Source organism: Carcharodon carcharias, chromosome 1 (assembly GCF_017639515.1).
Source record: "Carcharodon carcharias isolate sCarCar2 chromosome 1, sCarCar2.pri, whole genome shotgun sequence".
In the NCBI taxonomy this organism is placed as follows: Eukaryota; Metazoa; Chordata; class Chondrichthyes; order Lamniformes; family Lamnidae; genus Carcharodon; species Carcharodon carcharias.
The window spans coordinates 205,709,360-205,781,448 of record NC_054467.1 but is presented as its reverse complement, the minus strand read 5'-3'; the positions used below and the strand labels follow the sequence as shown (position 1 = coordinate 205,781,448).

Genomic DNA, 72,089 nt, shown 5'->3' with positions numbered 1-72,089 from the left:
TCATGTATCTGCTGCCCTTGTCCTTCTGGTTGTGGGTTTGTATGGTTCTGTTGAAGGAGCCTTGGTGAATTCCTGCACTCTTCATTAAACCAGTGTTGATCTCCTGGCTTGGTGGAAATGGTAGAGTGGGGGATATGCTGGACCGTGAAGTTTCAGATTGTGGTTAAGGCCAATTCTGCTTCCGCTGTTGGCCCACAGTGTCTCATGGTTGCCCAGTTTTGAGTTGCTAGATCTGTTCCACTCCACACGGTGGAGGGTATCCTCAATGTGAAGATGGGATTTCATCTCCACAGCGACTGTGCGTTGGTCACTCTTACCAATATTGTCATGGACAGATGTATCTGTGGCAGGCAGGTTAGTGAGGATCAGACCAAGTATGTTTTTCCCTTTTGTTGGTTCCCTCACCACCTGCCGCAGACCCTGTCTAGCAATAATGTCCTGTAGGACTCGGCCAGCTCAGTCAGTAATGGTGCTACCAAGCCACTCTTGGTGGTGAACATTGAAGCCAACCACCCAGAGTACGTTCTGGGCCCTTACCACCCTCAGTGCTTCCTTCAAGTACTGTTCAACATAGAGGAGCATTGATTCATCACCTGTGGGTGAGGGGAGGAAGCGGTACGTGGTATTCATCAGGAGCTTTCCTTGCCTATGTTTGACCTGATGCCTGATCTCCAAGCCACAGGTCAGGAATGTGGTGGAATACTCTCCATTTGCCTTGATGAGTGCAGATCTAACAACATTCAAGAAGCTTGACACCATCCAAGACAAAGCAGCCCTCTTAACTGGCATCACATCTACCATATTCAACATCCACTCCTTCCACCAGTGGCAGTAGTGTGTACCATCTATAAGATGCACTGCAGCAACTCATCAAGGACCCCTCGACAACACTACCAAACCCGCGACCTCTACCATCGAGAAGGACAAGGCCAGCAGATGTATGGGGACAACACCACCTGAAAGTTCCCATCCAAGCCACATACCATTGTTCCTTGGAGCAATATCGTCGTTCCTTCATTGTCATTGGGTCAACATCCTGGAACTCCCTTCCTAACAGCACTGTGGGTGTTCCTGCACCACATGGACTGCAGCAGTTCAAGAAGGCAGCTCACTACCACCTTCTCAAGGAAAATTAGGGATGGGTAATAAATGCTGGCCTGGCCAGCAATAATCACATCCCATGAACGAATAAAAAAAACTACAAATTCAGTACTGCATTTCCTACGAAAACAATGTTTTATGTCCAGTTCCCAAACTAAACATTTTTATGGTTGCAGAACAACTGACGTATTAGGACCAAGCTTTGCATCCTGGCCTTCTGATCTTCATGAAGAAGGCTGAATCCATTCAAGTCAATTTAAAGGGGGAGGTTTAAAATCCGCAAAGTTGATTTGAAGCCAGTTCCCAGAGGGGAGATACAGTGTGTGTACCATTCCACCCAGCCTGAGTGTAACACTTGGAGATAAATCAGGTCAAAGCCAACTATAGCTTCTACGTTGATTACCTATTTCCCAGACTGTTGTCAATGAACCACAGAGCACATCCAAGGATGTCAGTATGATGTAAATGCCAATTCTATTGGCTGCAGTTTGTTACTGTCATTGGAGGAGAACATTTAAATGTGCACTTGGGGGATTTCATAATTTCAGTCTCTGTGCTGCCTCGAACTTGGACACAGGAGAACACTTTTATTACGATGTTTGTTCCCTATATAACCATGTAATTTTCAGAAGAGGAACTGGCAAATGCTGAAGATCAAATAAAAATAAGAAAAGAAATGCACATTTCAGGTGGGGCAACAACATAATTGCAGTTGTTATTAACATTATTAATGTGAAATTATGTGAAACTTAGAATTTGATTTATGGTTCTTGAGTTTAAAAAAAATGTTAATCTTGTAATATCAACCTAATCAAAAGCAGATTAACTGGTCAGGTGTCACACTGATAAATATGAACATATATTGTGGATAGATACCAGCATAAATTACAGATAAAGGCTGTTATAGGCTGTGGTTATGATACAGGCTGTGAGTATGAAACAGGCAGTGAGTATGATACAGGTGGTTGGTATGATACAGGCTGTGAGTATGATACAGGCTGTGAGTGTGGTACAAATCATTAAAGGGAAGTGGGGATGATTTTTACTGTACACCTTGGAGTTAATGACATGGCTCCGTGTTAGAAAGGAGCCTATCCTCAGGAGTCCAAATCACTTGCTTTTTTCTAACATGGAAATCGAGGTCCTACAATGTAAATTGGACCCCGATTTCCAGTTAGAACTGCCTGCATTCAGCACTGTGCATTTTCCAACCCGTGAACATGTGCACTACCACCTGTACAACTAAGCATTCTCTTCCAAAAGGCCTGAATAATACGCTCCAAGGCGGTGGGTGGGAGTCGTACTCAAAAATAAGTAGTTCGCCGGCATCCAGCCCCACCATTCCAGTATGCCATATAAAAACAGCATTCAGCCAATCTGTTGGGTGGGTTTCCAATCCACAATGTTGCAGGAGGGAGGCCTGTCCACCCAAAGGGGGTTGGAGGGTGCAATGTCTGGGCCCCGAGCTGGCAGTCCGTGATCTAGAAGAAGGTCACAGCCACTAATTTAAAGGGGCACCCGGCACAGACTGTGTCAAGTACACCAGGGGTTGGAGTGATCTCTTATGCAGAAGTTTTTGGTGGAGTGCAAAAATATTTGCAATCATTGACACAGGTGAGTTTGAATTTTTAATTAATTTTAATAATTTGCACAGGCGGTCAGAATTAATGACCTTTAGCAGAGAAGCCACAGTCATGGCATGGATTCTAAGCATAACTAGGATGAAAATAGGGAAATATGGAACTGGTAATTATCTTTCTCTCTCCATAGATGGCCAAAAGAAGGGAGCCAGGTGATGGGAAGGGAAGAAGGACCAGGACGACCCCAAGGTTTGATGACAACTCCCTGCGAGCCCTCCTCCAGGCTGTGAGTGACAAGCAGGAGGTACTCATGCCTGCTGATGGAAAGAGAAGACCTCCCAGCATGACCAGAGCAGCCTGGATGGAGGTGGCGGCAGAGGTCGGCAGTGTTAGGGTTGTTTTGAGAACATTGAAGCAAAGTTGAAAGAGGCTCAATGATCTTTTAAGATCCCCAAGGGTGAGTTATTCTCCACTGTGGACATGAGCATACACAGAAGGTCATGGGAAGACTCCATTTGTATAATGCCTTGTATACTGCTGAGAAGTGCAAGGTAACATGATACACAAAGGAATTGGAACATGGCCCTGAGGCCTATTTAGGGGGTGGCAGGGGTGGGGGGGGGGGGTGGGGGGGGGTGGTTGGTGGGCGAGGGGGAGCGAGGTGCGGAAAGCACACAAGCTATTGGCTGCTAATCACTGTGCAGTCTTGTGGCATTTTCACAGGGCCTAATTGTGAAGGAATGAATATACTGAAGAATCTGATTTATTGCAGGAGAAGAGGGCCCCCAAAGTCAGGGAGAGGAGCGGGACTGGAGGTAGTGTTGTCAACCTGGCCATTCTGACCCCGCTGGAGGAAGAGGTTCTGGAGCTCTCAACGAATGACTAGAGCCATTCAATTGGCAGAGGCAAGATTGGAGGACAGCCTTGGGATGGTGAGGTTGCAAGTTATCAACAGTTGAAAGAGAGAGTTGTTAAGAGGGTTAAGGAGAGGGTGCATGATGTCTGGTATGCTGTTATGAATGACCCATTGATAGTTTATGCATTCAAAGGCGCTCATGAATCAGGGAGGAAACCATGTCAGTTTTGTAGAAGCTGTTAAATACAAACAAATAGTAATATTTCACTGTGCATGTAGTGCTACTGTAGCTGAAGGTTGCGTCTTCACACAAACCATGAAGGTAGAGAATGGCCATGAACCATCCTTCCTTTTGCAACTGCAAGGGTGAAAAATTGACTGCTGTAGCTGCCAGTCCCGTGGGACCCACAGTAGCCTCCGAGGAGGAAGAGGGAGCCTCGGAGGATGCAGGTGCACATCCGCACCTCGCACTAAGCGCCAGTGCAGATACTGCCACCCCAGTAGTGTTTTGCACATCGTAACAAGGGGAAGCACAATCTGGTGAGGGCACTTCACAATTTTACATGCAGCTGCCGGAGAGTGTGGTGGAGCAGACCTTTGGCAGTCAGACGAGTGTTCAAGGTGAACCAAAGACTGAGTCCCAAACATATGATGAGTCTCGGGAATCATCCGTAAGGTGACAGATGCTGGATGTCCAGAATGAGGTATGTGGGGATTTGCAGGAGATAACAGAGGTGTTGATTGTCTGGCACAGACTCTGGAAGTGTCCATCCAGGCCATATGCACAGTGATAACTCACTCTTCAGAGCACCATGCTTCCTTCATGGACAAAATGGTGACTGCCTTGGAGGGGCAGACCCAGCAAATTGCAGAAACAATCGTGGGTATACATACTAACCTGCAGTCCATCGCCCTGGCTCTGTGCTCAGGGGCCCAGGGCCAGGTTGACAGGGGACCATGGAGCCTGGACACCCAGCCAGCACCTGGTCACTCTCAAGAAGGAAGGGAGGATCCCATTGGTCCTCATGGAAGTCGTAGTGATATTGTCACTGGGTTAGTATCCAAGAGATCCAGGTTAATACTCTGGGGACCTGGGATCATGGCAGATGGTGAAATTTGATATCAATAAAAATCTGGAATTGCAAGTCTGGTGATGACCATTGAACCATTGCGAATTGTCATTAAAAAACCCATCTGGTTCACTAATGTCCTTTAGGGAAGGAAATCTGCCATCCTCACCTGGTCTGGCCTACATGTGATTCAAAGACCCACAGCAATGTGGTTGACTCTTAATTCGGGATGGGCAATAAATGCTGGCTGAGGCAGTGACGCCCACAGTGCCCCCATGAACAAATAAGAAAAAAGCTTCTGTCATCTGGAGCACCTCTCAGGGCCACTTCTGATGTAAGCAGCCTCTCCTCCACCCCTCTGCCATTGGCACAGTCAATCTCGATTGCTGTTGAGGCAGAAGGGCCTGCTGCCCCTCTACAGGAAGCTTCTAACATGGCTGAGCCCTCAAATCCTCAACCGCTGAGAGGACACCCACCAAAGTCATCAAGGGCAAAGGGGGCAAACAGATCAGCAGTGATCCTCGAGTGCAACTGAAAGTGAGGGGGGAAACACTACGCCGCAGTACATGGAAGAGATTGAGAAAGACTCCATAGTAGATATATTTTGGCTCACATGGGTGTGTTTAGATTTTATTTCCTTGACAAGAGTTCATTGGCCGTGTATAAATAAAATGTGTTTTGTAGCCACCTAGCAGAGGCTGTGTGAATTATTTTTAATTTAAGAAAATGATGGGAGATGTGGTCCATGCAAATTATTATGTGAAGTTCTGCCAAGCTGCTAAAATGGTTAATGGATATGTACAGTGATTGTGCCAACAGGACATTAGCAATGAGTTCTCAGTGGAGGTGAGAAATAGATATGCCGGAAGTATAGGCAGCTCAGAGGCCTCAACTACATGACCTAATGGACTCTCTGCATTATTAAGGCCTCCAGTATGTCACAGTTATCCATGCACTCCTATGCAGACTCTTACACTTCTCCGTCTGGTCGTTCCCTCACATACTCATTGATCTCATCATCAGTGGATTGACTGTTTTCTTGTGGCTCCTGTTCCTCCAGGGCATCCTGTCTCTGAAGCACAAGGTTGTGGAGAGCGTAACACACAATGACCATCAGTGACACTCTTGATGGAGCGTATTGCAGAGCTCCTCCTGATCTATCCAGGCATCCTCTGCCGTTTCCGCCAATTCCAGCATAATGCCGCCACCAAACTCATCTTCTCCTTGCCCCCCACCCATCCCCCTCCTGCCCCCCCATCGGCATTCCGCAGGGACCATTACTTCTGTGGTGGCCTGGTCCACTCCTCCATCACCTCCAACTCCTCATCCCCTTCCCACAGCACCATCCCATGCAATCGCTGAAGGCGTAACACTTGCCCCTTTACTTCCTCCCTCCTCACCGTCCAAGGCCCCAAACACTCCTTTCAGGTTAAGCAGTGCTTCATTTATAACCCTTCAATTTTGTCTACTGTATTCACTGTTCCCAATGTGGTCTCCTCTATATTGGGGAGACTAAATGCAGACTGGGTAACCGCTTTGTGGAACACCTTCACTCAGTCCGCAAGCATGACCCAGACCTTCCTGCTGTTTGCCACTACAACTCACCGTTTTGCGCACATGTTCATCCTTGGCCTGCTACAATGTTCCAGTGAAGCCCAACACAAACTGTAGGAACAGTACCTCATCTTCCAGGGAAAGTGGGGGCTGTACCATTGGGATGCTCTACACCTGAACCATGCTGGGACAAGTGTTCTTGCAAATTGCATAGCTAAGGAAGTAGAAAGAATTTTAAACTAAATCATGGGGGCACGGGATCAATTGTGGGAAGATGTGATAAATTAAAGAGTAGAGACAAGGTAAGAGAGGAAGGTATTAATTAAGGAAAAGATAAACAGACCATGACAAGAAGGGACAGAGAGTACAAGTCTAAGAGTAAATGAATAGATAAGGCTAGAAGTTACAAAAATGATAAAAGGGAAAAACCTAAGGCTCTGTATCTGAATGCACATAGCATTCAAAACAAAACAGATTAACTAATAGTGCAAATAGATATAAATAAGTACGATCTCATAACCATTACAGAGACATGACTACAGGATAGGATAGATTGGGACCTGAAAAATGACGAGAATGTGACCTTTACAGAGGATAAGAAGTTAGGAAAAGCGGAGGAGTGGCTCTGTTAATTAAAGATGACTTTAACACAATAGAGAAGGATGGCCTAAGTACAGGCAGGAAGCCAGGATATAGAATCGGTTTGGGTAGAGATGAGGAATGATAAAGGCAAGAATCCACTTGTAAGAGTGATGTACAGGCCCCTTACAGTAATCACATGGCAGAATGGGGTATCAAAGAATAAACAGTGGGAGCTTGTCAAAAAGATATGGCAATTATCATGAGGGATTTTAATCTACATATAGGCTGAAACAACCAGATGGGCAAAGGTAGCATAGATGACAAATAGTTTTTTTTTTAATTATTCATTCATGGGACATGGGCATCGCTGGCTAGGCCAGCATTTACTTCCCATCTCTAATTGTCCTTGCTCAGAGGACATTTAAGAGTCAACCACATTGCTATGAGTCTGGAGTCACATGTAGGCCAGACCAGGTAAGGACAGCAGATTTCCTTCCCTAAAGTACATTAGAGAACCAGCTGAGTTTTTATACTTTTATAATAGTTTCACAGTCATCATCAGGCTTTTAATTCTAGATTTTTATTTAATTTAAGTTTCACCATTTGCTGTGGTGGGATTCAAACCCAGGTCCCCAGAGTATTGCCCTGGATCTCTGGAATACTAGTCCAGTACCTATGCCACTATGCCACCACCTCCCTGCATTCATAGAATGTTTTTGGGATAGTTTCTCAGATCAGCATGTCTTGGGGCCAACCATGGAGCAGACTACACTAGACCTGGTATTGTGCAATGAAATAGGATGAATTAATGACCTCATAGCGAAAGCACCCCAAGGTAGCAGTGATCATAAATGATTGAAGTTTACATTCAGTTTGAGGGAGAGAAGACTGAGTTCAACACTAATATTTTAAATGTAAATGATAGTAATTATGAGGGATGAAAGCAGAGCTAATGAAAGTGAGCAGGTAATTTCAATTAAGGGATAGGTCAATAGATATCCAATGGCAAGCATTTAAGGAGATATTTCAGAATACACAGAATAGATACATTCAACAAGAAAGAAAATTCCAAGGGAGAATCCACCATCTGTGGTTAACTAAAAAAGTTAAAGACAGTATCGAACTTAAAGGAAAAGCGTATAATTATGCAAAGATGGGTGGTAGTCAGAAGATTGGACAGAGTGCAAAAACGGCAAAGAATAACTAAAATATTAATAAGAAGGAAGAACAATTAGAGTATGAGAGAAAGATAGCCAGAAATATAAAGACAAACAATAAGAGTTTCTACAGATATTTTAAAAAGAAAATAATTAGTAAAGTGAGCATTAGTCCTATAGAAAGTGAGTCTGGCGAATTAATAATGGAAAAGGAGATGAATGGAACAGATATTTTGCATTGGTCTTCACTATAGTGGAAACAAGTAATATCCCAGAAATAGCTGTAAATCAGGAATTGGAAAAGAGGGAGGAACTCAAGAAAATTACAATCACCAGGAAATTAGTACTGAGCAAATTGTTGGAACTGCAGGTTGACAAGTCGCTGGGTCCTGATGGATTTCAACCTAGCGTCTTACAAGAAGCTAGTGAGGTAGTTGATGCGTTGGTTTTAATTTTCCAAAATTCACTAGATTCGGGGAAAGTTCCATTAGATTGGAAAATAGCGAATGTAACTCCTTTATTCATAAAGGGAGGGAGACAGGAAGCAGGAAGCTATAGGCCAATTAATTTACCATCTGTCATAGAGAACATGTTAGAAGCTATTGAAGATGTTATAGCTGGGCACTTAAATAAATTGAAGGTGATCAGGCAGAGTCAACATGGCTTTATGAAAGGGAAATCACATTTAACCAATTTATTGGAGTTCTTTGAAGAAGTAACAAGTCCTGTGGATAAAGGAGAACTGGCAGATGTGCTGTGCTTAGATTTCCAGAAGGTATTTGATAAAGTGCCTCATCAAAGGTTATTGCAGAAAATAAAAGCCCATGGTGTAGGGGGTAACATATTGGCATGGATAGAAGATTGGCTAGCTAACAGGAGACAATGAGTAGGCATAAATGGCTCATTTTCTTGTTAGCAGGATGTGATGAGTGGTGTGTCACAGGGCTCAGTGCTGGGGCCTCAACTCTTTACAAGCCAAATTAATGATTTGGTTGAAGAGACCGATGGTATGGTTGCTAAATTTACTGATGACACAAAGGTAGGTAGGAAAGTAAGTTGTGCAGCAAACGTCAGGACTCTATCAAAGGATGTAGATAGGTTAAGTGAGTAGGCAAAGATCTGGCAAATGGAGTACAATATTGGAAAATGTGAGGTTGTCCATTTTGGCAGGACAATTAAAAAAGAGGCATATTATCTAAATGGTGAGAGATTGCAGAGCTCTGAGATAGAGAGTGCATGAATTGCAAAAGGTTGGTATACAGGTGTAGCAAGTAATTAGCAAAACTAATGTTGTCGTTTATTGTGAGGGAAATTGAATATAGCAGTAGGAAGGTTATGCACAGGGCATAGGTGAGTCCACACCTGGTGTACTGTATACAGTATTGGTCTCCTTATATAAGGAATGATGTAAATGCATTAGAAACAGTTTACTAGATTAATACCTGGAATGGGCGGGCTATATTATGAGGAAAGGCTGGTCAGGCTAGACTTGTATCCGCTGGAGTTTAAAAGAGTAAGAGGTGACTTGATTGAAACATATAAGATCCTGAGGGGACTTGACAGGGTGGATGTGGAATGGATATTTCCTCTTGTCAGAGAATCTAGAACTCGGGGTCACTGTTTCAAAATAAGGGGTCTCCCATTTAGGACAGAGATGAGGATTTTTTTTCCTCTCAGAGGTTTGTGAGACTTTGGAATTCTCTTCCTGAAAAGATGATTGAGGCAGAGTCCTTGAATATTCTTAAGGCAGAGGTAGATAGTTTCTTGGTAAGCAAGGGGCTGAAAGGTTGTCAAGAGTAGGCAGGAATATGAGGCTAAAATCAGATCAGCCATGATCTTACTGAATGACAGAGCAGTCTTAAGGGGCTGAGTGGACTACACCTGCTCCTAACCTGTATGCTCGTATGACAGGGCACTGGTGAGACCATATTTGCAATAATGTGTACAATATTGGTCTCCTTGTTTAATGAAGGATGCAAATACATTAGAAGCAGTTAACTGAAAGTTTACCAGACTAATACCAGTGTCTTAAGAGGAAAGGTTGAACAGGTTAGGCTCATATCCTCTGAAGTTTAAAAGAGTAAGAGGCAACTTGGTTGATGCCTTTAAGATCCTGAGGGGTCTTGACAGGGTGGATATGGAGACGATGTTTCCTCTTGTGGAAGAATCTAGAACTAGGGGTCACTATTTAAAAATAAGGGGTCACCTATTTAAGGCAGAGATGAGAAGAATTTTTTTTTTCTCACAGGGTTGTGAGTCTTTGGAACTCTTCCTCAAAAGGCAGTGGATGTGAATAGTTTTAAGACAGAGGTCGATAGACTAACAAGGGGGTGAAAGATTATCGGGGGTAGGTGGGAATGTGGAGTTGATGTCTCAGTCAGATCCATCATGATCTTATTGAATGGTGGAGCAGGCTCGAGGGGCCAGTGGCCTGGTCCTGCTGCTAGTTCCTATGTTACCATGTTCTTATGTGACATTGAGTTCAACAACTTCAGACCATGAACTCTCTCCTCCATCTTAACCCCTTTTTAATTCATGTTTCCCCAACCGCACCCCCCCCCCCACCCCATAGTGCCACTGGTCACTTGTTCTTACATTTTGCTTTCACAAAAGGCTGACCATTGTTCTGCCATTAACTGCTATCTTAGCTTTATGCCACTATCAGTGCCTTCTTTAGTCTGTAACACTAGCATTAGCATTCTCTTTGTCTTGTGTTCACGATAGTTTTGTCAAATCACCCTGAGCTCCCACCTATCCCTGAACTTCTCCTTTGCTCCACCTATTCCAACCCTTCTTAACAGTATAAAATCCTCTACCTCTCTTCAGCTCTGAAGAAGAGTCATATGGACTCAAAACGTTAACTATGTTTCTCTCTCCACAGATGCTGCCAGACCTGCTGAGTTTTTTCCAGCATTTTCTGTTTTTATTTTTGGCACCTGAGAGTTTCTGAGTGTAGTAGTCATGGTTCCTGCCCGGGAACTTGGCGTAGACCTGCCTAATTCTTCAATGGTTGTCAAATACCAACTGCACATTTAAAGAGTGATAGCCCTTCCTGTTTATAAATGTACAGGACTGGCCTGCTGGAGCCTTTATGGTGACATAAACAACATAACACTCAAGAAGCTTGACACCATTCAGGACAAATCAGCTGCTTGATTGGCACCACATCCACAAACATTCACTCCCTTCACCACTGACGCACAGTGGCAGCAGTGTGTACCATCTACAAGATGCACTGTGGGAATTCAGCAAGGATCCTTAGATAGCACCTTTCAAACCCACGACCGCTACCATCTAGAAGGACAAGGACAGCAGATAGATGGGAACACCACCACCTGGAAGTTCCTCTCCAAGCCACTCACCATCCTGACTTGGAAGTATATTGTGGTTCCTTCACTGTCACTGGGTCAAAATCCTAGAGCTTCGTCCCTAACAGCACTGTGGGTGTAATATGGACTGCAGCGGTTCAAGAAAGCAGCTCTCCACCATCTTCTCAAGGGCAACTTGGGATGGCAATATATGCTGGCCCAGCCAGCTAAGCCCACATCTCATGAATGAATAAAAGAAATGTATGCAGTTTATCACTCCCTGAACCCTGGGGAAATCAACCATCACTGCAAAGCCTGTGGCTCATTTGTGGCACTCCTTGGAGAATGCAATATTGCAACCTGCCCTTCAGAACATTATATCGGTGAAGACCTTTATGCAGTGGTGGGGAGAGGCTGCTTTACTCCACTGAGGTCTCCACACGCAACCTGAAATGATCCTGATTCTAAAACATTTAGTGCCAAAGTGACCTTCATGGCAACTGGCACTGGATGATTACCCCTGCAGGTGGAAGCGATACACCCAGCCAGCATCTCACAGAGAGAGATCACTATGGCTCTTGACAGCCTTAGTCTCCTATGGCAACTGTATCTCAGACATTTGAAGGTAACTCATTCCCATCCTGAATATTCGATTAGCAGCATAATGCCTTGATCTACGCCTCTGTGGCTGCAGCATCCTGCCCCCAGCAGCTTTTTGCTCCTTTGCAGGTCTACCAGCCTTCTGCACCTCCAGTGCATTCTGCCCCTGACCATCTGGCCTTCTCCCTCTCCTTCTCCTCCTCTCCTCCTCACTGAAAGATGAGTCTCCCACGGAAACTGCTGTCCCCATGTTGCTCGAACCAAACAAGCTGAAATGCAGATGAGGCACTAAGTGCGCAAGTCTGCAGGAATCTTTCAGGCTTAAACGTCCATAGATTACACTGAATACACACCTTCATAGAATAACTGCTCATCACTGACAGCAGCCTGCACTGCTGAAGTTAAACAAAGAATCCAGCAGCCGCTTTTAAACCTGCCCTGATATCAAACCTTGTGAAAAAACAAGTTCCCCACCTGGCGTTTTTCCCATATTCTAACAGTATTATTGCATTTAGCATGTTTTATTGCAGTTGGTTGGACTGCTAATGAGCTCAAGTAACCAATAATTGAAAATTTGAATATGCTGAGTGGGCTCACGATTCCCCGGGCTTCCCGCTGACCTTGTTATTGCTTTCTGGTGTGCTGATGCCGGGAACATGACCTGACATCATTGCACCTGGTAATATGTCACTGTGGGCATGAATTAGGCCCATTTTCTGTGCCTATTATTCAGCCCATTATCTCTGGCTCACCTGTGAGGACATCTAATAATGTATGTTATCATTTTATTGTCATGTAGATAAAATGCTAGAATATAGAGCATTTATGAAGTATCATTTATGTTCCACTAGCCATATTTAACTTGTGCAATATGAAAGGCATTTCATGATTCTCCGGTAGTTTCGATTAAATATTATACCACTGTAATTAACTGTGCTATCTGATTATGGAATTGAGTGTACATATAATTAGAATTATGATTTATTAATAGGATTTGAGTTTGTAATTAATTGGAGTGCTCGCATTATCAAAACTTCATTAGAGTATGAATTAATGTAATTTTTTTTGCACAAGACTGCTACTTGAATTATTTTGTGATGCAAGAGGTGATTTAACTGAGTTTAAAATGAATGCTTAATTAATTTGGCTGGAGAAGGGAAACTACTTCTAGAGTATATCCAATGCCCAATCTGCAGTGATATCATTATGATGCTCGAAAGGGTTCTCTGATGATGCAATAAATAAAGGACATTCAGGAATTTTACTGTGATTTTCAATAGTGCTAAATGTACTAGACGCCTAAGTCTTCAGCAGCAAAGGAGATTAATCATAGGTTGAGGACAATCCAAGGAAAATAAAAACTTTCCACCATGATAAGTCAGCCTGTTCCAAATTTCCAAAAACCAAAGATTACCTTCTTCTGAGCTCCTCAAATACTTATAGTAACACTAACATTGATCATTTTGACATACCCTGGTTCCTATCAAATGCTAGGCCTTCTATTTTTCCTAAATCAGGTAACTCTTGTCCTCAAACATGTGCTCATTCCTGTTACAGATAAATGTTCATGGTTCCTAGCCACTATTGTTTCACAATGTGCTGTGTGTACATATCATGTAACCAGCATGAAAACAGTGCCTGCACTCTTTACAGCAAGTCACATAATGATCTTAACCCATTCATTGCTAGTTAATGTTTTACATCTATGGTTGTCAGATAAATGTTGGTCAGGGTACTCACTATTCTTCTTAAAATAATGACATGGGATCCTTAATATCCACTAGAACTACTGAATTGGGCCCCAAGTTATCATCTCATAACAAATGTATTTATTTATTTCACATGTGCATATTCAACGAACCAAACAATAGCCTTGTCAGTGGCTAGATGGAACGCCTTACACCCACCTTTAAGTTTAGTCAGCGGACACTCCTCTACAATGTGTGTCAATGTTTGGCCTGCACCACAGCTGCAGCCTGGATGGTCTTGGTGACCCCACTGATATTGGGTGGCTGCACAGAGGCCTTGGCCAGTCTGAAAATGGTTTAAAAGGGCCCAGTGTCACCATGGGAGATCAAAGCCAGGTGGATAAGTAGGGCTTATGATGAGGGAGTGGTTTCTGGTGGATGTTTTCTCCTGCCAAACTGCCTGCCATAGGTCATCACCTGTTACTCCTCAGTGTGGTGAGTTTAACCAAATGGGGTGAAGTGAGGGAAAGCATACTGATGGTGGTTTGAGGTCATTGAATAAGGGCAGGCTTGGGTTGGGATTGATCTGCTCCAGTACCTTTGCCTGTTGCAATTACTCTCCTGATTTGGGGTGGCAATGTTGTGCAGGACTGGGAGCCAGAGGAGGTGAGTTGGTTGGAGAGTACTACCCTGGGAAGTACCGAGGGTCAGAGGGACATTGGTGTGCATGTCCACCGGACCCTTAAGGTAGTGGGACAGGTAGATAAGGTGGTTAAGAAGGCAAATGGGATACTTGCCTTTATTAGCCGAGGCATAGAATATAGGAGCAGGGAGGTTATGCTGGAACTGTATAAAATGCTGGTTAGGCCACAGCTAGAGTATTGCGTGCAGTTCTGGAATTCGCATTATAGGAAGGATGTGATTGCAATTGAGAGAGTGCAGGGGAGATTTACCAGGATGTTGCCTAGGCTGGAGAGCTTTAGTTATGAGGAGAGATTGGGTAGACTGAGGTTATTTTCCTTGGAGCAGAGGAGATTGAGGGGAGATATGATTGAGGTGTATAAAATTATGAGAGGCATAGATAGGGTAGACAGGAAGGAACTTTTCCCCTTGGTGGAGGGATCATAACCAGGGGGCATAGATTTAAGGGAAGGGCCAGAAGGTTTAGAGGGGATGTGAGGAGGAATTTTTTCAGTCAGAGGGTGGTGGGAACCTGGAACTCACTGCCTGAAAGGGTGGTAGAGGCATAAACCCTCATAACATTTAAGAAGTATTTGGATGTGCACTTGCAAGGCCATGGCGTACAAGGCTATGGGGCTAGTGCTGGAAAATGGGATTATAATATTTTTGACTGGCGCAGACTCAATGGGCTGAAGGGCCTTTTTCTGTGATGTAGACCTCTATGACTAAATGACTCCATCATAAGCTCAGAGTGGAGATGTTCGCTGATGATTGCACAATGTTCAGCAACATTTGTGGCTTCTCAGATACTGAAGCAGTTCATGCCCAGCCAAACCTGGACAATATTCAGGCTTGGGCTGATAAGTAGCAGTTAATATTCGTGCCATACAAGTGCCAAACAATGACCATCTCCAACAATAGAGAGTCTCACCATCTTCCCATGACATTCAATGGCATCACCATTGCTAAATCTCCCACTATCGACATCCTGGGAGCTAGCATTGACCAGAAACTGAACTGGACCAGCCATATAAATATTGTGGCTACAAGAACAGGTCAAAGGTTGGAAATTCTGTGGAGAGTAACTCATCTCCTGACTCCCTGAAGCCTGTCTACCATCTACATGGCTCAAGTCAGGAGTGTGATGGGATATTCTCTACTTGCCTGGATGAGTCCAGCACCAACAACACTCAAGAAGCTTGACAATCCAAGGCAAGGCAGCCTGCTTGATAGGCTCCCCAATTACCACCTCCAAAATTCACTCCCTCCACCACCGATTCATAATGACAGCAGTGTGTACCATCTAAAAATGCAGTGCAGCAACTCACCAATGCTCCATAGATAGCACCTTCCATATCTGCAAGCTTTATCACCTCGAAGGACAAGGGCAGAATATGCAGGAGAACACCATCACCTGAAAACTCCCCTCCAAGCCCCACACTATCCTGAGTTGGAACTATATTGCCTTTCCTTCATTGTTGCTGGGTCAAAATCCTGGAATTCCCTTTCTAACAGCACTTCAACACATGGACTGCAGCTGTTTAAGAAGGCAGATAACCACCACCTTTTCAAGGGCAATTAGGGATGAGCAATAAATGCTGGCCTAGCCAGCAAATCCAGCACCCCATGAATGCATAAGAAAAGTCCCTGTTATAACAGATGGAAGCTATTGAATAAACCATAAAACTCCTTGAGTAAACAGACAGACTCTTCAAAGCAGTTGTGATTTTTTTATTATTTGTTTATGGGATGAATATAAACAATGTGAAGCAATTATGAAAGGATTAGGCAGTTGGATTGCAGCCAGGAGCTCATAAAACTCCCTGAGTGTACAAACAGACTTCAGAACTGCTATCGCAACAGATGTCGAAGCTGAATACCTAAAAACATTGGGGGAAGATGAAATATTTACACTTGGGCCAGAATTTTTAGCTGGGCAGGTGGGCATGCGCCCAACCCAACCAAGTGCAAAATGATGCGCAATGATGTCGGCCGAACATGCCAACGTCAATGCGCAATTGCGCGATAGGTCAGTCAGCAGGCGCACGCTGGAGCCAGCAGCATGTCCAATGACAATTAACAGGTCTATTAAGGCCATTAAGTATCAATTGTTATTAATTTTTCACTGCCCGTTCAACCTAACGGTTGGCTGACAGGCGAAAAGGCCAAACGCCTTTGAATTTTTTTGGAAACCTCATCCATGCGAGGGGGCGGATGAGGTTTCCAAAAGCAAATACTAAGAAAATAAAAACGTTATCTTTTAATTAAAAACATATCATGAGGAGACATGTTTTATTACATTTTTCGGCTGTTTATTAATTTTTTCAATATCTTCTTCATCTCTTTGGGGCAGCTCTGTGCCTCAGGTGGATTATTCAGCATTCTCTCGCTCGCATGCACGAAGTTTGCAGTGGGCCTGCTCGCCCTCCTCTGCCCGCCTGCACAGGCAGCGCTCAATGCTGCCGCTCACGTATCATGCTGGCGGGCATTAATTGGACCGCCAGCGTGAAATCGCGGTGCACTGTTGATCGAGGGCGGCGGTCGGCTTCCTGACTGCCCCGCCTGCCCCTGGCAATCTCGCAAGCCAAGGGCATAATTCTGCGCTTGGTTACTAAACTAGACTGTTTCTTTTACAGTGTGAAATGTACTCTACATTTCTATCCACTAGATGACCTTTTTAACTCATCTGAAGACTTTTCCACATTTACAATGTTGATCTTTTACTTGACAGCTTGCCACTTGGCAGAAATAACAATCTGGCAAACACATTAGTGGAATTTCATGTCTTCACTCATGGCGTGCTTGGAGACAGGGAGGACATTTAATCAGGCAATCAAGATTAAGGCCAGGGCAGGAAGGCCCATGGTCGACCCTCCCATCCCACTGCCAATTAAGGGCCTGTTAAGGTCTACATCCTGCTATTACTAGGATTAACCCAGCAGCAGGCTGGCCTGTCGTCATGCGGGGAACATGACAAAAAAACCTGTGTGGGCTACTTGCAGTGTCCCAGGGTGGTCCCTCGTTCAAAGATGCTCAGTGCTTGATTGAGGGACCAGCATCGGGAAGGGGTGAGCCACTGAGAGCGACTCCCCTGCCCCTTGCTGCTTATCTCCCCTACACCCATTCCCCTGCGACCCCATCCTGTGAAATCCCTCCCACCATTACTTACCTGTGGCCTGTGTTGCTCTAGTATCCTGGGCCTCTTGTGATTGTTGTTACGGCAGCAGCTACTGCCTCGCTGGTGACACTAGTGAGCAAAAGAGCTGCTGACTTCTGAGGAAATGCTGCCAATGGCTTCTCAGCTTCCTAAATAACTTGTAATACTGCCCAGCCTTTTCAGAGCAGGCAACGCAGGTTTCTCACCGGATCTCCAGCTGGCAGGCGAGACCCCCAACTCCTCCGGAAAATCACTTCCCATTCTTTAAGGAATAGTTACACCTTCCTATCACAGCATTCTCATAACTCAATTTACTGATGCAGATACAACTCATGCTGCAGAATTTAAAATCATAAACAGTAGGATCAGGAGTAGGCCATTTGACCCATTGAGCCTGCTCTGTCATTCAATAAGATCATGGCTGATCTGACTGTGGCCTGAACTCCACTTTCCTACCTGTCCCCCATAATCCTTGACTCCCTTGTCAATCAAAAATCTGTCTAATTCAGCCTTGAATATATTCAATGACCCAGCCTTCACTGCTCTCTCTCAAACAGAATTCCAAAGGCTAACAACCCTGTGAAAGAAGAAATTTTTCCTCATCTCCGTCTTAAGTGAGAGACCGCTTATTTTTAAACTGTGCCCCCTAGTCTAGATTCCCACACAGGAGGAAACATCCTCTCAGCAACCACCATGTCAAGCCCCCTCAGAATCCTATGTGTTTCAATAAGATCACCTTTCATTCTTCTAAACTCCAATGAATATAGACTCAACCTGATCAACATTTCCTCATAAGACAACCCAGGAATCAACAAAAGGAACCTTCACTGAACTGCATCCAATGCAAGTACTTGTTGCCCATCACTAGTTGCCCTTGAGAAGGTGGTGATGAGCTGCCTTCTTGAATTACTGCTGTCCATGTGGTGTAGGTACACCCACAGTGCTGTAAGGAAGGGAGTTCCAGGATTTTGACCCAGCGATAGTGAAGGAATGGTGAAGGATTTCCAAGTCAGAATGCTGTATGGCTTGGAGGGGAACTTGCAGGTGGTGGTGTTGCTGCCCTTCTAGATGGTAGCGGTCATGGTTTTAGAAGGTGGTGTCGACGGAATCTCAGCATGTTCCTGCAGTGCATCTTGTAGATGATGCACACTGCTGCTACTGTGAATTGGTGGTAAACTGTAGACAGTACAGTGGGTGTGGTCTCATCAATGTTCTGTCCAGTTGGAGAAAGACTTCCCTACTTTCATACTCCATCTCCCTTGCAATAATATAGATTGTACATAGTTGAGGCCCAGCATTGATCCCTGCAGCACCCCACTAGTTCCAGTTTGCCAACTTGAAAATGACCCATTTATCCTGACTTCCTGTTTCCAGTCAGTTAGCCAGTCCTCTATCCATGCTAATATATCAACACCAACACCATGAGCTGTCGTCATGGGCAGAACTTTTCCTTCGATGAGCTGGGGATTCCCCCCATCATCCCACCCCATTTAAATATTCAGGAAGGCGGGAGGACAGCGCAATCAGCTGTCTGCCCGCCAACCTGTCAATGGCCAACTGAGGCCATTGACAGGATAATTAAATCAATTAAAGACCCTGCCCGTCTAAGCTTAAGGCTGGCGGGCTGGCCAGGAGCTCCAGCGGGCTTCTGAAAAAACATGAAATCCCATCCACCAGTGGGATGAGGTTTCATGTCGGTTTTAAAAAACTTTTTATAAAGCTTCTATGATATTTATTAACATGTCTCATCTCGTGTGACATTGTCTGCAAAGGAAGTGCATAGCGCTTTCTATTGGGCAGCCCACTGGGTGGGCCTTAATTGGCCCGCCCACTTAAAATGGCAGCAGGGCCCATTTCGGCGGCAACGATTGGCTGCCTGCCCGCCGCCAAGCCGGTGAGGCCTGCCCACCCTTCAAGGACAAAATTCTGCCCATGTGTAGTAACTTTTTACGTGGCACCTTGTCAAATCCCATTTGGAAATCAAAATGCACTTCTCCACTGGTTCCCCTTTATTTACCCTGCTTGTCACATCCTCAAAAACTCTAATACGTTTGTCAAACACAATTTCTCTGTCACAAAACCATGTTGACTCTACCTGATTAATGATGAACTGGAAAAGAGGCAAAATATTTGACTTACCTGTTAAACTCTCCCTACCTCCAATGCATGGTTCAAGCCTTCATGCAGCTAGTGCAAAGCCCGACAGCTGCAAAAGTCCAGCCTCCTACAAGAAAATTTTAAAAAGTCTTACCTGGAGTGACCTCTCCATGAACCCACAAAGCTGTCAGTTCCATCCTTCACAGGAGCGTGAGCGTCCACTCCCTCTCCTCATGGAAAAAGTTGAGGACAGGAAAGGATGCGGGACCTCCAGCTGCCCCACTTGGTGGCCATCCTTTTTAGGTCCCACCTCCATACTGCAAGCAGTGAAGTGGTAAGCTGAAGAAGCTCATACAATGGTGGGCATATGTCCAAACCGAAGTTCATTCTATGGGCTAGATTTTGAATGCAAATTTGGGAAATGGAAGTCGGGATTGTTACCAGGTTCTGAACCTGCCCTCAGTGGGAGGGGGAGGGCGCAGAGAGGGAAACAGAAATGAATGCCGAGTTCCACAGGATGACCAGTTACTTGACATGTGTCCCCATCAACATTTCAAAATCTCCCTCAATGAGCTGTTAAATAATTTTGACCAGGTTGATTGGCCTTAATTTGGGGCCATGCAGGATTACGCTACCCCTTCCCACCCACGCTGGTGCACATGGTGGGCATCAGGAATGGCATCAGTAAACCAGCCTGCTGCCCAGCTCCGGTATTTCAGAGTCCTGGTTCATGTCAGTATCTAGGTCTCATGTCATATAACTGACTCATGTCAGTTAGGTTGTGCAAGCCTTTATAAGAGGACAGTAATATGTTGAAAGCTCCCTTGTAAATTGAAACTTGACTGCATGTCTTGCTGAATCACAGGCATACATAGTGAACAATGAAGAGGCTAAAAGGTTTTCTAAAAATTGGTGTGATCTAGCAAAAATTGTGTAACTCATATACAGCCAGCAATTTGTGCTGTGCACACTTGGGCCAGCTACTCGGAATGTACCGTGGCAGCAACTTAATATTTTCTTCCACAACCTACGGGAATGATACAACACTGGCGCTGCCTGCCATTTTCTGTCAGACATGTTGCACTGTTCTTTGTTGGGGAGGGTTGCCTGGAATGCCAGGCAGGGCTCCCCTTCTCGCATTGCTCTCATGCAACAGAAGCTTTGCTTTGCCTCCATCAAACGGGCATGCTGTATAAGTGTTATTTCACTGTTCTGACCTGCCTTCAGTGGAATGTCGGAAGAGGCAAAGATAAGCGGAAAGCTTAGCTGGCTGAGAAGAGGGCCTAGAGGAAACAAAGGCCAACAAAACCTACACCTTCTCAGTTCACTGCCTTCATCTACAGAAGGTGCAGCCTAGTCATGCCAGAATGGGATTCTTGAGCCCCACCAGGCAACATTTAACACAGACTTCACCACCAAGGCATAATCCATTATTCCACAAGATGGAAGACTGTCAGAGTGCTTTGTTCTGATCTGAGCTTTTAAACAAATGATAACCCTATATGTAAACTCGGAATAAAGGAGCCATATACTTTGTAATACTGAAGAACATTGTAGGGCTCCAGCTACAGGGCATAGATTTCATCCTTTCAAAATTCACACTTGGTATAAAATGTGATTGACTTTAATGGTGGTCTCCACCAAGATAAACAGCACCTTACCTTCTGCATCACCTCCATTACCCATGTAGCACATAGGTTCCCTGCTGCCGTCTTGGATTTCAGAAACTGTCCTTGTTGAAAGAGCAAATGAGGCTGTATTTTAGAATAATCTAGCAAATTGAAGGAGCTGTGTTGTTTTGTAAACGGGAGTGTAAAATAAATAGATAAAAACAAAAAAACTGCGGATGCTGGAAATCCAAAACAAAAACAGAATTACCTGGAAAAACTCAGCAGGTCTGGCAGCATCGGCGGAGAAGAAAAGAGTTGACATTTCGAGTCCTCATGACCCTTCGACAGAACTTGAGTTCGAGTCCAAGAAAGAGTTGAAATATAAGCTGGTTTAAGGTGTGTGGGGTGGTGGGGGTGGGGGGGGGGGGGGGGGGGGTTGGGTGGAGAGAGAGAGAGAGAGAAGTGGAGGGGGGGTGTGGTTGTAGGGACAAACAAGCAGTGATAGAAGCAGATCATCAAAAGATGTCAACAACAATAGAACAAAAGAACACATAGGTGTTAAAGTTGGTGATATTATCTAAACGAATGTGCTAATTAAGAATGGATGGTAGGGCACTCAAGGTATAGCTCTAGTGGGGGTGGGGAGAGCATAAAAGATTTTAAGATATTTAAAAATAATGGAAATAGGTGGGAAAAGAAAAATCTATATAATTTATTGGAAAAAAAAGGAAGGGAGACACAGAAAGGGGTTGGGGATGGGAGAGAGAGCTCACGACCTAAAGTTGTTGAATTCAATATTCAGTGCGGAAGGCTGTAAAGTGCCTAGTCGGAAGATGAGGTGTTGTTCCTCCAGTTTGCGTTGGGCTTCACTGGAACAATGCAGCAAGCAAAGGACAGACATGTGGGCAAGAGAGCAGGGTGGAGTGTTAAAATGGCAAGCGACAGGGAGGTTTGGGTTGTTCTTGCGGACAGACTGCAGGTGTTCTGCAAAGCGGTCGCCCAGTTTACGTTTGGTCTCTCCAATGTAGAGGAGACCACATTGGGAGCAACAAATGCAGTAGACTAAGTTGGGGGAAGTGCAAGTGAAATGCTGCTTCACTTGAAAGGAGTGTTTGGGCCCTTGGACGGTGAGGAGAGAGGAAGTGAAGGGACAGGTGTTGCATCTTTTGCGTGGGCATGGGGTGGTGCCATAGGAGGGGGTTGAGGAGTAGGGGGCGATGGAGGAGAAGACCAGGGTGTCCCGGAGGGAGCGATCCCTACGGAATGTTGATGGGGGGGGTGAAGGGAAGATGTGTTTGGTGGTGGCATCATGCTGGAGTTGGCGGAAATGGTGGAGGATGATCCTTTGAATGTGGAGGCTGGTGGGGTGATAAGTGAGGACAAGGGGGACCCTATCATGTTTCTGGGAGGGAGGAGAAGGCGTGAGGGCGGATGCGCGGGAGATGGGCCGGACATGGTTGAGGGCCCTGTCAACGACCGTGGGTGGAAAACCTCGGTTAAGGAAGAAGGAGGACATGTCAGAGGAACTGTTTTTGAAGGTGGCATCATCGGAACAGATGTGACGGAGGCGAAGGAACTGAGAGAATGGGATGGAGTCCTTACAGGAAGCGGGGTGTGAGGAGCTGTAGTCGAGGTAGCTGTGGGAGTCGGTGCGTTTGTAGTGGATATTGGTGGACAGTCTATCACCAGAGATTGAGACAGAGAGGTCAAGGAAGGGAAGGGAAGTGTCAGAGATGGACCACGTGAAAATGATGGAGGGGTGGAGATTGGAAGCAAAATTAATAAATTTTTCCAAGTCCCGACAAGAGCATGAAGCGGCACCGAAGTAATCATTGATGTACCGGAGAAAGAGTTGTGGAAGGGGGCCGGAGTAGGACTGGAACAAGGAATGTTCCACATACCTTGTTTGTCCCTACAACCACACCCCCCCCTCCACTTCTCTCTCTCTCTCTCTCTCTCTCTCTCTCTCTCTCCGCCTCCCCCCCCCCCACACCTTAAACCAGCTTATATTTCAACTCTTTCTTGGACTCGAACTCAAGTTCTGTCGAAGGGTCATGAGGACTCGAAACGTCAACTCTTTTCTTCTCTGCCGATGCTGCCAGACCTGCTGAGTTTTTCCAGGTAATTCTGTTTTTGTGTAGAATAAATGGTTGTTTCAAATTTCAGCCTCCAGGAGTTGACCCAATTTCATATCTTAAAACTGATGTACACAAAATGTAATGGATTTGGTGACATGGTGGAGAACGGTGACTTATAGCATTTATGAAATAAAGTATTATGATGGACTATTGTAGCATTAAAGTGCTTGGTGAACTGAAGAAAAATGTATAAATATTCCACATAATTGGGTAGCGTTAAACTCATGGTACCATCAGTTAGGCTTTAGTTAGAATGTTGTGCCCAGTTTTGGATGCCTTACTTTAAGAAACATATTAAGGCCATGGAGAGGATGCAGAAGATACTTACTGATAACCAACAGAATGAAATCCAACCAAACAAGCTTTTGTTTTCTGAAGAGAATGCTTAGGACATGGAGCGTCCTGCTAGAAACAGTGCATTATCGAATCACAGGAATTTACAGCAAAGAAGAAGGCCATTTGGCCGATTGTGTCTGTGCCAGCAATAAAATAGTTATCAAGCTTAATCCCACTTTCCAGCTTTTGGTCTGTAGCCTTGTAGGTTATGGCACTTCAAGTGTTAAATGCAATGAGGGTTTCTGCCTCTAGCACACTTTCAGGCAGTAAGTTCCAGACCTCCCCCCACAATCCCTCATCCTCTGGGTTTAAAAAAATAATCTCTTCTTATCTCCTCTCCAATACTTCTACCAATTACTTTAAATCTCTGCCCCATGGTTATTGTCCTTTTTCCTGAGAGAAATGGGCCCTTCTTAGCCACTCTATCTAGGCCCCTCATAATTTATACACTTCAATTAAATCTCTGCTCAGTCTTTCCTGTTCTAAATAAAACAATCCCAATCTACCCAATTTTTTCTTAAAGATAAATTGTTCAGTCTTGGCAACATCCTGGTAAATCTCCTCTGTACCATTACAAAATCAATCACATCTTTCCTGTAATTTAATGACTATGACCAGAGCTACATGCAATATTCTAGCTGTGATCTAACTAGCATGTAATACAGTTATGGCATAGCCTCCCTGTTCTTACGTGCTATATCTTGGCTAATACATGAGCGTATTCCTCGTTAATCACTGTTTGTTCTGCTACCTTCATGAATCTGTGAAAGTATATTCCAAGGTCACTTTGCTCCCCTAAACTTCTCAGTATTCTACCATTTGTTTTGTATTCCTGTGCCTTAATTGTCCTCCCCAAATACGTAACCTCACCCTTAGCCAGAATTACTTTGCTGCCCACCTGATATCATGGTAGTGGAAGCAGTATCCATAATTTCAAAAGGATGTTTAGAAATATTTGAAAAAGAAGGTTTAAGAAGATATGGAGAAGGTTAGAGGGACAAGTCTTAAAGAAAAAGCATAATACTGCAGATGCTGGAAATCTCAAATAAAAACAGGAAGCGCAGGGAAAACTCAGCAGGCCCGGCAGCATCATTTTTTAAAATCGATTTACTGGATGTGGGCTTCACTGGTTAGGCCAGCATTAATTGCCCATCCCTAATTGCCCTTGGAAAGGTGTTGGTGAGCAGCCTTCCTGAATTGCTGCAGTCCCTGTGGTATAGGTACACCCACAATGCTGTTAGGAAGGGAGTTCCAGGATTTTGACTCAGCGACAGAGAAGGAACGGCGATATATTTCCAAGCTAGGATGGCCAGTGGCTTGGAGGCTAACTTCCAGTTGGTGGTGTTCCTGTGCTGCCCTTGTCCTTCTAGATGGTAGTGGTCATGGGTTGGAAGGTGCTGTCTAAGGAGACTTGGCAAGTTGCTGCAGTGAATCTTGTAGATGGTACACGCTGCTGCCACTGTGTGTCGGTGGTGGAGGGAGTGAATGTTTGTGGATGTGGTGCCAATCAAGCGGGCTGCTTTGTCCTGGATGATGTCAAGCTTCCTGAGTTGGAGCTGCACTCATCCAGGAAAGTGGAAAGTATTCCATTTCACTCCTGACTTGTGCCTTGTAGAAGGTGGACAGGCTTTGGGGAGTAGGAAAGTGAGTTACTCAATGCAGAATTCCTAGCACCTGACTTGCTCTTGTAGCCACAATATTCATATGGCTAGTCCAGTTCAATTTCTGATCAATGGTAACCCGCAGGATGTTGATAGTGGGGGATTCAGCCATTGATTGTCAAGGGGTGATGGTTAAATTCTCTCTTGTTGGTTATAGTCATCGCCTGGCATTTGTGTGACACAAATGTTACTTGCCACTTGTCAGCCCAAGCCTCGATATTGTCCAGGTCTTGCTGAAGCTGGAGAGAATGCGGGGAGAGAAACGGAGTTAACGCTTTGAGACCAATATGACTCTTCGGAATTCCGAAGAGGTAGAAATGTGAGGGGATTTTTACATTTCTTCCTCATTTCTACCCCTTTTCAGTTCTGAACTGAAACGTTAACTCTGTTTTTCTCTCCACAGATACTGCCAGACCTGCTGAGCTGTTCCAACACTTTCTATTTTTATTCTTTTAGAGATCTGGTCCAAACAAGATGGACCGTAAGGCCTTTTTCCATGCTGTTAATTTTTAAATATGCTTCCTGACTAGTACAGTGGGTAGAACACTTCCTTTTTACCTGTAAGACGCAGATGTTAATGTAGACTGAGACAATGGCATTTTCCCTCCTCTAATAACTACAAGATTACTTTAGACAATCACAGTTTAGTTCTTAGTGGCACTATCTATGTACTAATTGATCATTTCACTCAGGAAACCAAAAGATTATACTAAAGATGTAAGTAATAATAAGGTGAAAGCTGCAATAGCAGGGTGGTGCTTTCCTAGGTTTAGAATTAAGGTGCATTGTTGAAGCATTGTAGAAAGAACATAAGTTTGGAACTAATTTATTCCACTGGCTGCCAAAAGTGCAACTGAAGTAACAAATATGCCCTCCTCCAACCATTTTGAAAAGTACAGAACAAATGCAGCAACAATTCTTTAAAAAAAATAAACAAGCTAAGCATACTATTACTTAAAAGCCATGATTAACTATTCTTTGATCACTAGCTCACTTTATTATAAATGATTGCAGTTTCACAGCTATTTCATTCTAAGTGAAATGGGAGATGATTTTCAGCATATACTTAGTCATTAAAGCACCTCCGGAGTGGTCGGGATGGGATCTGAAGCTGCAATGCTAGTTTAGAACAAGTTTAGCGCAAGGCACAAGGAGTTGAGGCCAGCAGTAGGAACGGTCCCCAGTTTGTTGCAAAGCTGATTGCCACTTAAAATTCCTGCTAGTGCTCATAAAAAGTGTACCACAGGTTTTGGTGGCTAGTACTTCAATAATGCCCTCTCCTATAACCCCTATAACCTGCTGCTTGATTTTTGTTATTTGCTTTTGAGAAGTGAGTATCGCTCACAAGTATTTATTACCAATTCCTAATTGTCCTTGAGAAGATGATGATGGGCCACCTTCTTGAACTGCTGCAGTCAGTGTGGTGTTTGCACACCCACAGTTCAGATTAAACATTGCATTGTTGTTGACTTCAAGTGTACTTAAAAGAATACTCACCAACTCCTGTTTATTGATGCTCAAGATGTGAAGTGGACCTCTGAAATACATTGAGAGACTTTCTAGGATACTTTGTCAAGATTTCATAAACACTCAAGCAACAGTTATGCTGGAAACTCTCTGAGGAAGTCACCTACTCCACCTCATCGGGCACCTTATAGGACTCACCAGGAGAAAGGGAATACTTGGTCATGGGAATATTGCCTTTTCTTTTATTGCCAAAGTTCCCCTTCATCTGGATGAGAAACAGGAGGAGAGCATGAAGCCAAACAAAGCAGCATCAGATGCTGCAAAAGAAGGGGACAGGAGTGCAAGGATGGTGAGGAGCAGCAAATCCCCCGTCACCCCCACAAAAAAACCTCCTTCACCAGGACTCCCAGTGCCATGTCTGAGAACCTGTACACCCTGTCCCTTTGGCTCTGTACTACCCTGTTACCTGCTGCTATATGTCAGACAGAGCACTCCATGCCTTCTGTGCAAGTTTATGTGAGGACCCCATCTATACTGAGTGATGAAAGTTGCCTCTTGTTAGCACGAGTGGTAAACCACGCAGGTTTCTAGTTAGCAACCCCAGGCAATTCAAATTATAGTAATCATCAATTAGAATCAACAATTTATGCTAAATTTAGACTATTAAATAGGCTAATCTATTAGCACTGCACACATTTAAAACGTGTGTTCACCTTTCAGCCAAATGCCTCCCTCCTCCCCGCATGGTTCCAGCTTTCTACAACTATCATTTTAAATATTTGGATTTAGCCCCCACGTGCAATCTGCATAAACTTTCATTTTGATTTATATTTGTAGATGTCAATAACATTGATAGCTGTAAGGGTCATTTAATCTAGCTCACTTAGCTGAGGGAAACCCACAGGATCTGGTGGAGCAAGAGTTTTACTGTTCAATGATACTGTCCGTTGACTTCAATAGAAAATAAAATTGGGCAGAATGTAAAAAGAGCATTGCACCCAATCCCAACATTCTCTTGATGGGTGGGGTAGGCTAAAATTGACCCTAGTGTTTTTTTTAAGATCTACATAAAAGTCATCATTGCTGTCTGCATTGTGTTGAATTGTTAAACAAAAGTAGAAATATTAGATAAAGAGCTGTTTATTATTAATGTTGATGTTCTCAACAGTTTGCATTCAGTTTGTTTTACTCATCCATTTGGGCCATTATACTGCTCCAGTATCCACACACCCATTGCTAAATATGATGGAGTAGTGGTGGGGGGAGATTTTATTATCTTTTTCAATGTTGTTACACATATGCTGGTATTTATTTTACAAATGTTATATTTATGCCCACAAAGTGCACACCAACATAAAAGCATAACTTAGTTACTAAACCCAATAAAGTATAGTTTCTCTTTGCCACAAATGGCGATTAGAATTTTCAGGAACTGAAGTGCTTTTTTTCAGGAACTGATTCACTTTTTTTTCATAAGCTGGAGGGTCTTTCAATCATGATCTTTCCTCACAATCATACCAAAATGAGAATGTAATTCAAGCCTCTGTCTCTTAGGGACCAAATGACCTATATCATATTGTACTGAAAAATAAAACCTTAACATTTTATTTTGCATTTTTTAGCATGGTTGTTATTTTAAAACAAGTAATTTTGGTGATAATATGTTAAATCTTGACATTTTCCTCCACAAATTTTAAAATTGGTCTTGTGCCACGATCAGAACATTTGGCAATTGCATGTAGTTATTGTTTTGTTACTGGGGCTTTTGAGCCATTATTAAATAACTAACTGAGAGCTTAAGGTTTTGTTGAGCTAGGCAATTTACACAGGGAAGAAAACTTGCTCTTTGTAATACTTTAGAATATGGAAAAAAACAGTTTTGTGATCAATTTGTTTATTTTGAACAAATGAATTCTCATTAGCATGTATAACAAAAGTGGGCTCGATTTGGCACTCAATAGTGAAAGAAAACTGCCAGCCATTCATTACACCTGCCAACAAACTGTCTATGGAATTTTTAAAAAGAACTTTTTGTAAATTAGAATAGCACAGCATTGTCTGCAGTGGACCTGGGACCTCTATGAACAACAAGAAACTGTGAATTTCCTTAATGAAATCAGATTGAAGAATCGTTAGGGAGCAAGATCATTAAGGAGCAGCATAGATTCTGGAAGCAAGTTTCAGTTAGAATAGCAAATTCAAGGTTAAATGACGTAAATAAAGCAAAATAAAGGGAGAGAAAGAAGGGTGAGATTAGGAGAAAAAGCTAAAAGAGACACAGAAAAAGTAAAAATAATAATTTATTAATTATTGATTTATTATCCATCAATAATTAAAATCTGAAGGAATAGGATTCAATACTTGTAAGGTTATTTTTCAGTGCCAGGCAAGTTGTTTGGCAGCAATTAAGTCATAGCACATTGCTAAAAATTTACTTACACTGGAATGTACAAGTCCTACCTATCTTCTGGTCTGTGGTTAGTGGGTACTTATCACATAATTACAGAGACTACACACCATTCCATGTGTTTCAATGATGAGTCTTTCAGTTTGATACTTTAACAATGAAGCTTCTAGAAGAGCGGGGCAACATAGACAGCAATTTACTGATTTTTGCATTTAATGACCCGTGTGCAGTCACCAGAAGTTGCTGCCAGGTGTAACCTTTAATAACAGTGAGCCCCTCACCATTTTTTTCTACAGAAAGATCTGCCCTATTATCACTTGCAGCAAAATATTTATACTTTCCAGGATCTAAATCACAGATATCGTGGTTTTCAATCTTTAATAAAGTTGCTGAGAGTTTTCTTCTGCCAAAATCTAAACTTCATCCCATTTACCCCAGTTGTCTGGGAATTCAACATTTCAGATTACTTGTTCATTTTTGCAACAGACAAGTGCCAAATATAAGAACAGAAAGACATAGTCAGCCAAATTCCAACTTACGGTTGAAGAAAATTACTGCAGCAAAGTCAGAAGCCACTTCACTCAACCACAACCTGTAGCCTCATGGCCCGGCATATCCCCCACTCTATCATAACCACCAACCCTGGTTCAATGACGAGTGCAGGAAGGCATGCCAGGGGCAGCACCAGGCAGACCCAATAATGAGGAGTCAACCTGGTGAAGCTATAACACAGGACTACTTGCTTGCCAAACAGCATAAGCAGCAAGTGACAGAGCGAAGTGATCCCACAAACAATGGATCAGATCTAAGTTCTGCAGTCCTGCCATATTCAGTTATGAATGGTGGTGGACAATTAAACAACTCACTGGAGGAGGAAGCTCCACAAATATCTCAATGATGGAGGAGCCCAGCACATAAGTAAAAAAGATAAGACTGAAGCATTCACAACAATCTTCACCCTGAAGTGCTGAGTGAATGACCCATCTTGACCTCATTGCAGGTCCCCAGCATCACAGATGCCAGTCTTCAGCCAATTCAATTCATTCCATGTGATATCAAGAAACAGCTGCAGGCATTGGACACTGTAAAGGCTTTGGGCCTTGGCAATATTCCACAATAGTACTGAAGAGTTGTGCTCCAGAACTGGCCACGTTCCTAGCTAAGCTGTTCCAGTACAGCTACAACACTGGCATCTACCTGGCAATGTGGAAAATTGCCCAGGTATGTCCTGTACACAAAAAGCAGGACAAATCCAACCCAACCAAGTACCACCCCATCAGTCTACTGTCGATTGTCAGTAAAGTGATGGGAGGGGTCATCAACAGTGCTATCAAGTGGCACTTGCTTAGCAATAACCTGCTCACTGACGCTCAGTTTAGGTTCTGCTGGGGTCACTCAACTTCTGATGCCATTAGAACCTTGGTTCAAACATGGACAAAAGAGTTGAACTTCAGAGACGGGTGAGAGTAGCTGCCCTTGACATCAAGGCAGCAATTGACTGAGTATGGCATCAAGGGTACCTAGCAAAACTGGAGTCAATGGGATCAGAGGGGAAACTCTCTGCTGGTTGGAGTCATACCTACCACACGGGATGGTGGTTGTGGTTGTTGGAGGTCAATCATCTCTGTTCCAGGACATCACTGCAGGAGTTCCTCAGGGTAGTGTTCGCAGCCCAACCATCTTCAGCTGTTTCATCAATGACCTTCCTTCCATCATAAGGTCAGAAGTGGGGATGTTCACTGGTGATTGCACAATGTTCAGCATCATTCACGATTCCTCAGACACTGAAGCAATCCATGTCCAAATGCAACAAGACTTGGACGACGTCTAGGCTTGGGCTGAAAAATGCCAGGTAACATTTGGGCCACACAAGTGTCAGGCAATGACCATCTCCATTAAGAGAATCTAACCATTGCCCCTTGACATTAAATGACATTACCATCACTGAATCCACACTATCAACCTCCTTGGGATTACCGTTGACCAGAAACTGAAGTGGATTAGCCATATAAATACTGTGGCTACACAAGCAGGTCAGAGGCTCAGAATCATGCGATGATTAACTCACCTCATGAGTCCCAAAAGCCTGTCCACCATCTACAAGGCACAAGTCAGCAGAAAATCCAGAGAAAAAGACATGGAAACTCCAGGAGATTGTTTCCATTTCTAATTTCCAGCACTCCTGGCTTTTGTTTGTTTCTCAAAGAATGACAATTGACTTATTAATACATTTAATGATTCCAGCTGCAGCCCAGAGAGAGTGCGACAAGGTTCTTGCATTTTCCTTGTTGAAAACATCCTTCACATATTCGATCCTATCTGCAATAAAAGGTGTTGACAATTCTGAATAATGTCTATGGTTGTTAAAAAAATCCAAACTTCTAGTATCCTCAGAACGGAATCAAAATGTTGCCACGGTCCTCAAAAGGTTAGTACACCATTAAATACAGAGATGGATGAGAACCTAGAACATGGTGCTAAAGGAAAGGCCTGAATACAAATTGCCAAGACAATTTCATCTTTCCATCGTATTTTTCACATCAATTTCAGATGAATGAATTGTTCTGTAATAAGGAGTGAGTAAGCAAGGTATGAAGGATTGGGTGACAAGTTTTTCTATTTTTCTTGATGAAATGTGTTTCATACATATATTCCTATCTGCAGATTCTGCTATTATAACAGAACTGTACAGAACCTTTTGCTGATTTGACCGCTGTGCCCTTCTCACTAATACTGTGTACAATACATTTCTGTTATTGTCACTTCCAGTTTCTCAGCTCCAAAAGACTCTTGGTAATCCTGAAGTAGCAAACAACAGGACAGTGCTTGAAAAGGAAGAATTGCACTTAGATGGCACAATGCTCCAAAATTCTGAAAGCTCATCCCAAGCAACGAATAACTTTGAAGAGTGCTGCCTGTTTTTGGGTAGGTAAACATGGCAGACATTTTGTGTGGAAAAATCCTACAAACAGAAATGGAGATTAATTAATAGATATACTCTTTTTGGTGGTCCTTGTTGAGAGAGGAATGTTGGCTAGGTCACACAGAAAACATTCCGTGTTTCTTCACTCAGTTCCATGACAGCTTTAATGATTGAACAAAAAGTCAAGTGTTGGAAAATGCAGTATTCCAATAAAGTAATCCTGTGGTATGTCATATGGTCAGAAGGGAAAACATAACTCCATATGGGATGACAGGATCTTGTACCTTTAAGAGAGGTGGCATCAACATTGGGGATTGTTGGGTGTGGTGGGAACATATGGGTGAGTTTTATAATTCCTCTGATTCCACCGGTGTATTTGAAGGCAGAGGGGCAGGTAAAATAAAGTACATTGCCAACCTGCCACCTTCCTGTCCACTCCCGGCATGTCCGCCATATTATGGCGGGGGTGGAGGGGGGAGTTGGGAGGGGAGAAGACCGGGTAAGGCAGCAGGGCACCTACCTGTTCTTAGACATATTGAGGCTCTCAAGAGGACAATTAACTTCAGTTTTAAGGGAAACTGGGGCATGACAAACAGCCTGGCAACTTTCAGTGCATGCACTGCTAGCAGGGGGTGGGGTACCTCCTTTGGGGGAGTGCTATGTCCATTGGTACTCACTTTCATCCCTCCTCTCCTGGCCTCTTTAACCTAATTTCTCCACCCTGCCCCACCCCTCCTCTCACTGGGGTCTCCCAGCATGCCCAGCCAAAATCTCCAGACTTAACTGACTTTTGGTAGCCATCTTCACTTCTTTTGGGGGCCTGCCTGTAGTCTCAGCGCTGCTGAGACCCCAGAGCTGCCGGCCAATCAGATTGTCGGGCAGTTCTCTAGCCTGGGACTTCCTGTCCCTGAGGGACAGAAGACCCACTTTCAACTAATTAAGGATGCCCCAGTGTCGAATCGCTGTGGTGCAGTTGGATTTCTAATCGGTGTGGTACCAACAGACTTCTTGATTGCAGGAATGAGTAATCCATTCCCGTGTAAAATCCACCCCATGGTAAAAGCATACAGCAGGTAAGAATTTCTGATGAAGAGTCAGATTTATGGGGGCGATTATAACTTTTTGACCCACCAGGAGTGGGAGAACCAGGATGCTAGGGTTCAACTGCATGCTGGGGAACTTGAACTTCACAGGGTATGTGACATTATGGATAGGCTTCCTGCTCAGAATCAGCCTGTTTAACAGCTTTGGTTTCCAGTCAGGCAGGGAGCAGTCAGGAGGAGGTTGTAGGGTCAGGTAAGTTTGCATCTTAACTAGGGTGGGGGACATTTCTGATGTTTGGAAAGGGTGGATTACAGGGTGCAAGGAGGGGGGTCTAATCCCAGGTTCCTGGGAAGGTAGGTCCAATCCTGCATGGGGCTAGGTCAGAGATCAGATGCCTATGAGATTGGAGGCTTTTTGGGGGGAATGGGGGAAAGGCCACAGGCCTAGACTGCAAATTTATGATACACTACAATATTTAAAGTGTCAACTCACCTGCTGGGAGCAGGTTGGCTGCCCTCCCCCTGTACCATTTCCATTAAAACTGGAAGTTGAAGGTGGATTGGGTAATCATTTTAACTCCCTGCCTAACCCAAACCCACCTGCTTTTTTAGTTTTTAATTTCCCCATAATGTTAGCTGCATTATTCCATCAAATGCTGAACAACCTAGTCTGTTTCCAACCTTTGATATTTATATTTATATTTTATCATGAATATGTTATAATTAACAATGGGAATTAACTAGTTATCAGTTCAACAATGACCAATGTGTCCTACCTCTATATTAATACAGATTTACTGTGTCAAGAACAATTTTCCTGCAATTAAGAATAATTAACCACATTGCTGAGGCTGATAACACTCAGTAGCACAGGTGAAATTTTGGCAGCCTGAAACTTACTAGTTGATGTGAATTTTGACTGCAGGTTATTGAATAAAATACGGAAATCTAAAAATTATTTGCCAGATGCCATTTAGAGCAATATGTGTGGTGTTGGTTTTATTCAATGATGTTCATGAATGAGTGCTGGTATTGACAATCGTGGTAATCTATTATCTCTAGTTTAGGTAGAACACATTGGTCAATGTTGAATCAGCAGAATTACTAACCTACGTTCAAAGATTTTAAGTATTAATTCAATAGCGATTTTTTTTTTCTGTCCAGGTTTTGTCTCTTCTGTTGAAGGCATTGATTCCTTTTGAGGTACGGTTGCACTTGCCACACACCTTAAATAGTCAATCTCCTTATGTCAGTATAAGAATCTGGTCATGGGAAGCAGCACAATTCAGTCCAAAACTCTCTGTCTGATATTCACAAAGTTATTATTCCCAGTATAAATCACTGAATAGAGGTCAGGAACAGGAACCATAGAAGTTCAACCACCTTTAGTTCTTGAAGGACCAAACATTGCACGTACACAGGCAAATGTGTAGTGGCTTCACCCTCATACCAATGTCTCAGTTTAATATAAGAATAGTCTCAGCAGTTACATTATTTTATGTTGGCCTTTTAAATTCGGTTTCCCTTAGCTAGTGGAATAAAATTTGTTTCCTAAATTTCCAATACGAAATCTGAAAAAAAATCACTACATTTTAATCCAAATTTATCGTGAAATGTTCATTATGAAAAATGTTCAGGAAAATAAGTAGTGACAAGGCAAATTCTTAAATATTATTTCTTAACAAACAGATCAGCTTTGAAGCCAGAGGAATATTAAATCATTATTAGTGACTCCTGACACTGTTACATTCTAATACATTTTGTGGGTTTCTCACTCCTTCACTTTCAATGTTAACATAGGATGAAAAAAAAACCTATAAATTATTATACATATTATTAGCATACAAACATTTAACATGGAAATATTAATTTATGTTATGCATGATATTATGCATGATAATGTTTTATCTGATAATTAATTAGAAGTTTTGACTTATTTTCTTGAGGGTTCTAGAAATTGCTATGTGCAATATTAGTGTGAAAGCCTTTTTAAGCAGTTAAGAACCCAAGAATTTCTCTCTTCTTCATTCGTGTACTCAGCCAACCATTTCAGAACTAAATAGCCAATCATAGAAAACTTCAGCTGTCGATAGTTAACCTCAATAGGGGTAGCAATGCTATAAACATTGGTGCTTCAATCCAGTTGTTGAAGCTTATGGTGGGGTATTGATGGAAGCAGTAAGGCACAGAAAAGATTGTTTTCCTGATAAGGCATTATAGTGCAGCAAGAGTGGTCTGCTCTGCACACTGTTATTGGGCAGAAAACATCTGCACTGAAAATCCCTGATGTTCTGTGACACATTTGATAAGTTAAGTGAATTGCTGATTTGATATTCGACTGTACTTATTTTTGCTTCTTGCTGTTACTTCATAATAAGCGTAATATATATAGCTTGTAGTCTGAGGCGTGGAAGTTTATGTTTAACATTTTTGCACCTATTTTTATGTGCCCATCCCCTCGATGGCATTCCATGCTCCTCCCTCCATTCCTTTGTGTTGAACCACTCTTGGTCAGTTCGGCTGTTGCACTGGTCAATGGTTGTTACCCTAACTCGTTTATTGCAGGTTGGACAAACACTGTGCTCATCTACTTGTCATTTCTTTTGCTTCTTCCATTGTAGTGTGGGTCATCGCGGCATACGTGGAAGTTTGGGTTTCAAAAATGGAACTCTTGTTCCTACTTGTTTCACATTTTTAACCAAATTTTTGAGTACTTTCTCCTTTTCCAGTTATTTTTCAAGCTTATGAATCTTTTCATTCAGCTCAGCAACTACTCTGGTCAGTTGACTTGTCTTTGTTTCAGAGCTATCTGTGGTGCTCAGTTTAAAAACTTCACCTGGGCATTCAGTTCCATTTGGAATCCTTCCTCCATGGTCACTGAATGTTCCTTTAAATTCAGATCGTCAATCTGTTTCATAGAATTTCTCTTTCCTGCTTTCAAATCTTCCATTTTGTGTATCTCAACCATCATACTGTTCAAATTGGACTGCATTTTGAAGAAGTTCATCAGTTTTGGTTGTTAATTCTGCTTTAAAGCAATTCTTCTGATGCATCAACAATTCTTTCTCCTGTTCCAAGCATTTTGCACAATGCTTACTGAAGACTTCTGATGCTTGAAGTTCATCAAGTATTAATGGAAGATCTATCTTTGTTGAATGTGCATCTACAAGTTACTCATCTGGTTCACTAATGTCCTTTAGGGAAGGAAATCTGCTGTCTTTACCTGGTCTGGGCTACATATGACTCCAGACTCACAGCAACGTGGTTGACTTTTACATGCCCTCTGAAATGTCCTAACAAGCCGCACAGTTCAAGGGCAATTAGTGACGGGCAATAAATGCTGGTCTAGCCAGCGACGCCCCATCCCATGAATGAATTTTTTAAAAACCTCAGCATTTCAAGTTCTCTTTCAAGTGTTCCACTTACTGTAAGCAACATTTCAGTATTCTCATCAGACCCCATTTTTCCTTTGTAAACTCATCTTTCGCAAATGAAAGTTGGTTCTTTACGCTGATCAATTTTTTCTTTAGCACGGCATAATTCCTCTTCTCTATCCTTCAAGCTCACATTCTGTAATTGGTCTCTCAATTGTTTCTGAGACTCTTCACGCTCTTTTGTAAAAAGTTTTACTTGCTCTTGCCATTAATTTTCAACTCTTCATACAAATCTTTGGAAATGTAATGTTTGCCTAAGTTTTCTTCCAAATGTCCAACCATTTTCTTCAGATTTGTAGTCTCTTTCTTGTACCCCTAGGTCAGAATATAGAAAATGCCTGAGCCTTCTCTGCCAACTAGTTCTTCAGTTCATTTTGTTTCACTTTGTAATGTTCCAGAGGTACAAACTCGAACCTGAGGGATCCTTGTAGCATGTAAAAGTCCTTCAACAGATTTTCCTTTTCATTGCAAATAATTTTGTCTTGAGTTTTTTGACTAACAGAGTCTCATCAACAATCTGCTGTTCTGTCATTCTGATGTCCAAGGTTATTCCTTCATGCTGCTAAAGGGTGATTTACTGTTTTTGAATTTGACTTTGAAGGTCAATTAACTGTTCCTTCAACTGTTTATTTTCTTATTCAGCTCTTGCCTTCTCACACTGCACTTCAGTATTTTTCTTTGTCACTAGTGAAAGTTCCAATGCCGCTTTCTTTGATGTAGCATTCAATTTCTTTTTCAGCTCCTTGCTTTTTTCCAAGGGCAAGTATTCATTCTTCAAAGAGTTTGTCAGGGCTGCAACTTCTTTGAGTACCTTTTCTCCCTATTGTTGTGCCTGGCTGTACACCTAGTTGAATTTCCACAACTCCTGCTTCGATTTACCAGTTGTGGAATTCAGAGTTGTTATTTCCTCCTGGTGCCTTTGTGATGCCTCAGAAATTTGTTTGTTCAGATCTGGAACAGTTTGATTCATTGAAGACTTTAGTTTTTTGTGCATTTTCAAAGGTATATACTCAGCTTGAACTCTATGTTCCTGTGATGAAAGTATAATAAAGTTTCACAATATTTTTCTGGTTTATTGTAAAGTAGGTTTGTGTGTGTAAGTATAGGTGGTTCTGCTTGTGTGATTTAATTACATTTGTAGTAAAGTAGACTGGATGCCTGAAATCATCAAAAGAAGCTAGGGCCTGAATCTTAAGTTTGGCTGTTGCATGTGATCAGCAGGCCTGGGAGTGGTCAGGAAATGGGCACCCGACCACGATTGGTAGCTGACCATGATTTCATGCTGGCTGACCAATTAAAAGTCAGCCAGCGTGAAATGCATACTGAAAAGATCAGCGTTGCCGGGGCAGGGTCGGGAAGAAGGCAGGCGATGACACTTCAGTTGACGCAGGTGCACTGTGAGAAAGCTCCTTGAAGGCAGACAGCTGCCTCAGGGAGCTGTAGACCTGAAAATTCTAAATTAAAGGTTTAAAAAGCAGCAAAAAAATGTCCATGCATCAGAAACAATCACCTGAAAATATAACTGATAAAAATGCTGTCCAAAGATATTTATTTTTATTTTGCTTCATAACGGAAATTTAATCCCGCCATCGGATGAGGTTTGGTGAAAAATGTAAAGGCCGTTGAGCCGATTCACCCTTCCACCAATCGTAAGATTGGATGGGCCATAAAAAATCGCAGACAATTGTGCCGTTAACTGGCTTAATTGAGCTCTTAATTGTCGGTGGGCGCACTTCTGACTTTTGCATGAATGTCTTCTCACACGATTGGGTCAGGTGCATGCCCACGCGTGGGATGTAAAATTCAGCCCTCGGTGTAGAAATGTGCTTGACATGCTAATGAGTAAACATGGATGCTGTTTTAACATGTAAGGTGCGAAGGGAATTCGTATTTTTTTTAGGTAAATTAAGGGATTATTTGGATTTCATAGGGATATTAGTCTGTTTAAAATTAGCCAGGTAAGCAAAGCTAAAGAATGTTTTTATTTTTCACAAAGGTTACCGACAATATTGGCAACATAATGAGAAAGATACAGTTTCAAAGACATATGGAACAATATAATTTACATATTAAAGAGACACAAACATATATAAAGAAGAATGGGCTATGTGAAGAGAGGACCATGTAAGGTTTATCAGGAGTGCGTGAAACCGCTTCAAGAAGCCTCCAGCCATTTGAGCATAAACCTGCTATGTAACATAACTGAAGTTGGAGAAACCATTCAGAATTCCATTGCCAAGTGTGAACTGTGTTAACTTTCTGGTTTTGTATTATATCTAAAATCTAGTTTGGACTGTTACTTTAAAGGGGATGTGTAATTAGGAGTCAGGTTAATTAAGAATTTTAGGAGTTGTTATAGTAGAAGTAATTGTAGTCTTACGTATGTGCTTGAAATATTTTATTTTGTTAATAAATATTTTAATTTAATTTTTAAAATTTCTAAAGGACTTAATGGCCTTATTGATTCTGAATTCAGTGCACACATCTTCTCATAATAAATACAAATTGCAAGACCATTGTGATGGTACAACCAAGTTTCCCTTATAGATTTGGTCTGCCAGGCACCTATCATCTGCCATGTCATACCAGTTCCAAACCTTCTAATTCAGCTTTGATGCAAACATTTTCTGATTTTACTTCTGCCTTTTCTTGATCTGCCTGTAGCAGGGTCTTGTCCATGTCATTCACTGCCAGTTGCTCACTCCTCACTGCCACCTACTATGGCAGTTTGGGAAATGTATTGGGATCTCCGAAAAGATTGATTTTTGGGACTTCTGGAAAGTTTTTGGCCTCCCTGGTGCCTTTGCTTGGATTATGTTTTAACCATTTTGTAGCTTTACTGGGGACATTCTAAACTTCCTTTTAAGTTCTATGTGCTCCACAACATGAATATTAAAATATTTGCCAAAAGCTTTTCATATTTCATTAAAGCTGGATAAGGACTTATCAATGTATTGCATTAGGATTACTTAATCAGCTAGTTTTCTAAATGAGTATAATGGTTATTGATCTGGATTTTTTCTGATTTTCTACTTAGACCTGATGCACAATCTTGTGATTGATCTGTGCCTTAGATAAGTCAGAATTGCTTTGAAAGTGTGGAATTCTGATCCGTGGTCATAATTTTGCAAGTGTATGTTCTACTTTAAGAACTTTCAGAATTTTAAGATGACATCACCCCATTCTTGGAGACAGAAATTTTCTGTGCTTACCAGTTTTGGCGGGCTCTGCGTCAATGGTGATTGTGTCAGCTTGAAAACACTTTCAAGGATATCTGCCTCGAATGACTGCCTGCAGAGTTCTCTTTCTCAATGTTTTACTTTAAAGTCGTAAATTTGTCGAATCCTGGCTTTTGCTTTCTCTCAGTGAAGTTTAGAAATTGCGATTCTCCTGGATTATTTAATTAATTATTTTTTTCTGTTTCAGAGCAAGCGCAGACGTCACCCAACTTGGGCATCAGGTTTTAGCGATGGGTTTTTTCAATCTGCACTTCTGACTCCGAATTATTTAAAGATTCCTCAGGACTTGCGGTAGCCTGGAGTTTAAAAAGATGTAATTCACCTTGTTGACTATGCGCTCTCAGATATGAAGTTGAAACTTCCAAAGGAGATGCAATGGAGTCTTCTGCTGCAGTAAGGAATTTTAAATTTCTTCCTTCAGCTTCCAAGCCTTTCTTTTGGAGCATTTTCTTGGTGATTTTTTCCTCTCTATCTGTTCTTCCAGAACTTCTTTTCGGATCAGACTGCTTTGCTGAATTTTTTCTCAATCCTCAAGCACCATAGTTTTTTTTGCATTTTCTGTGAGGTTTGTGTATCCCCAAGAGAAGAACTCATGTGCAGATTTTGCAAAGCAGATCATCTGCATTTTCTGTGACATTTTGGGATTTCCCACAAGCTGCCACTACTTTGCAGTGTGTTGATTACAGTTCGGTAGGTCTGAAGAAGTCATATATATGTTAACTGCAAGCCTTTATTGACTTTTAGAACTATTAACAAATCTACAACAAAGGGTATAGCCTGGGAGCTGACTCCATGCTTGCTGGTACACTCTGCTCTGTCCAATACTCAACTGACCTTGGGTGTGGTCATGCACTCTCTTATGTCACTGTGTGGGCAGTACTGTACTCAGTCCCACATTAAACCCATATTTGCCAGAACCTTATACCACACACTGGTTAGGTCTTTCAACACTTGGTACAACTAAGTGGATAATCTGCTTTGCAAGATTTGCAGATGAGTTCATCTCTTGCGGGTCTCAAAGCCAGGATGAGCATAATCTTAACACTAGAGCTAGCTTATTTAGGAGGGAAATCAGGAAGCACATTTACATACAAAGGAAAGTAAAAATCTTGAATTCTCTTCCCAAAGGCTTTCAAGACTCAGATCAATATTTTTTTTGTTCAGAAAAGGTGTTAAGGGATATTGGGTGAGAACAGAAGTCAGCACATGTACGTGGGTGTGCTCACAGAAAGCTCCCTGAAGGCACAGAGCTGCCTCAGGGAGCTGAGGATTTTTAATTTTACAAATTAAGATTTCAAAATTAAGGGAAACATGGCCCTTCATGTGACTTGGTCACATGAGCAGGGACATGTTAAAAATGAGTTTCAAAAGTTTATTTTTTTTTATTATTCAATGGTCGAAACCTCAGCCAGGATGAAGCTTTGCAAAAAATCCAAAGGCCGCTTGGCTTTTTCGCCTGCCCGCCAACCATAATGTTGGATGGACAGTGAAAAATTCAACTCAATAAATTCATTAAGGGCCATAATAGGCCTCTTAATTGTCGGCAGGCATGCTGCTGCCACTTGCTCCCGCCCGCTGACCGAAATATCGTTCACTATTTTTCTGCATTTGGGTCGGGCATGCGCCTGCCCGCTGAGGGAAAAAGTCTGTCCGGCTGTTGCAGTATAGGTCAGAGGCTTGGAAATACAGGCTAAGGAGACCCACGAGCACTTAATTCTCAGCTGCATCCACTGTCCATCTCTCTCATCAATGGCAGCCACTCTCCAAGCCACCCACCCACTCTCAAATGTCATATGTCATGTAAAAATTCTGATACCATAATTAAGCCTCTGTTTCACCCTGTTCCATTACACAGAGAGGGCCAAATTCATGTGGTAACCTTCCATATATGTACATGGGGATCCAAGGGTTCAAGAAGCCATTCATGAAGTTATTCACTGAATTAAGGACATGAGCGAAAACTCAAAAACTGTTTAATCATAAACCAGCAATAATATCTGACATGAACAATTTAAATACCCATGCCACCCTGATGTGTCTAAGTGCACAGTTTAATGCATTTCCTCATGCAGTGATGAGGTGCATTGCTGGTATCTATAGCTAAGGTGGAGGCAGGCTGCTGATCTCCATGTCCCATGGCTTGTGATGACCATAACAGTTGTTGTCTGGTTGCCTGAAGTCTAGAGTGCCCCAGTAACCTGAGGGGATCCTGCACCAGTGCAGAAGACTCCTCTGTAGCCACATCTGCTGGAGGAGTTCAAGCTACTGGCAGAGGGGCTGGGAAGCCTCTGTCCACCCTTGCAGCATCTTGAGAGGAGCCCTCAGATGGGCAGGCTGCAGCCCCTCCAGCTTCTTAGTGGATGATGGCACTTACAGCTTTCTGTCGATGGAAGTGCACTGGAGGGGTGTAAAGGCATACTCGTCCCTCTTTGGTTTGGCCACTGCTACTCTGATCTCATTGCCACAGTGATGGTTTGCAGGGTTGCATCCACTCAGTGGTCTGCTAGATCTGCCTCTCCATGATGGTGACCAACCCCTTTATGGAGAAAGCCATGCACTCACATGTGTCAGCAATGACAGAACTCATGGTTTGGATAGACTCCTCCAACATCCATGCATCTCTGCTCAAGGCCTCAGACAGCTCCGCCAGATTCTGCACCATTCTTTCCTGCAACTCCAGCAGATTGAGCATGGCCAATGTCAGAGGCCCGTTTTCAGCCTTGGGGCTCAGCACGGGCCTGACCTCCAACAGTCCTCTGGCTGTTGGGGCCCTCAGCTGCACCTACATGTCAGTGAGATGCTCACCAGACTGTGAACCTGAGCTGATTCACAAGTGCATATCCACCGAGGTGATCGTATCTGCGCTGGTGAGTGGTGCGGGAGAAGGATGTGATGCTGTGTCTTCAGAGGTAGCTTGAGTAGTGGCTTCCCCACGTCCTTCCAGAGTACATGCAACTGCGAGGGAGAACAAAAGCAATTTTCTCCTGTGCCCTCCAAACACCTACTCCCATCTATGTGTGCAGTGTGATTCCTTTCTACCCAGAGGGTAGATAAAGCTGTGGTCCTCTTCACTCCCAAAGCTCATCATTGGAGATGGAACAGCTGCCCTGCTCTCCAGCCAACTTGAGTACCTCCATCTCAATGGAGGTCAGGGTTTGAATATCGTGCACTCTTCCCCACCCCCCCCCCCAACATCCCCCCCTCCACCCCCATCTTTGTCCTGGTTGTTGTGGCCTGTTTTCTCCTATGTGCAGAAAGAGAGAGTCTCCAGAGAATGATGAAGTGGACCCATTTTCACTAGCCCTCCCTCAGGCCCCAAGTTGGACCCTTGCAGAAGTCTCTCTCACATGTCTATTGTCATGGGACTTGGAGGACTCTGTCACCAAGATACAGATGCCTGTCATCCACATGCAGTTCTTCCTCCTGAGGCATCTGCTGCAAGGGGCAAGGGTACGCAGAGTCACCCTTATGATCCCTTCCAAGTTAATGACTCTTCATTTCTGCTCATCTGCAACCAAAGTTTGCATGTTATTCATAAGCAAAGAAGAAATATAAACAGGAATTTTCCATTCTGCCCCTCCAGCCTGCTCTACCATTCAATAAAATCATGGCTGGTCTGATTGTGGCCTTAACTCTACTTTCCAGCCAGCCTCCTATAACGCTTGACTCCCTTTTCAATCAAAAATCTGTCTAACTCAGATTGTGGGATTAAGCTTGACTGTTCTTCTGAAGAGCCACCATTAGCACAACAGATGGCCTTTCTGTGCTATAAGTGTCTATGATTGAATTATCCTCTCCTCTATCATTAAATTACAATTTGTCCAATTACTTCAGTCTGATTTTGCAGCTATATTCTTTCATTTCTTTTCGTTAAGTGAAAATCCTGGAGGAATGGCCAGAGTGCATGCACAGTTCCAGATGCAAAGATTTAAAAAGAATATGGGTGGAATTTAATCATGGCAATGTGGGACCCTCTGGTGGTCTTAGAGCACAGTCATGCTTGATTCCCCATCACTGCATTTTCTCTGTAACTCTATAAGTTCATCATCCTCAAGTACCTATCCAACAGCCTTTTGAAATTATTATGTAATCAGCTTCCATCACCTTTACAGTTAAAACATCCCTGATGCCAACAACTCTGAGCAAAAAAAAAAATCCTCTTCGCTCCTCTAGATCTTTTGCCTATGATTTTGAATATTTGACCTCTAGTTTGTGACCCAATTACCAGAAGGAATATGTTTTCTTTATCTACTCTATCAAATCGTTTCATCATCTTGAAAGTTTCTATTTGATCTCTTAACCTACGCTATTCCAAAGAGAACAGTTCTAACTTTTCCAACCTCTACTCAGTACTGAAGTTCTAGTGAACCTTCTCTGTAGCATTTCTTTACATCTTTCATGAAGAGTGGAGCCCAGAATTGTGCACAATGCTCCACTTCAGGCCTATAAATTAGGATCTCTCTGCTTTGATATTCTAGTTCCCTTTTCATAAACCAAATAATACTTTTTAACCAACTTCTCAAGTTGTTCCACCACCTTTGACAATTTGGGAGTATGGACACAAAAGTCTCTCTGCTCATCTACAGTTTTCAAAATCATGCCATATTAGTCCTCGCAAATTGCATCACTTCACACTTCACTGTATTGTACACCATCTGCCACACTCCTGCCCATTTACCCATCCTGTCTATGTCATCTTGAAGTCTGTAACTATACTCATCAATATCCCCTTGTTTTCCAATTTTCATATCATCTGCAAGCTTTATATTGCCACTCCCTACACATGAGTCGAGGTCATTTGTTAAAATCGAAAAGAGTAATGGACCCAGAATGACAAATGTGGACAATCACAGCAAGCCATCACCCAGTCTGAAAAAACATCCATCCACCACTATCCTTTGTTTTCTGTCACTGTACCAATGTTTTTATCCATACTACCACCTTCCCCTTCTTAGTAAATCTCCTATGTAGCACTTTGTCAAATGCATTTCAAAGTCTTTGTAATAACTTGATCAACCTTTTCTGTTACCTGATTGAAGAATTCAAATAAGTTAGTCAGAAATTATTTACGAACATACGAATTTGGGAACATACAAACGTACAAAATAGGAGCAGAAGTCAGCAATTCGGCCCTTCAAGCCTGCTCTGCCATTCAAGGTCATGGCTGCTCTGTTTGTGCTTTGAGTTCTACATTCCCATCATCCCCAATAACCATGGATTCCCTTGCCTAATGTCATGACATGACAGATGTTGTGTGCCAGGTGGACCAAATCCATGAGCGAAACCTTGGTTGCACTTTTGCAACAGTTTTGCAATTTATTTTGAGATGTGTGCACTGAATTCAGAAGTAATACATCTACCAGGACTTGTGGGATTTAAAAAAGGTAAAATTAAAATGTTTATTTACAAAATCAAGATGTTAAGCACATACATAAGTGCACAATTACTAATATAATAATTACTAAAATTCTTAATTGATCTGACTTCCAGTTACATTCTCTTTAAGGCAATCATCCAAAAATAGATTTTAGATTTTAAACAGATCCAGGAAATTAACACAATGTCCTGGGCTGTGGAACTCTAAATGGTTTTTCCCCAGCTTTAGTTTCAGTAGACAGCAGATTTATGCACAAATGCTGGTGGCTTCATTTAAGGCTATTTCACTCCCTTCTCTTAGATTTTACATGGCCTTCTTCTCACACATAGCCATTCATTATCTTTTATATATGTTTCTCTCTTTTTAATATGTAAATTGTATTATCCCATATGTCTTTGAAACTGTATCTTCATCAGAACATAAAAACCTTCATATTGCGAATGTTGCCAGTAACCTTTGGGAAAATAAATACATTCCTTAGCCTTGCTTATCTGGCTAGTTGTAAACAGACTAAAATCCCTTTGAAATCCAGATCTCCCTTCATTGAGCTAAAAATACAAATTCCCTTCACAACTTACATGCTAAGCCAGCATCTATGTTTACTCATTAGCATCTTTTGATGAGTTACAGTTTGCAGTCTACCTGACTCCAAATGTAATTAAATCACACACAAATAGACCCAACTGTATTTACCCTATAAGCTTTCTTCACAATAAACCAGAAAAATATTATGAAAATTACTATACCTTCATGACACTCATAAGAATCTATCTTCCTCTGCCTTAAAAAGATTCAATGCCATATCTCCACCACTTTCAGAGTTCCAAAGTCTTGGAGTCCTCTGAGAGAAAAAATACCCCTCATCTCTGTCCTAAAAGGTGATCCGTAATTTTAAAACAGTACTCAGACACAAGAGGAAACATCCCTTCCACTTACACCTTGTCAAGACTATTAAGGATCCAATATGCTTCAATAAGGATCATATATACTTCAATCAAGTCACCCCTCAGTCTTCTAAACTCCAGTGGAAACAGGCCCAGCATGTATAACCTTTCCTCAAAGTCAACCTGCTTATTCCAGGTATCAATCTAGTAAACTTCCTCTGAAATGCATCGAACACATTTACATCCTTCCTTAAATAACATGGTTCACTCTTAAATGCCCTCTGAAATGACCTAGCAAGCCACTCAGTTTTATCAAATTGCTACAAAGTCACAAAAAATGAATGAAAATGCTTGGTCCACTCTGAAACGACCGAGACGCTGGAAGTGACAACAGCAATCTCAGCCCTATCGATCCTGCAAAGTCCTAGTTACTAATATCTGGGGGCTAATGCCAAAATTTGGAGAGCTCTTACACAGACTATTCAAGCAACAGCCTGACATAGTCATCCTCACAGAATCATACCTTACAGATACTGTCCAAGACACCACCATCATCATCCATGGGTATGTCCAGTCCCACCGGCAGGACAAGCCCAGCAGAGGTGGCAGCACAGTGGTACACAGTCAGGAGGGAGTTGCCCTGGAAGACCTCAATGTCAACTCCGGACCCCATGAAGTCTCATGGCATCACGTCAAACATGGGCATGGAAACTTCCTGCTGATTACCACGTACTGCCCTCCTTCAGCTGATGAATCAGTGCTCCTCCATGTTGGACATCACTTGGAGGAAGCACTGAGAGTGGCAAGGGCAAAGAATGTACTCTGGATGGGGGACCTCAATGTCCATCACCAAGAGTTGCTCAGTAGCACCTCTACTGACCGAGCTAACCAAGTCCTAAATGGGTTTGCAGCAGGTGGTGAGGTAAACAACAAGAGGGAAAAATATACTTGACCTCATCCTCACCAACCTGCCTACCACAGATGCATCTGTCTGTGACAATATCAGCAGAAGTGACCACCGCACAGTCGATGTTGAGACGAAATACTGCCTTCACTTTGAGGATACCCTTCATTGCGCTGTGTGGCACTATCACAGTGCTAAATGGTATACATTTCAAACAGATCTAGCAACTCAATGTTGGGTATCCATGAGGTGCTGTGGGCCATCAGCAGCAGCAGAATTGTACTTGAGCACAATCTGTAACCTCATGGCCCAGCACATCCCCCACTCTACCATTACCATCAAGCCAGGAGATCAACTCTGGTTCAATGAAGAGTGCAGGAGAGCATGCCAAGAGCAGCACCAGACATAGCTAAAAATGAGATGTCAACCTCTTTGAAGCTATAACACAGGACAACTTGCGTGCCAAGCAGCATAAGCAGCAAGTGATAGATAGAGCTAAGTGATCCCACAACCAACAGATCATATCTAAGTTCTTCAGTCCTGCCACATCCAGTCGTGAATGGTGGTGACAATTAAGCAACTTACTGGGGGATGGGGATCCACAAATATCCCCATCCTCAATGATAGAGGAGCCCAGCACATCAATGTAAAAGATAAAGCTAAAGCATTTGCTATGATCTCCAGCCAGAAGTGCCGAATGGATTATCTATCTTGGCCTCCTCCAGAGGTCCCCAGCATCACAGATGCCAGTATTCAGCCAATTCAATTCACCCCACGTGATAGCAGGAAATGGCTGAAAGCACTGGATACTGCAAAGGCTATGGGCCCTGACAATATTCTGGCAATAGTACTGAAGACGTATGCTCCAGAACTTGCCACTCCCATAGTTAAGCTATTCCAGTGCAGCTACAGCACTGGCATCTACCTGGCCATGTGGAAAATTGCCCAGGTATATCCTGTAACAAAAAGCAGGACAAATCCAACCTGGCCAATTACCACTCCATCAGTCTACTCTCGATCATCAGTAAAGTAATGGAAGGTGTCATCAACAGTGCTATCAAGCGGCACTTGTTTAGCAATATCCTGCTTACTGATGACCAGTTTGGGTTCCACCAGGTTCACTCAGCTCCTGATCTCATTACAGCCTTGATTCTAACATGGAAAAAAGAGCTGAATTCCTGTGATGAGGTGAGAGCAACTGCCCTTGTCACCAAGGCCGCATTTGGCAGATTATGGTATGAAGGAGCTGTAGCAAAACTGGAGGCAATGGGAATCAGGGGAAAACTCTTTGCTGATTAGAGTCATACATACCACAAAGGAAAATAGCTGTGGTTGTTGGAGATCAGTCATCTCAGCTCCAGGACATCACTACAGGATTTCCTCAGGGTAGTGCCCTCAGCCCAACCATCTTCAGCTGCTTCATCAATGACTTTCCTTCCATCATAAGGTGAGAAATAAAGATGTTCGCTGATGATTGAACGATGTTCAGCAACATTTGCAACACTTCAGGCACTGAAGCAGTCCATGTCCAAATGCAGCAAGCAACATTTGTGCCACACAAGTGCCATGCAATGACCTTCTCCAACAAGAATCTAACCATCGCCCCTTGACATTCAATGGCATTACCATCATTGGATCCCCCACTATCAACATCCTGGGGGTTACTATTGACCAGAAACTAAGCTGGAATAACCATGTAAATACTGTGGCTACAAGAGCAGGTCAAAGGCTAGGAATCGTGTGACAAGTAACTCACCTCCTGATTCCCCAAAGCCTGCCCACCAGCTACAAGGCACAAGTTAGGTGTGTGATGTAGCTCCCACAACACTCAAGAAGCTCGACAACATCCAGGACAAAACAATCCACTTGATTGGCACACAATCCACAAACATTCACTCCATCCACCACCGATGCACAGTAGCAGCAGTGTGTACCATCTACAGGATACACTGCAGGAATTCACCAAGGCTCCTTCGACAGCATCTTTTTATCACACAACCACTACCATCTAGAAAGACAAGGGCAGCAGATGCATGGGAACACCACCACTTGGAAGTTCCCTTCCAAGTCACTCAGCATCCTGATTTAGAAATATATCACTGTTCCTTCACTGTTGTTGGGTCAAAATCCTGGAACACCCTTCCAAATGGCACTGTGAATGTACCTACACCACATGGACTGCAGTGGTTCAAAAAGGCCACCACCTTGTCACAAGCAACTAGGGATGGGCGATAAATGCTGGCCCAGCCAGCGAAGTACACATTCTATGAATAAATTAAAAAAGGAGGCCTATACTGCACACAATATTTGAGATGCGGTCTCATCAATGCCCTGTATAGCTGAAGCATTACATCCTTATATTTATGCTCATTTCCTCTTGTAATAAAGGATATTGTTCCATTAGCCTTTTTGATTACATTCTGTACCTGCATATTAACTTTTTGTGACTCATGCACTAGAACACCTAGATCTCTCTGAATATCAGAATTCTGCTGTCGTTCTCCATTTAAATAATGTTCTGCTTTTTTATTGTGCCTGCTAAAGTAAACAACTTCACATTTTCTTACATCTGCCAAATTTTTGCTCACTCACTCAGCCTCTCTATAGCCATCTGCAAACGCTTTATGTCTTCTTCACAACATACTTTCCTACATATCTTTGTGCTGATTGAAAATTAAGCTACTATGCCTTCACTCCCCTCACTTAAGTCATTGATCTAAATTGTAAAGAGCTGAGGCCCCAGCAGAAACCCCTGTGGGGCTCTACTTGTTACATCCTGCCAGTCAGAAAAAGACCCATTTATGCATACTCTCTGTTTTCTGGCAGCCAATCTTCTATCCATGTGAGTATATTACTCCATACACCATGAGCTTTTATTTTCCACTATAACCTTTGATGAGACACTTTGTCAAATGCCTTCTGTGAATCCAAGTATAGTATGTCTACAGGCTCCCCTTTATCTGTAGACTTGTTACTCATTCAAATAACTCTAATAAATTGGTTAAACACGATTTCCCTTTCACCAAAACCATGCTGAATCTTCACAATTACATTGAGTTTTTCTAAGTCCCCAGCTGTAACCTCCTTAGTGATCAATGTTAACACCTTCCCCATGACAGATGTCAAGCTACTGGTCTATAATTTCCTGCTTTCTGCCTCTCTCCCTTCTTGAATAGAGGGGTTATATTTACTACTTTCCAGTCTGATGGAACCTTTCCAGAATCAAGGGAATTTTGGAAAATTAACATCAACGTATCTACTACCTCATTAGCTACCTCTTTTAAGGCCGTAGGATGAAGTCATCTGGACCTGGAGACTTGTCAACCCGCAGCTCCATCAGTTTGCTCAGTATCATTTCCCTAGTGATTGTAATTTCACCAAGTTCCTCTCTCCCTTTCACCGCTTGATTTACAGCTATTACTGGAATGTTTTTTGAATCCTCTATAGTGAAGACAGAAGCAAAATATTTGTTTGTTTCATCTGCCATTTCCTTATTATCTGCTAGTAATGCCCCATTGTCACTCTCAGGAGGACCAACACTCACTTTGCTTACTCTTTCCCTTTTTAAATACCTGTAGAAACTCTTAATATCTGTTTTTACATTTCTAGCTAGCTTCCTCTCATACTCTAATTTATTTTTCCTGATTAACCTTTTAGTCACATTCTCTGCCATTCTTTATATTCTGACCAGCCATCTGACCTGCCACTCAACTTTACGCAGTTCTGTGCTTCCTCCTTAAGTTTGATGCTTTCCCTAACTCCTTTGGTTAACCAAGGGTGGTGGGTCCTCCCCTTAGAGTTTTTCTTTATTGTAGGAATATTCTTATTCTGTGTAGTGTGCAATATCCCCTTAAATGTCTGCCACTGCTTCTCTATTCATCTATTCTCTAGCCTAGTAATCCAGTTCAATTCAGCTAGCTCAGGTTCCATGCTCACATAGTTGCCCTTATTCAAGTTTAAAATACTAGTCTTAGACCCACTCTGCTCCCTTTTAAATTGGATGTAAAATTCAATCATATTGTGGTCACTGCTACCTAGGGGTGCCTTTACTCTGAGGTCATTAACTAATCCTGTCACATTGCACAATACCAAATCTAATATAACCTGCTCTCTGGTTGGTTCCAGAACCTGCTGCTCTAGAAACTATCTCGAAAGCATTCTATGAACTCTTCACCCTGGCTATTAATGCCAATCTGATTTTTCCACTTTATACATATATTAGCCACCCATGATTATTGCCATCCCTTTATCACAACCACACAATAATTCTTCTTGTATACTTTGTCCTACATGGTGGTTACAGTTAGGGGGCCTGTAGACCACTCTGACTAATGAGTCCTTTCCCCTACTATTCCTCATCTCGATCCAAACCGATTCTACATCATGATCTCCTGAACTAAGGTCACCTCTAACTATTGCACCAATGCCATCCATGATTAACAGTGCTACCCCTCCACCTTTACCTAGCTTCCTATTCTTCCTGAATGTCATATATTACTCAATATTCAGGACCCAATCCTTGTTATCCTGCAGCCGCTTCTCCATAACAGTTATCAGATCATATTTGTTTCCTTCAATGTGCGCTATCAATGTGTTTACTTTGTTATGATTACTATGTGCATTCAGATACAAAGCCTATAGCTTTGTCTTTTTGTTATCTTTGTAACATCTAGTTTTGATTGTTGGTGCATTCTTAGGTTTTTTTTCTCTCAGTTCTTTCCTGACATTCTCTGACCCTCATTTCCCATATTACTGTTTTCCTCTTTTACCTTGTCTCTACACTTTATATACCATGTCTCTCCACATTTGATCCCTGGCTCCCACTATTTAATTTAAAAATCATGTCTCCTTCTCTAGTTATATGGCTTGTGAGAACACTGGTCCCAGCACGGTTCAGGTGCAGACCGCCCCAATGGTACAGCCCCCACTTTCCTCAGTACGGTGCCAGTGTCCCACAAACCAGAACCCACTTCTCCCACACCAATTTTTGAGCCATGTATTCATCTCTCCAATTTTACATACCCTGTACTAATTTGCATGCGGCTCAGGTATTAATCCAGAGATTATAACCTTTGCAGTTCTGCTTTTTAATTTTCTTAATTGATTTATGGTGTGTGGGTGTTGTTGGCTGGGCCAGCATTTATTGCCCATCCCTAATTTCCCTTGAGAAGGTGGTGGTGAGCTGCCTTCTTGAACCACTGCACTCCCTGTGGTGCAAGTACACACACAGTGCTGTTATGGAGACAGTTCCAGGATTTAGACATAGTGACAGTGAAGGAACAGCAATATAGTTCTGAGTTAGGGTGGCCAGTGGCTTGGAGGGGTTGAATTGTACTATTAATGAGAGAGTTGAACTGTAAGCACTTCTTGGGTGGAAACGTTAAGTTTATGTACAATAAACACAGCAGCAACTACAATTGTACTTTCAGCTCCAATTCTAACTCTACACTGACTGCTGAAATAGCTTGCGCTACTCTCCGATTGGTTACTACAGATCATGTGATCTTGCCTAACAAGTATTGTTCTTAAAGGTACGTTATACACCAAAATTTTTCGCATATGCTGGCTCTCCCACAGTAAATTTCCTCTTGCGAGTGTGCCAGTCATGTCTAGTTTTCTGGCTTCCCTGACTACCTTCCACCTTCCCCTCTAAATTCGGCATTATTAAGCTCAATCTCGCCCTGAGAAGGCATTTCAGCAATAACTCCGCAGGTGTGACACCTGTTGCTGTGTGAGGGCTAGTTCTGTAATGAAAAAGAAAGCATTCTAGTTTGGTTGCCAAGGAATCGCCAGTGAGTTTTTTCATGCCTGTCTTAAATTTTCGAACCGCCCTTTCGGCCAGTCCATTTGAGGAAGGGTGATACGGGGCAGTTTTCACATGAGTGATACCATTGAGACAGATAAACCATTGCAACTCAGCACTTATAAGTGCTGTGACGTTATTAGAAATGACTACTTCTGGTAGCCCATGAATGGCAAAACTCTGACATAATTTCTCTAATATAGCAGCTGACGTTGGTGACTTCACCTCATATACATCCAACCATTTTGAATGGGCATCAACAATGAGCAGAAACATTGTTCCCAGGAAAGGTCCAATATAATCAATGTGTAACCACACCCAGGGTTTACCTGGCCACTCCCATGGGTGTAACAGAGCTGTCACTGGCAACTTTTGCAGTTACTGACATTGAGCACAGTGCTTTACTAAACTCTCTATTTCGCCATCCATCCCATGCCATGATAGATAGCTGTGTGCTATGGTCTTCATTTGTCAAATTCCTGGATGGGCATTGTGTAGTTCAATTAAAAGTGGCTCCCTTCCCTTTGGAGGAACTACCACTCATGCTCCCCACAATAAGATGCCAACCTGGCTGGTTATTTCAGTCTTCTCTTGAAGTACGATTTCATTTTGTCAGATGGGCTCCTGTAACTAACTATGTAGCCCTTGTTCTCATTTCTGAGATAGGACTGAGTCCCAACTTGTCCAGCCCCTGATCTGCCGAGCACCTATGGCAAGGAATCTAAAAAAATTAACAGTAAAACAAGTTCCTGTGGAACTGGGACGTGGTTATCATTTTCTCGTAAAGGCAAACTACTAAGGGTATCGGCGTTTGCGATTTGATTGCCAGGCTTATGTATGAAAGCTTGTGCAGCCAGAATTAAAGCCCATCATTTATTTCTTGTTGAGGCTATGGGTGGTATAGCCGTGTCATCTCTAAACAGCTCCAGCAATGGTTTATGGTCTGAAATTATTGTAAAATGGTGGCCGTGTACGCGCTGGTGAAATTTCTTGACACCAAAGGCCTTCTTTTTCTATCTGAAAGCATCCCTTTTCCTCTGTGGTGAGGGTTCTTGATACGTTACCTATTGGCCTTTCCTTGCTGTCATCCATCCGACGAGAGAGTGCTGCCTCCCACTCCCTAGTGAGATACTTCACATGTCAGCGCTAATTCTTTTGTCTGGTCATAATGCCCTAATAGATTGGACGAGTGCAACAATTGTTTCACCTTTATGAAAGTTTCTTTCTGGGGCACCTCTCAAGACCAACATTGATTCTTTTTGAGTAGAGAACGCAGGGGAGCTGGCACTGTGGACAAAATGGGTAAGAACCGCCCAGAATAGTTGATCGTTCTGAGGAATGATTTGAGCTCTGAGGCACTTTTTGATGCAGATGCTTCTTTCACTTTCTCCTCAACAGGGTGCAGACCCTGTGAATCTACCCGGTGACCCAAATTGATTATCTCCTCGGCTTGGAACGTGCACTTTTCTTTTTTTAAATGCACTCCAGCTTGCAAGAAATATTTTAAAACCTGTTCTAAGTTTTCCAAATGCTCTTTTTCAGTGAATCCTGTCTAAATAGACTACAACCTGGGGTAGTCCCTGCAGTAATTTTCTATTGTTCTCTGAAAGATGGCATAAGCAAAGGAGACACTGAAAGACAATTTTTTTTTTGCTCATTCATAGGATGCCCAGCTGGCTAGGGGCAGCATTTATTGCCCATCCCTGATTGCCCTTGTTCAGAAGGCATTTAAGAGGCATTGCCCTGAGTCTAGAGTCACATGTAGGCCAGGCCAGGTAAGGATAGCAGATTTCATTCCCTAAAGGATATTAGTGAACCAGATAGATTTTTACCACAATCAGCAATGGTTTCATGATAACCATCAGACCTTTAATTCAAGATTTTTTTTATTGAATTCAAAGTTCTCCACCAGGATTTAAACCCAGGTGCTCCAGGGTCCCTGGAATACTAGTCAGTGACAATACCACTATGCCACCAACTTCCCAGGAGCCATTATCCAACTCTAGCTGTTGGTAAACTTGGCTTTGTGTAGGTTGCCCCTCCTGCCAGCTTGGCATACAGGTCTTCGATTTTTAGAATGGTGTGCCTGTCTAACTTAGCTAGTTTATTAACCATCAGTTTGTAGTCTCCACAATTCGAATGCTTTGGCTGGGTTTAAGGATGGAAACAATGGGTGCTGCCCATTCTGAGACCTGAACAAGTTTTATAATGCCTAGTTTCTCTAGTCTGTTCAGTTCAATGTCAGCTTTTTCTCACAGGGCATATGGCACCAGTCTCGCCTTCATGAAGCGAGGGGTTGCTTCCGGATTCACATGAATCTTCGCCTGCAGGCCCTGGATTTTCCCCAGTTCATCCTTAAAGATGGTGGCATACTTTCTAAATAGCTCTGCTAGCCCACTTGCTCTCGACTGGAACATTTCAGACCATTCTAACTTAATCTCCTTTAACCAATTTTGCCCCAGGAGGCTTGGCCCTTCACCTGCTACCACCATCAAGGGTAGCTTTGCTGATTGGCTTCCATAACGGATGGTTACTTTGCTTGTGCCTTTTACTTGAATGTCTTCACCTGTAGTGTTTTTTAGCTTGGCGGCTATTCCTTCTAAACTTAATTGATGTTCACCCTTATTCAAATATCCGAAGGTACGTTCTCCAATCACTGTAGTGGAAGCTCCCTTGTCCACTTCCATTCTAACAGGTTTGCCATTTACTTTCACTCTGACAATATTTGTTCTGTCTTTCCAACTTTCAGATTAAACAACGAGTAAATGTATGAATTTGTTGTTTCAGGCTCTTCTGCATTGTAGATTTCATTGGGCTTCTTCTTCTGTTTACAAGCCTGCCTGAGTCTTTCCTTGCATTGTCTCATCATATGTCCATTTCTATGACAATAGTAGCATTCAATTTTTTTAAACTTCCAATCGCTAAAAGACTACTCATTTCCACCTCTATTAAAGATATTCTTTGATTTCGCCGCTAAGCTACTTTTCTTTATTCTTCGGCTAGCAGGGGCTGTTTCCCGCTTCTCGGCAGAGTCTCGCTTTTTTGCACCTCTTTCAGCTAAGGTTTCCCACCGGAAGTGGAGGACGGCACTGTTTTGCGCACTCTGTATTGCTTTTGAATCTCTTAATGCATTCTCCATGGCCAGTAGTGCCTTCTTGAAATCCAGATTCACTTCGGACAATAATCTTGTCTGAATTGGATTCACCCCCTCCCACTGCACTGAGTAGATGTCCCAAACCCTGACACCGGGCAGGCAGCACAGCTGTCTCAACTCTCATTCTTTGTTGCAAAGAGCAGTGTCAATCCCCCTGACTATACTGTCCCTTACTACCACTACATTCTTTTTTGCTTCCCCCACTTGAATGGCTTCCTGTATTACAGTGCCATGGTCAGTTTGCTTCTCCACCCTCCACTCTCATTCAAACAAGCTGAGAGAACCGCAAACCTTTTGGACAATTGCAGACACTGATGCTCCTGCACTCCTGCCTTCTGGGTCCCTTAGATGCCTCATTTGCAGTCACAATCTGCTGTCCCTGACCACTGACCAAATCAGAAGACCCTTTCCTAAGTGATGTGACTACCTCCCAGTGCAAAGCAGCCAAGTAACCTTCCCATTCCTAATGAGTTACAGAATATGCAGCTCAGCCTCCAGCTGAATAACTCTGAGCCGAAGTTCCTTGAGCCAGTTATTTACTGTAGATGTGTTTGCCCTAGATCACAATGATATCCAAGAAAACCCACATGCTGTGGCCACAACACATCACCTGTCCTGCCATCTTTAATGTATTTAATTAATTACATAATTATATTAATCACTTATTTTTCCTTTTTTATTTATTTTATTAACTTTACCACTGATTTGTATACAGTTTTAAATCTTAAAAGTAGAATAGACCTTACCAACTTACCAGGTACTCACCAAACAGCGAACTCCTTTCCCTGTAGCAAAGTAAGAACCAATTCCTACAGGGCAAGAAAGGTAGAAAAAGCAAAATTAAACAAACATCTCCATCAACCCCTTCACTGAACTCCTCCACTCACCAAACTCTCCAGGTTGCACTCAATTTCCTCAGCTGCACTTGATTTTCCTTGTGGCATTCTGGCTATCCTCGATTAACCAATGCTTTACCAAATGAAAGTTTATTTGTTCCCTAATAATAATTTCCAGTAACCTCTCCAGCATTGATGTTAGGCTTGACTGGCCTGTGATTTCTTGGTTTCTCCCTCTCCCTTTTCCTGATTACTCACATAACATTAGTAGATCCCCAATCCTCTGACATTACTCCAGCATCCAATGAGGATGAAAAGATTGTAACCAATGCTTCTGCTATTTTTGCCTTTGCTTCTTTCAGTGACCTAAGATGCATTCAATCTGGACCAGATAACTTACCGACTCTCAATAATGCTAAACTTCTTAGCATGAATTCTTCATTATTATGTCCTGACAATAACTTCCCTCTTCTTTTACTACAATCTTCACATTATCCAATTCTTTTGTGATGTCAGATGCAAAGTATCATTGATACTTCAAATACTGACCAGAAGACTCTCCTGCTTTTACTGCCTGTCATAGATATATTGGAAGGATTTGCAGGTTGATAATCAACCTGAATGGCCACATTATGATCGCAAGTTCTATGGCCATGAAGTCCCAGAGTCGGAATGCTGCCACAAGGCACCTGTTAAAGGCCTAAAACCTATTGCTGGAGACCAGCTGGAATCCTCCAGTTGACCTTCAGTTTCCCAGAGGCCAAGAGAAACAGTAAGGTTGGAGATAGCTACCTGACTTCATCTGCATCCACAGGTCATCTGTGGAGGGGATGCCCCTCCACAGTTGTGGCCTTGCTGCTGAGGCCATTTTTAAATTCAAAGTTAAAAAAGCTGGAGAGAGAGCAGCTCCATCTTGGAGCACCATCTCTCTCACTAAAGGCAGCTTGCTGCTTCTTCCATGCCAAAGGGTCTCCGATTGGCCCTCCTGCTTAAAAAGTGAACCACCCCACCCCCAACTGTTTTCCTTAATCAAACAGTGAGCCTACCGCCTAGCCACTAATTGGCTAATTTGGCAAAGCCGAGTGACTGTTGCCAGACTGTCTAAGTCGAGTGGAATGCCTGAGGAGGCGGCTGCGGCGAAGGGCACTGCGTCCCGCAAGGCGTCGAAACAGTCGCTGACTGAAGTAACTAAGAAGCTGCCTAAGAAGCGGAGAAAATCTCGCAAGCAGAGCTATTCCACTTACGTGTACAGGCTGCTGACCCAGGTCCATGCTTCCACCAGGATCTTATCCAAGGCTATGAGCGTTATGAATTCCTTCGCTGTCAACATTTTCGAGTACATCACCTCTGAGGCTTCGCACCCCATTCACTACAACAAGCGCCACAGCATCTCGACCAGGGAGATCCAGAGCACCGTCCGCCTCATGCTGCCAGGGGAACAGGCCAACACGCCATCTCCGAAATCACCTAAGCAGTCACCAAATACACCAACTCTCTTTAGATAGATCATTCTAAAGATTATTTTTAAAAAACGACACATGTTGGGGGATTCTGACCCCCATTTGACCATGATTGCAGGGCCCTGAAGGCTGTGTTAAAAGCCCTGACTTGAGTATCAGCACATTTCAGCTGATCCAAACAATGCCAAATGGTTAATTTTATACCTTTAGTTTTGTTAAATTTATGAGTGCAATCTTATATTTTGTTCATAAAAAGAAAGAAAATGAGAACACAAATACCCCAAAATAAAGGTGCCTGGTAGTAAACTTTAAATGCTTAATGTGTGCTATAGTGGACAAAGAAATATTATATTTTTTTAACAGTTGAAAACTAAATTCCATTCTGATAATCATTACAAATCCAAACAGGAAATCAGTCACGATATACTAACCAGTCTAAGATGAATCAGTCAATATCTCCACTAAAATAGCACAGAAAGCAATTTCAGATGAAGGTGGATGACATGGGATGCTCATATCCCAGCACATCACTTCAGGGTCAAGATTACTCGTGTTACAGAAAACTTTTTCCTAATGTAAATAAATTGACTTGCACTAGAGAAGAGTGTGCCAATTTTGTGTAATGCACTGATGCACATGCAGCATTTAGACATGACCTGGATTGTCAAGTCTTGTGTTGTCTGATGCCACTTAACATTTATTTATATGCATCTTATGCTTAGATGCACACGAGCCATAACACATTTATCTTTGAATAAAATGCTGTACATTTTAATGAAATATATATGTATGTATGCACACAAACAGCATTTGTTGACAGTTAGACATTTCATTTTGCATGAAGAAGCTCAAACTGGATATGTGTTGGTGAGAGCCAAAAAAAACTTTCATTACTATACATAAGCTATGCAGAAGTGATGAATACTACTGAATCAGTCACTGTCTCTTTTAAATGTATTTGGATAAATCACATTGTATTGAAAATACTAAACTTTTCAAAGTTAAGCTTGAATTACCAGCGCTCCTAATGCATAATTCATTTTCTCTGCCCTAGTGCTGTGCATAGATTTGTCCTTTGGCAGCCTATTACAAGATGCAATCAGCAGTTCTTTAAATTGGAAGAAATCTGACTGGACAGGTTGGCGGCAGTAATATTAAGCATGTCACAATGTTTTGTCCTCATTCTTAAAGAATGTGGGTTAATCCATTACACAAAAATAGAGTCTAGATTTAATGGGCCCAGATTCACATTGAGAGGCTGAAATCCATTAGCATATGTCAGTGTGCTGTGAGATAGAAATTCCACTAACTTCACACAATGAGGACAAGTCCACTTATTAATTTATTTACAAATTTTGTTCAACTTTTCTTTGTGGAAAATTGGTACATCAAATGTCTTTGCATAATATTCAAGTCAAAATTCATAAAACATAATCAGAGTTGTGCGACAAATTTGTTACAGCTTCAGAAATGGTAAATTTTCCTGAAAAAAATTGGCTAATGGTTAAGTTACTAACGAATAATCTAAATCACATAAAATCACTGGCTGTCTATATTATGTGCTATGCTTCGTTCCATTTAGTACAGTATTAGATGGACTTTTGCTGCTTACAAGAGCTTAAGTGCTGCAGCACAAATTTTACTTCCAATTCAAATAGAATTGGAGATTTATTTGGAAAAAAAACATTTAGGTTCAGTGCAAATGATTATTTCTATTATCCTTACCCTATAAGAGAAAGATACCATGAATGCAAATGCAGTCAGATTTTTTTTACCCATTCCATGCATGCATTGTACTAAATTGGCAGTAATAAATGGAACATTTGTGCACTTCCATTCTGCATAGGTTTTTGTTGTTGGTGGTTAGCAGGGAATGACTGACAAGCAGGTCTTTTTTATATTTATTTTAGCTGTTGTGTATCTCTGATCCATCTTGATTTCCACAGCCATTCAATGAGTAGACATTTGTTTACCCAGCGCTCACTTTCAACTTCTCTCAGTCACTTTATTATTTTACTATAAATAGCATATTTTTGGTATTGTTGGATTCTCCATGCCACACGTGCACACTTTCGGCACAGCCACCACTTGATGCTATTTTGGTGTCAGTAAGGGGTGCACGAGGAGACAGGCAACTACGCCGGAATGAGATGGAGACGAGGTGAGTAGCGATTTAGGCTCACGTGCGAATTTGATGCATGGGGTAAAGAGGTATGGAATGCATAGGAATTATTCTAAGTCAGTAACAGGAGCAGCTGAGTGGAAACGGACCTGGGTGTAAACCTCACCTTCACAGCTGAGTTTGAAAAAAAAAAATCAAACAGTGACATCACAGGAAAACTGTAAGTTGATTGGTTGGTAAGAAACTTAATGTTAGAGAGCGTCTTTAAATAGCTGTGAATTAAAAAGTGTATTATTTTTAAAGAAGTAGCCACTTGGATTTGAAGAAGGAACAATAGGAATAAGGGAAAATCAGGATCAGTAATGTAAAGTAAACCAAAGTAAGATAAAGTTAACATAAGGGAACTAAAGTTAAGACATGGCAGGCCAGCTCACAGTCATGTGGAATATGTGCTCTGTAACATGTTGGAAGTCGCAGACACTACTGATGACCTAGACAACCACATGTGCAGGAAGTGATGTCAGCTGCAGAAGCTTGAGCTCCAGGTTTCAGATGGCACATTCAGAGAGATGTACACAATGCAGATTAGGAGCATGAAGGCAGAAAGGGAATGGGGGACAACAAGGCAGTCCAAGAGAACCAGGCAGGTAGTGCAGGAGTCCCCTGGGGTCCTGCTTGCTAATCGGTTTTCCAATTTGGATACTGGTGAGGGCATTGGTTCCTCAGGGTTGTGCAGTTAGAGCCAGGTTTGTGGCACTACGAGTGGCTCAGGGAGGAAGAAGAAAGCAAGAGCAACAGTGATAAGGGGTTCATTAGTTAGGGGAGCAGACTGTTTCTGCAGCCATAAATGTGACCCCAGGGTGGAATGTCGCCTTCCTGGTGCCAGGGTCAAGGATGTCACCGAGCAGCTGCAGGACATTCTTCTGGGTGAAGGTAAACAGCCAGAGGTTATGGTCCACGTTGGTCCCAATGACTTAGGTAGGAAGGGAATGTGGGCCTATAGAGAGAATTTAGGGAAATAGGTGGAAAATTAGCAAGAAGGACCTCAAATGTAGTAACCTCCGATTACTCCCAGTGGCATGTGCAAGTGAGTACAGAAATAGGAGGATAAGGCAGATGAATACGTGGCTGGAAAGATGGTTCAGGAAGGAGGGCCTTAAATTCCTGGGGCACTGGCACCTGTACAAGCCAGATGGTTTGCATCTAAGCAGAGCCGGGACTGAGTTATTTTATTAAGGTTGTTTGTGGGGGGGTTTTAAACTAACTTGACAGAGGTTTGGGAACCAGGAGTGAATATTAGAGAGTAATACCATGCACAAAGTACATTGATGAAGCAGCTGAAGCTGGTTGGGCCGAGGACACTACACTGAGGAACTCCTGTGGTGATATCCTGGAGATGAGATGACTGACCTCCAACAACCATAACCATCTTCCTTTGTGTTAGGTCTGACTCCAACCATGGAGAGTTTTCCCCTGATTTCCATTGACTCCAGTTTTTAGGGCTCCTTGATGCCACACTCTTTGTCAAATGCAGCTTTGACGTCAAGGGCAGTCACTCTCACCTCATCTCGGGAGCTCATTATGATAAAGGGCTGGCAGCCAACATAAAGTGGAATCCCTAAGTCTTCTACAGGCACATAAATAGTAAAAGGACAGAAAAAGGAGATTGGGCAGATTAGGAACAAAAATGGAGATTGATACATGGAGGCAGAGGGCATGGCTGGAGTGTTAAATCAATAAGTTTGCATCTGTCTTTACCAAGGAAGCAGATGGCACCCAGGCCATGGTGACAGAGGAGGAAACTCTGTCACTTGAAGGGTTCAAAACTGATAAGGAAAACCTGGATAAACTGTTAAAGTTGACATGGTGCCGGGATCAAATGAGACGCATCCAAGGATATTAAAGGAAGTAAATGGAAATTGCAGGGGCACTGGTCATAATCTTTCAGCCTTCTCTAGACTCAGAGGTGGTGCCGGAGGACTGGAAAATTGCAAACATTATGCCCTTGTTCAGCAGAGGTTGTAAGGATAAGCCTAGCAATTACTAGGCAGTTTAAGTTCGGTAGTGGGGAAGCTTCAAGAAATAATTATTCGGGATAGAATTAATAATCAAATGGAAAAAATGTGGGTTGATTAGGAAGAGCCAGCATGGATTTCTTAAGGGAAAATCATGTTTAACTTGCTGGAGTTTTTGAAGAGGTAACAGATAATGAGGGTAATGCTGTTGATGTGGTATACATGGACTTCCAAAAGACATTTGATATGTGCCGCAGAACAGACTTTTGAAAAAATTTATATTTTATGGAATAAAAGCAACAGGGATACAAAATTGGCTGAATAATAGTATTAAGTGAATAATGGTTGATGGATATTTTTCGGGCTGGAGGAAGGTTTGTAATGGAGTCTCCGTTGGGACTCTTGCTTTTTCTGATATAAATGATCTAGAAATGGTATGCAGGGGGCAATTTCAAAGTTTGCAGATGATACAAAACTTGGAAGCATTTTAAACTATGATGAAGACAGTGTAGAACTTCAAAAGGGCATAGACTAGTTAGTGGAGTGGGCAGATGGATGGCAGATGAGTAGAAGTGTAAGGTGATTCATTTTGTAGGAAGAACATGGAGAGACAATATAAAATAAGGGGTACAACTCTAAAGGGTATGCAGGAGCAGAGAGACTTGGGTGTATATGTGCATAAGTCATTAAAGGTGGCAGGACAGGTGGAGAGAGCATCTAATAAAGCGTACAGTATCCTAGGCTTTATTAATAGGGGCATGGAGTTCATGAGCAAGGAGGTTATGTTGAACTTGTCTAGGACACTGGTTGAACCTCAGCTGGAGTATTGTGTACAGTTCTGGGTGCCACTCTTTAGAAAGGATGTGAACACATTGAGGGGAGTGCAGAAGAGGTTTAAAAAATGGTCCCAGGGATGTGAAACTTCAGTTATGAAGATCAATTGGAGAATTTGGGACTGCTAGAAGAGGAGGAGGCTAACAGGAGATTTTATAGAGGTGTTCAAAATCATGAGTGGGCTGGACAGAGCAGATAGAGAGAAACTTGTAAAAGGATCAAGAGTGAAGGGGCACAGATTTAAAGTGATTTTCAAAAGAAGCAAATGTGATGTGAGAAAATACCTTTTCACACAACGACTGGTTCAGGTCTGGATTGCACTGCCTGGAAGTGTGGTGGAGGCAGGTTCAATTGAGAAATTCAAGAGGGAATTGGAAGACTATTTGAATATAAACAATGTACAGAGTTAGGGGCAAAAGGCAGGGGAATGACACTGAGTCGTAATGTTTATTCAGAGAGCTGGTGCAGACATGATGGGCTGAGTGGCCTTCTTCTGCACCATGACTATTCTACGATTCTGTGTTGAGGTGTTAAAGCCTGCCTTAGGACCGTGCACTGGAAGTATGCAGAGAAGGCAGATTATGTCAACAGACAGCGTATATTTTAATGCTAATGCTACTGCTTACAACCTCACCCCTCCAGCTATTTTCGTATTCTAATCTTGTACAGCTGAACATGCTTTCATCAGCAGGTAGTAGTTAAAGGAAGCTATTTAAAGGGTTATCAACTATTTTTGGGTAAGTTGCTAAATGTCTTCTATTGGCTCTGTCAGAATCTGTGGATGTGAGCTTTCTATTTAAAGTTGTTGAATTCAACAGGGAGTGGTGTTACATATGATGAAGGATTTTGTTCTGACTTCAAGGGTTCTAGTCAGACCATTTGCTCCCAGTGATAGATGCTTTAGCTACCATCACCCTTGGCCTGACCAGAAATTGAGCAGAGGTAACACAAGCAGCACAGAGAAAGACAAGCTATTTGCGGAGGGTAGGAGGAGGAGGGGGAAGAAGGCCTTTCAGCAATAGGCCTTGTCCACCTGGAACCTTCAGAAATGATTTCTCTTACCTTAATCTAAGCCAGATATATGTATGGCATTTCCATTTTACGAAGCAGTTGCTTGCTGAAATCTGCCACTTCTTGCAGGTAGATTGGTAGCCTCCAAGCAGGGGGAGGATAGTGCTGAGAATGTTACCTTGCAGGTTAGAGTGGGCAACAGCTGAAACATCTCCCTGTTTGCTGTCCATTTCTGTATAAGGGCATTGATTGACATTCTTTATGCCCGAAGAGGGGAGTACCTAAGGACTTAAGACATAAGAGCAGGAGTAGACCGTTTGGCTACTTGAACCTGCTCTGCCATTCAATGAGATCATGGCTGATTTAAATTGTTGCCTTAACTCCATTTTCCTACCTGCCCCCATAACGCTTGACTTCCTTGTAGATCAAAGATCTATCTAACTCAGCCTTGAATATATTCAATGATCCAGCCTCCATTGCTCAATGGGGAAGACAATTTCAAAGAATTTTTATTATTCATTCATGGGATACAGGCTGCCCATCCCTAATTTCCCTTGAGAAGGTGATGGTGAGTTGCCTTCTTAACAATCCTCAGAGAGGAATTTTCTCCTTATCTCCATCTTAAATGGATGGCCTCTTAGTTTGAAACTCTGACCCTAGTTCTAGATTCCCCCACGAGGGGAAACATCTCCTCAGTATCTATGCTGTCAAGCCCCTTCAGAATCTTATATGTTTCAATATGATGACCTCTCATTCTTCTAAACTCCAATGAGTATATGCCCAACCTGTTCAAATTTTTCTCATAAGACATGCCCTTCAACTGAAGAATTAAACTAAATAAACCTTCTCTGAACTGCCACCAATTCAAGTATATCACTTCTTAAAAAAGGAAACCAAAACCGTACACAATACTCTAGGTCTGGTCTCACCAATGGCCTGCACAGTGCAAAACTTGCCTACTTTTACACTCCAGCACCCTTGAACTAAAGGCCAACATTCCATTTGCCTTCCTAATTACTTGCTGTACCAGCATGCTGATTTTTTGTGCTTCATGCATGAGGGCACCCAGCTCCTTTTGTACCATAGCATTCTGTAGCCTCTTTCCACTTAAATATATTTTTCTTGTCTCTTCTTCCCACAAAGTGGAAAACTTCACATTTTCATATATATAGCATTCTCCTCCATCAGAGAGAAGCAGTCTTCTTCATCTTGCAGGGTTCCATTGACTAAACATATATGGTTTAGTGGGAACTGTATCTAAATGCAGAGATCTGCCACAATCACTAACAGTTCTGCTCTCTGTATGTGCAGTTGGTGTGGGACTATGCTCATCACATGATGCAGGTGAACATCCAATATCCTGGCAGCAGTCATGATGCCTTTATTCTGTACCAGTCTGCTGTACCATCAGCATTTGAACCATCATGCCAAACCAAAAGGTAGCTGCTGGGCGACAAAGGGCTATCCGCTGACCACCCGGCTCATGACTCCAGTGCACAACCCAACCACGTGTACACAGCATGTATTAATAAGACTCATGCTCCTACAAGAAACATCATCAAAGAGATAATTGGGGTTTAGCAATGATTCGGCTACCTGAAATGCTCTAGAGGAGCCTTGCCATCCTGACCAGCGTGAGTTTATTGATTCATTGTGGTCTGCTGTATCCATCATGAGGATACAACCCTTGCCATCATGTATACAATGAGCAACTGAGGAGGGGGAAGAGGAAGAAGAGGTGGAAGTGAGGAGGTAAACAACACACCCCCTTTCCAACTGGGCTGTTCATGATTAGCTCATCTGTCTGTGCTAACAGTTCCCAATTCCCCATTCTACAACAGTCCCACACTTTTCCTCCATCACTGACAATCACAGCATCCTTGTGATTTTATGCTGAAATAAAATGAACCACAAACACTCATTCCAACCAACTTTATCAAACAAACCGATATTCCATACAAATATAAATTAATCACACTTGTGCCTTTCTTTAATGCCTGTTTTCAGGGTGCCTTTGCCTAGTATAGTGCTACCCCAGTGGCTGCAATGTGACTGGGGCAAAGACAGGTATGTAGACTTTGGCCACAGATCATTCAATTATCTCATCGAATGCCAGAATAAGATTGAAGGGCTAAATGGTGTACTCCTATTCCTATATTCCCCTGGTGGAAGGCTTCTGACTTGCAATGTGGAAGACTGCAAATTGGCCTTGCTGAATGCCCAGCACCAGCTCAGAGCCAAGAAGGCCTGACTTAAGACTATACCATATACTCGTGGGTGGTAGAATTCCAGGCTGGCTGATGTACAGGCAACAGCAAGGGCACCAACAGAGTGGCAGTGGTGGGATGATGAATACTATCGTTCAGAAAGTTGGCAACATGTTCGTGGTCTGCAGAATCACTTTTACTTCCCTTGTGGTGCCTCAGCAAACCTATCAACCTGTAAGACTATTGACAGCAATTTCAGGAGTCCGCACATGTGCAGATTAATGCTGAAATCCAAAAGTAAACGCTTCTCCAGAGGGTGCACCCTACTCACCCCACTGCACAAACTGCAATCTGTAAGCATTAAAGAATTGACACAAACTTTCAAGCTTACATTTGCAGTAAAAACCCTGGGAAAAGTTACACCTTCTTGAGTGAAGAGGAACTGGGTTTTTAATAATAAAAACAGAAATTGCTGGAGAAAACTGAGCCTACCTGGCAGCACATGTGGAGAGAAGAAAACAGAGTTAATAGAGAGAAGAGTCATATTGGACTCAACACATTAACTCCACTTCTTTCTGCAAAGATGCTGTCAGACCAGCTGAGTTTTTCCAGTACTTCTTGTTTTTATTTCGGACCTCCAGCATCTGCAACATTTTATTTTTATTTTACTGGGTTTTAATGTAATCCTAGCTTCATATTTACTGCTAAACAGCCTCACCAATCCAGAAAAGGCAAATTTAATATTTGTGAAAGGTCAGATTTCTCCATTTTGATAAAAATTCCACCTATTTTAATTTTTAAAAAATTTTGGTTATATTGATATTTTACCTTCTAGCTTCATACAATCAAAATAATTTATTTCACTCTCTGAAAACTTAAATTAAAAGTGAAAGAAAGTCAGTGGTTTTAACTTACTGGTTTGCTGCCTGTGAGAATATTTCAATGTGATTGGCTGCTTATCCTGCTTGATGAGAACACAACAGCTGGATGCATTGAGATCCTCTTGACTTGGCGCCAGATTTAAACTGCTGTCGGATAAGGTGAAATTCAAGCCATGGGGATCAATATATCTTTGTGGCCAGCTTTCCTCCAGGTCAGCACTGAGTAGCGTTGCTTTGCTGCTGATTGCAAGATCTAACCACTATTGGTTTGTTTTGCACCTGATGGACTTGCGATTAGTTTCTGGTTTCTAAGTACTTGTATATCTCTACACTTTTGACTATCTTTGCCAGTCTGGACTTGAATTATGGTGACAGCACTTTTTCTCTATTGCTGCTAGCCACCTTCTAGTAGTTCAGCCAAATGTCCATTCTTGATTATCTGAACAGTGGAGAGTGAATGTTGGCAGGCTATTCAGCTACAGAAAGCTCTAAACTTGATGTCAGTCATGTTCTCATCTGATGGTGACACATCTAGTTCCCAAAACAGGTAAGCAGAGAGCAATAGAGACAAAAACCTTGGCTATATTGTTCCACTCCCTAGTAAAGGGACATTGAAGTCAACTCCAGCATTCCAACTTGCTATCAGGTAATGCAATCCACTCTTTGGATCAAATCTATGACCTGCCTGCAGAGCATGTTGTCATAATAGGTGGTGCCTCGGCATTCACTTATAGACCATTGAAATTTCTTTTGAAAGTTTGAAGTCTTCACAGCTGAATTTCAAATAAACAGAGGTCAATTTTACAAAATATAAAATGGCCCACAGAATTCCAACGCTCAAAATATTACAAGGTGGCTGGCTGCTTCTATGTGATAACAATCAGAAAGTTTCATTCATCTCTCCCATCATATCGTGCAGTATGACTGTGTTTGCAGTTCCACCTGGGGTGACTCTGATGAGCCTGCTCCAGGTCCTGGTTGTAAATTGGCAGAAAATAATGGTATCAGACTTCATTGGCCTATTGAAATCAAATTATGCGGGCATGAATTGAACACAGCATTGTCGGGTCTTTACTAACTTCTATTTTTATATATTTAAAACAGCAACCTCGCCAGTTGCCTGCAGGAACCAAGATAAATCAAAAGATCACCCCAGGTCAGCCTTCAGTTTACATAATTCCAATACTAGTATCATGCTAGCATAATAATCATAGTGGGGTAAATTTTCATATTGATGCAGTGGTATGTGGTACAGAATTATTTTACCAGGCTTACTGGATTTGTTCTGAAATCACCTGTCAAGATTCACTTATTTAGATTGACACTCACTGATTTTATTTTAAAATGTGACCTATTTTGATAAACGTAACTTTTAAAAATCAATAGGGCTCTATTTTTTAAATAGTTTCCAATCTGTCTCACTCTTCAAAATCATTAATCTCACTCCTCAGCCTAAAATTTTTTGATCGGCATAATTTTAATGCTGGCAGTAACCTAGGGTTACCAGAATTAAAATAGCACCAATTATTAAATCTAGGCTTTAACGTTTTTGTGACATTGACTGACCTTGTATTCACTTGAAATTGTAAACTTTGTGGGGAGTATTTTCCCCCTGTTGGGCCGGTGCAGTGGTCAGGGTCGGGAGTGGTCGTGAAACTGACCACTCCAGTACCTGTATTGGGCCCCGACCGCGATTTCACAGCCAGCGCTGCCTGGGTGGAGCATTATCTTTTCATCAAACGTTTTCTATGAGCCATGGAATATCATCACTTCAAGGTATGTGGCCTGGCTGAGGTTTCTCAGCTTTTCCTCTCAGTAAAGCAACTCAGCAGTCCTAATAATGGTGGTGAATGCATCTTTCCTCTTAGTACCTTGAGAGGGCTCACATACCCACAGAATGGAACATTATGGCAATTCTGGCTGGACTATAGCTGTTGCCGTAACCAATCACCCTTGAAATCACTCATAGAGTACGTAGTTAGTGAGCTGTAAACTTTATTTATGTTTTTCATATGTTGGTACAAAATCCCATACAGATGAGATTCACTGCACACTGGGGCAATGGCACATTTACACTTTGAAGAAGTTTGGTAATGACTTTTATCCCAGAACACCACAGTGCACAACTACTTTAAATTATGTTTGTTACTCTGAGATATGATTATGTCATGCCGTAGGCACTGCAGGATTGATATTGTCGCCTGTACATAGAAACGCTGTATAAATGGCCTAAAGGTTCTTTTTTTCAATCTCTACTTTTTTCGACTCGGCACGCTGAGGTAACACAAAGTAGGTCCTATATGACGTATCTGGAAGGATCTTGTAGTCAGGCAATGCTCTTCAAAGTAATGCTATAATAGATTGTGTTAAATTGAAGAATCTAATCATAATATAAGCCAACTATATTATTTTTCATAGCTGGTGGGTGTCCAATGGCTTAAGTCAAAGTTTGTGCAGTTTAACCTGACAAGTGCATTATATACTACAATACACAAAACATTGTTCTTCTGCTATTATTTATCTCATCACAAGGTCTAATTGGCACAAATAGACATATTGTGAGGCCAATTAAAGGCTAATTGTTTCTCTGAATCATTGTCAGCTGCTTGTAAATTGCTGGTTGCCCTCCAAAAACAATATAGATGACTGTTTTTCTGTTTAACTTTTAAAGTTTTGATGGGTGAGGGATACACTAGAGACAAGATTGCATTGCTTATAGGTGGTTATGTGTTTTATAAGAACAGCAGAGTTATACTCAATAACAATGCAATAAAAGTGATCCTTTAGTGCAACAAACTATTTTTGTTAAGTAAACACAAGCTCCATTTGCTCAGAACAGTTTGATCAGGGAACTTTGCAATTTTTTTTTCTTTTTCAGTTCCAAATCAGGATCACCTTGCCTTACTTAACTGGCTTTAAAAAAAGATTGTTTTGTATCTATGATGATCTTTGGCTTCTGGAATATGACATTTAATCTGTACTGGGATTCTAATCTTTATACTTAAAATAGGCAGAATATAAATATTACTTAGTGATCTTCTTTCATGGTTTCGATATTCTTGGAAGAAAGCAAAAGAGAATATTTTTATTTTATTTTATGGCTGAGTGCAAATAATCACCTGAGCAGGATATACAGAGGGAATTGAGACAGGAAATTCATGCAGGAGAAATTCAGACACACCCATAAAGTAGGTATACCAGATGAAAAGATTTCAGTTTCACATCATCTGAAATTGTATGATGTAATAGGAACGTGAAGTGAGCCAAGACATTTTGACATAAATTGTAGCCCACCTCCAGGAGTCAGCTTTAGCTCAGCTGCAGTATAATTGCAGATTAGGATAACATATATTGTTGTAAAACATAGTATATTACTTTAGAACAATCAGCTCCTTCAGTCTACAGCGCAGCATTTAGCTTTGCAAATCATGCAAGACCCAATTTCTCCCCTATGTAATCCAGATAGATTACCAGTAGCTGGAAAGACTGTTTTATCATATGGTTAATTGTCACACCAGTAATAGTCCACTCCACATAACACCAAAAAATAATTTTAGACTGTACATGCCTCCTATCTAGTAACAAAGAATGGGCAAATGTTTTTCAGTGTGTAACACAATTAGTACCACCTATTATTCTCTGCATATCAAGTGTGACTGGATGAATTAATTGCACAATAAATTGAACTGTCATTTTTATGATACGTTAGTACAATTACATTATTTAATCCTTGGGGCTCTTCTCACCAGTGATCTCTACTAGTAGAAATAATGGCTATGCTTGTTAGCCACTTAATTCGTGGGGCCAGTGAAAAAAATCAGAGAATTAAAAAAAAACCTGAAATTACTATTTGCAATCTTGTAATTTTTAATAGAGAAAGCTCTCCTTGGAGGAAGAAATTCTAATTGATGAATCTTGCTGAAATCTCAGTGCCTTTGCTCTTCGAAAGATTTGTGACATAGCTCAAAGTACTAAGTGGGTACCTCTGGAAGCCTTATCTTTTATTTCTCTAATTTCTGTCATTATTGCCTCATCCTTGTCTTACACAATTCTCACTTCTGTAGTTTAATTATCTCCTCCATTTAGAGTCACAGAGTTATTATTGTGGCAAACAAGGAGGCCATTTGGTCCATCACTGCCAGTGCCCCAAGGAACAATCCAGTCAGACCCACTTCCCACTCAATTCCAGCAGCCCTGCCAGTTTATTTCCTTCAAATGTCCATCCAACTTCCTTTTGAAGTTATTGATTGTTTTCATTTCTGTCACCCTCATGAGCAATGAGTTCCAGGTCATTTGCACTCACTACAAAAAAATGTTCTTCCTCACATTTCCCCTGCATCTCGTCCAAAATATTAAATATGCATCCCCTGACATAATATTGTTCACCTCTATCAAGTCTCCCCCAATCTCCTCTGTTCCAAGGAGAACAGCTCCAGCCTTTCCAACCTAACCTTGTAACTAAAAAACCCAATCCATGTGTTGTGAATGATGTACATGTACCTTTAAGGGTGAGTATCCTAAACTGATGTTAATCACTACCACCAAGACAGGGTGTGATGAGTAATCCCATGACTTTGCACTCAGTATAAACCAGCAGCTCTACAAAGGCTGATGTGTCTATTTAGCTTCCCAGTTAGCCCTGTAAGAATTAAGGGTTTTCTTTCTTCTAATAAATAACCCGCATTATTGTTTCACAAATCCTTTTGTATGATTGATACATTTACAATGAATAGAAGAATGTAACATGGTGCCAGTGTGGTTTTTGAAGATTTCACTAAGGAGTATACAAGCTTCAACCCTTTCACATGCAGTAGGAAAGAGAAACTGGTGTGGAACTGAAACAGCCATCAAGTACTCACTGTGTGTAAGTGATTCTGCAGCACTGTAGGAATTCGGCACACTGTATCTTCGT

General features: G+C 42.3%; 1 protein-coding gene across 1 annotated transcript; it reads left to right on the top strand.

The window, feature by feature from the left end:
* The first annotated feature begins 57,762 nt into the window (after positions 1-57,762).
* LOC121275781 (histone H2B-like) lies at positions 57,763-58,152 on the top strand. The gene has a single exon (XM_041183396.1). The coding sequence runs from the start codon at positions 57,763-57,765 to the stop codon at positions 58,150-58,152; it is 390 nt and encodes a 129-aa protein (XP_041039330.1).
* Positions 58,153-72,089: the final 13,937 nt, after the last annotated feature.

Excerpts from the sequence above, each read along its gene's own strand:
- LOC121275781 (XM_041183396.1), top strand. The coding sequence starts at position 57,763 with ATGCCTGAGGAGGCGGCTGCGGCGAAGGGCACTGCGTCCCGCAAGGCG.